Source organism: Cibotium barometz, chromosome 52, assembly GCF_041138505.1.
Source record: "Cibotium barometz isolate CiBa-2024 chromosome 52, ASM4113850v1, whole genome shotgun sequence".
Lineage (NCBI taxonomy): Eukaryota > Viridiplantae > Streptophyta > Polypodiopsida > Cyatheales > Cibotiaceae > Cibotium > Cibotium barometz.
In genome coordinates this window covers 33,792,101-33,864,189 of record NC_141097.1, presented here as the reverse complement: position 1 = coordinate 33,864,189, position 72,089 = coordinate 33,792,101, and the positions used below count along the sequence as shown (strand labels likewise).

The 72,089-nt window shown below is 39.1% G+C and overlaps 1 protein-coding gene across 1 annotated transcript; it reads left to right on the top strand.

Annotated features, from left to right (window-relative positions):
* The first annotated feature begins 52,149 nt into the window (after window positions 1-52,149).
* On the top strand, window positions 52,150-55,243 carry LOC147609082 (uncharacterized). The gene is made up of 4 exons (XM_086788484.1): window positions 52,150-52,766; window positions 53,220-53,881; window positions 54,332-54,485; window positions 54,624-55,243. The coding sequence occupies exons 1-4, from the start codon at window positions 52,272-52,274 to the stop codon at window positions 54,771-54,773; spliced, it is 1,461 nt and encodes a 486-aa protein (XP_086644610.1). The 5' UTR covers window positions 52,150-52,271; the 3' UTR covers window positions 54,774-55,243.
* Window positions 55,244-72,089: the final 16,846 nt, after the last annotated feature.

Here is a 72,089-nt window from a genome sequence, read left to right as displayed (position 1 = left end):
TGGTTGGTAGCCTTATCTACATGACCATTACGAGGCCAGATCTCAGTTATGCAGTTGGTTTGGTAAGTCAGTTTATGCAGAGTCCTCGTAAACCTCACTTGGATGCTGTGAGACGGATTCTGAGATACGTCAAAACTACCGCGCATTATGGTCTTTTCTATGAGGCAGGAAAAGACATGCATGTCTATGGATATACAGATGCAGATTGGGCCGGTAGTGCATATGACAGGAGATCTACCAGTGGCTATGTTTTCAGCCTTGGTAGTGGAGCTGTGAGTTGGAGCAGTAAAAAGCAACCTACAGTTGCTTTATCTACCACAGAGGCAGAGTATCGTGGAGCAGCCATAGCTGCATGTGAGCTATGTGGTTGAAGAAGTTGCTAGATGATGTCAGGATACAGAGTGATATGAGAGTTGTCATTCATTGTGACAACATGAGTAGTATTCAGCTTGCTAGCAACCCAGTTTATCATGCCAGGACCAAACATATTGAGGTCCACTATCACTTCATCAGAGAGAAAGTGCTAGATGGGCATGTTGATTTGACATATGTGCAGACAGATGAGCAGGTTGTAGATATCTTTACCAAAGCACTTGGTAAGGATAAGTTTGAGTATTTCCGTACTCGATTGGGAGTCCTAGAGATGGACATGTCGAGCTTGAGGGGGAGTGTTGAAATATCAAGCTCGTATACAGCTGGAGGATAGCACATGGGTGCTGACAGAGTGACAGTATGGTAGATAGATATCGTGTGGTGTGTTTATGACCGCGTCCAGCTGGTCATGTGTGGTGTGTTTATGACCGCGTCCAGCTGGTCATGTGTGGTGTGGACATTACATTAGGTTTACTTTGTAGTGTGGACATAACACTATGTTGTGTTCCCCTTTGTGTGTGTGAGAGAGATGGTGACTATGGCTTCTCTCCTTCTTTATGGTTGATGGATATGGATTAGGGTTTGCTTCTCTTGTGTGTGTTACATCCTGCTCCTGTTTTTTATCATGCACTATACTGGTTTCTAATGCATTAATATGTGGCTACTTTGCTTGGGGGTGGCACTTTTGTTGTTTCTTCTCCTTGGGAGGGTCTTGCAAGTTAGACAGGTTGTGGAAATATAGCTAGACTAGTTGTTGCTTTGAGGTTTCGGCTGCTTGAGCTCCTATGTTGGGTCTTGGGTTGCCTTGATCGTTAGTCTTTTTTTTCTCTTCAGTTTGCTATATTCTGTGGATGGTCCATCTGATTATTGTTGAAAGAACGGTAGAGGGGGAGGAGACACACACATAGGAGCAAACCCTAATATATATTGCAAACCCTAACCATAGAGGGAAGCCATCTCCACTCTCACACAAAGCATAATGCCATAATACACACAACACTATGAGTTGTGTCCACATACATCTAACCCTAGCTAATGTCCACACACTATGACCAGCTGGACATGCGGTCATTTATGTCTCACACATGTTCCTACCTAACATGCCAGCACATAGCATAGCTGGCTCACACTGACATCGAGCTTGAATCTCAACAGCCCCTCTCAAGCTCATGACGTATTGCCGATGAAGATGTAGATGAGCTTGGGATATCAAAGCTCTCAACACTCCCCCTAAAGCTCATCCCATGTACTCCCAACATAGTATGGAAGTACTCAAACTTCTCCCTGCTAAGTGGCTTTGTAAAGATGTCTGCCACCTACTCATCAGTCTTCACATACTGAAGATCAACTGTACCATCCAGCACCTTCTCTCTGACAAAGTGATAATAGACCTCTATGTGTTTGGCCCTTGCATGAAATACTGGATTCTTGGCCAACTGTATACTGATCATGTTGTCACAATGAATGACAACTTTGCCATCAATAGGCTCACCCAAATCTGCCAAGAGACCCTTTAACCATACTGCCTCACAAGTAGCAATGGCTGCACTTCTATATTCAGCCTCTGTACTGGATAAAGCAACTGCAGGTTGCTTCTTGCTACTCCAACTCAACACCACGGCACTTCCAAGTGTAAAAGCATAACCACTAGTAGACCTCCTGTCATATGCGCTACCTGCCCAATCAGCATCTGTGTAGCCATGTATATCCAAGCTTTTACCACTCTCATAAAGTAGACCATAATGTGCAGTGGTCTTCACATATCTCATAATGTGTCTCACTGCATCCAAATGTGGTTTTCTGGGGCTCTGCATAAACTGGCTTACTAGCCCCACAGCATAACTCAAATCCGGGTGTGTGAGTCATGTATATGAGACTACCAACCATCTTTCTGTACATAGATGGATCATCCAACTCATCAGCTTGCAACTTCACATTTTGCTCCAAAGGTGTACTCATAGGCTTGCACCCTGTCATGCCATATTTTGCCAACATATCCAATGCATATTGGCGCTATACTAACCATGTACCTGCATGATCTTTGACCACTTCAATTCCAAGAAAGTATCTCAACTCACCAAGGTGTTTCATGTCAAATTGCCCACTCAATGCTTTCTTGACATGCATCACATCTGCACTATGATCACCTGTGATAATCAAGTCATTCACATAGATGACGAGTAAAACAATCCCATGCTCTGTCTTCTTCACATAGAGTGAAGAATCTGCTGTAGAAATATAAAAACCAAGAGAGATAAGATATCTGCTCATCTTATCACTCCAAGCACGAGGTGCTTGCTTCAAACCATATAATGCCTTTTTCAATTTGCATACACGAGTGGGATATCTTGGGTGTACATACCCTTCTGGCTGTGCCATATATACTTCCTCTTGTAGATCTCTATTTAGACATCCATTTGATGCATTTTCCAGCCATTAGCTGCAGCCATAGCAATGACTGCTCTTACTGTCCCCATCTTTGCCACTGGACTAAAGGTTTCATCATAGTCTAATCCTTGGGTTTGTGCATAACCCTTTGCGACCAACCTTGCTTTATGTCTCTCAATAGAACCATCAGATTTGCACTTCACTTTGTCAACCCATTTACATCCAATAACATTCTTGTCCTTTGGTAATGCAACCAAGTTCCATGTATCATTATGAACCAATGTATCCAATAACATTCTTGTCCTTTGGTAATGCAACCAAGTTCCATGTATCCAATAACATTCTTGTCCTTTGGTAATGCAACCAAGTTCCATGTATCATTATGAACCAATGCGTCCATCTCAACATCCAATAACATTCTTGTCCTTTGGTAATGCAACCAAGTTCCATGTATCATTATGAACCAATGCGTCCATCTCAACATCCATTTTTTTCTCCCATACATGCTCTCTAATAGCCTCTGTATAGCATGTAGGTTCCACATGCTTCACCATAGATGTCATATATGCATAGTGCATAGCAAAATCTCGATATGTCAATCTGTCAACTGGATATCTGACTCTCTGGGATCTCCGCAATGCATGCGGGTCACTCTGTACACCTGTAACTCTAGCATGTGGTGGCACATATCTATCTTGCCTTGCACCAGGTGTGCGTAATAATGGCAAGCTTCACAGCTTCTCTTCACAGCTTCTTCTCCCTCTTCTCTCACTCACTCATAAACCCTAATAAACAGCACAAGGCTCTGATACCATGTTGAAAGAACGGTAGAGGGGGAGGAGAGACACACACAGGAGCAAACCCTAATGTATATTGTAAACCCTAACCATAGAGGGAAGCCATCTCCACTCTCACACAAAGCATAATGCCATAATACACACAACACTATGAGTTGTGTCCACACACATCTAACCCTAGCTAATGTCCACACACTATGACCAGCTAGACACGCGGTCATCTCCACTCTCACACAAAGCATAATGCCATAATACACACAACACTATGAGTTGTGTCCACACACATCTAACCCTAGCTAATGTCCACACACTATGACCAGCTAGACACGCGGTCATTTATGTCTCACACATGTTCCTACCTAACATGCCAGCACATAGCATAGCTGGCTCACACTGACATCGAGCTTGAATCTCAACAATTATTTGCTGACTTGGGTCATGACATCTTTTTGACTCTTTCTCCATATCTTGTTATCCATGAGAACACTTGTTTGCTCCTAAATATGCATCTTTATCCTAGGTGTCACCCTTGTTTGTTCCTAAATGGGGATGGTCACCGACGAGGGAGCTTTTCTTGGCTGCCCTCTCTCTCTAGTTGAATAATCTCTCTCTAACTATTGCCACCACCATCTCCGCCCACCACCGCCTAGCCTAGCCCCCTCCACCACCAACCTTGTTCCTTCTTTTCTCTCTCTATCTATTACCATCATCCCTTCCTCTCTCCTCTCCTCTCTCCAACCAACATTCAAGTCTTTTTGTTGCTCTTATCTCTCTATATATGTCTCTTTGCTCACTCTCTCTATCTACCATCCCTCTCTCTCTCTCTCTCTCTCTCTCTCTCTCTCTCTATCCTTCTCTTACCTCTTATCCTCCTTCTCTCTCTCTCTCTCTCTCTCTCTCTCTCTCTCTCTCTCTCGCTTCTGCATATACTCCTCTCTCTCTCTCTCTATCCATTTCTTTGCCCACTCTCTGTCCTCCCTATCCCACTCTCTCTATCCTTCTCTTTACTCACTCTCTCTATCCTCCCTATTTCACTCTCTCTATCCTTCTCTCTCTTTGCTAAATCTCTCTGTCCTCCCTATCTCACTCTCTCTATCCTTCTCTTTACTCACTCTCTGTATCCTTTGTATCCCACTCTCTCTATCCTTCTCTCAACTCACTCTCTCTATCCTCCCTATCTCACTCTCTCTATCCTTCACTCTCTTTGCTAACTCCCTAGTCCTCCCTATCTCACTTTCTCTATCCTTCTCTTTACTCACTCTCTATCGTCCCTATCCTCCCTCTCTCTCTATATTTCCTTCTCACATCTCAACATAATACACTTAACTCATGTTTTGCGTACAGATTCTCGAGTCTATAAACTACAATGAAATCTTCATCAAGACATCCTTCACAATATCCTCTTCGGGATCAATATACAAACAATGTTCATGCCTATTTTTTGTGCTACCATAGCACAATCTCCACATCCTGCATAAAGCTCTACTATCTCTTGCCCTTTTTTTACATGATGCTTCAACAGGCTATCCCAAAAGTCATATCCATGCTGACATCCACCTGCAAAGAAAACATCTCTTGATTCCACAAAAATGTAACGCCCTTATTTTGGAGCATAAATTTTTTTATTCCATACGTCGCCATGCTATTCCATCTAGGTGTATGTCCCAGTGCATCATGTTGCAAGGATTAATGATATAATCAGGTGAGAAAGGTTGTGTATGGTTTACTCCAACTATGCTTAAGAAGGTAGCAGCGAGACAGGGTATGTATTTGCATAAGAGTATGATATGTTTTTTTGTAGTAAAAAGTGACGTTCAATGGCAATCTCTATGGTTAGTGTTGCTTACATCTTGTTTATCTTGTTTATCTTGTTTAAATGCCTTTCCAATCTGCGTTGTACACCACACATTCACTAGGGTGTCCAAGGAGAAGCCAGATTGCTTGGCCTATGCTATAATGGTGTTGCCACTTGATACATAGTACCGATGAAAATAATAGAGTCATTGTCGTCGAAGATGATCTCACAAATCTGAAGCAATAAAGGCTCCTCTCCATCTACATGGCATACACAGAAAACGTACGAATGACATATACGTAATATATACATAATAACACTTAAGGTCTTATAATGAAGGAAAATCATCTCATCACTCACATGTACACAGAGATGATTCCATGGTGGAACAATGTCATTGGGGTAGCCATAAACAGAACCTGCTATGGGCAACCTCACTATAATACAATCACACACACTGTGCTTGTATTGACACCTTTAACATTAAAGGTCATGTCTCCTTGTTTGATCATTTGCAACATATTAAAGAGATGTATTAGCTCTCCTAGTTCCGAATTGCATGGCCTATCTTCAAAGGATCCCCAATAAATTCCCTCATCTTTAGACCACTTTAGGAATTTTGGAACTTATTCAAGTTCCATTATTTCAAATCCTTATTAAATGCTCTATTTTTGAGAGCAACGATGAAGAATGAACATGAATATAATAATATTATCATAAAAGAGATTATGTGGGTACATTGTATTCGCATGACACTTACAATTTTATGATGGTCTTGCACCTCTTAGATTCTATTGTGTTTGAGGAAATTATCCTTGATGCTCAAAGTCAAATTTGAGCCTCTTGTAGTCTATTTTGTGTGCAATTGGCATCCGTAGAAGCTAAAACTACTACTTGAGACTCTCTCATACAATATCTATTTGAAGGCAATCGCCCATAACACTCAAAATCTTGATTGAGCCATGGGAAGTAGGCTTCACATATGATAAAATATGAGAGGCTCAAACTCAAGTTTGAGAGTTTGAGCCTCTAAGGAAATTTGCTTCACATAACATAGAGTATGAATGGCTCAGGTGTAATTCTAAGCCTCAAGGAGCATTGCCTTTATAGACAATACACTATGAGATGATTAAACTTTAGTTTGGACCTCAAATGTCTTGAGTTTTAAAGCTGTGCCAAAATTGTGAATATTTTCCAAATTTCCTAAATTGGTGTCATTGTGGTCACAATTGATTATTACACCTGTTTAGTGCCGAGGCTTCTATAACAGTAGAGGAACTGGCACTTTGATGTTCGCTCGGAGTGCCAACAACTACTATCAAGGGTGTACGACGAGACACTCCTACAAAGCGTACATTTACCCCAATGATTAAAATCATATGTGGAAAATTCATTGTATTGGAGTCAAAACACCCAGGCTAGGTGGATTATTATGTCGCGATGGTGCATTTGGTGCTTCACCTCTTACCAAGCTTATTTGGATCCATAACTTAATCATCTACATTAGTATCCAAATAATGTAACAATAAAACCAATGAACCAGAAGTAAAAGAGCACCATGCATATGTTGTTGTATGACCTTCAACTTTTGGGGTTGCCTCGATCTTGTGAGTGCTATCACCAAAATTGCTTTTGTCATATTCTGATGCAGAGATATCAGAGTCGTCCTCTTCCTTTAGTGCCTTTCCTTTTTTCTTTTCCTTCGTTGCCTCCTTCTTTGGCACTTTTGCCCCTTTATCATCATCATCCTCTTCATCTTCATCATCCCCTTCATCTTTCATAAGACCTTTACCCTTGTCTTGAACATTTGATTGGTCACGTAGACTTCTAGGCTTCACAATAAAAATCACGATTCAAAAAGTTATAAGAAACAATATTAAAAAGGAGCTGAAATATCTAATTGTATAGTTTATACCATGGTTGATTGCTTCGATTTATTACAGGCCCAAGTATATATCTCCTTCTCACTCTTGGGAAATTTTCCACTTGGAAAGTCAAGGAACAATGGGCATCTCTTGTATAATATCCCTACATCATCCCAAAGGTCTCAAAGTTGCTACTGTGTATACTGCTCTCATGTTGTGGATTATGCCAATCTTTTAAGATTGCAGGCACATCTACAATATATCTCTCCACATGGCACTTACAAATCCATTTACACATTATGTTTCTATTCAGTTTATGAATATAAAAGCACAATTAAGTAGTAAGTAAGCTTTATAGAATGTTATGCACCTGAACACAACATGCTTGTTGGTAGCCTTTTGACAACAATAGGGTTTGAAGCTACCACACCTTGTTTCTTCAGGGATCCCACCATTTCCTCGAAAAAGCTTCCCAAAATATAGTCTCTTAAGATTGGCGAGGTCCTCCTACAATGTATTCGAAAAAATTATCTTGTACTTTTTTGATATTTCTGTAAGGATAGCCACAGCCTGTGCTCCAATTTCATGCCATATGACTTCTCTTCAAAGCCAATCTTTGAATAAACTTGCATTTAGTGCGTTTCCATTGAAATTGTTATTCAAACAAAATATAGGGCTTTGTATGTATCAACAAGAAAGGAAAATTAATTATTACTTACTTTTAGGGATTTGTGAATCCTTCAGCCTCTGCAAATTTCCATCAATCAAAATATTTAAAATATGTGCTTTCTAGTCATTTGGCAATGAGCTGGATGCCAAGCTGTACAGCCTATCCTCTGTCAAATAATCCAGTTTCTTGTCCCAATTAACTTGCTCTAGTCATCTACAACACAACACAACACCAAAATTAAACCGCAACATTAAAAACATAAAATGTCGTTGCCTGCCAAATAGACAAAGGGAGGAGTGTAGGCTTTCTTATTCTTCAAAGAAACCTTTCCCTTGTGCAGGGTTTACAATCCCCGCCAGGATGCCTTGTAGCATGCCTCCACTTTCTTTCATCTTTATAAAATTTAGTTCTCCATTTCTTTTCGAGCTCATTTGTAGGCAAGCTATCTACTAGGGGGTTAATATCTCGGGTGGCTACTACGAGGTACTCATCCTATTATTCACATGTGACAACATTAGTTGATAATATGTAAATGCAATCATATATTGCAAATATTAGAAGATTGAAGGTTTACTTGGAATACTATTTGGGAAAGTTTTGAAAGCTCCTAGTTGTATTAGGATTGGCGACCCTTTTTTTCTACATCGAGGCATGCTTCTCCATCCATGCCTTGTTCCATAGCTCTAGTGTGCCTTATAATTGTTTATTTATTTTCTAATCTAAGAGCCCTAATAAGGCACACTTTGTCCACAAGAGACAAAGAAACATAGCCCATTTCATTTATCCTATGGCAAAAAACAATATGAGTTATGAGTGATGAAAGATAAAATGTACTACACTTGGACCATCCCATGTCAAAGAGACTTAAGATATATATTCTCATAATGTGTATGTCCCATTATCTATTTAAGCAAACTATGAGTGTGAGGACCTCCCCCTTGCTATCTTTATTGAGGTCAATAAGGATAGCGTCAACACATGGATGCCTTAATACAACATTCTTGAATGCTACAATCAGTGAGAATCTAATTAGTCCCAAATTTATTTTAAAAAACTTAACACCGCATAGAAAAAGTAAACAATTTAAGACGACTCACATTTACTAATCTCTTCCATCCATGCCACAACGTGATGATTACCATCCCATACATAATAAAACATCTTGTTGCTCATAAATTCCCACTCCGTGCCCACTTCTCTAATAGGATTATGGGATGAGGAGACAGAACAAATGAACCTGCATCGATCGACATCATAGTAATTTGTACAGAATTCCCTTGCCAGCTTCTTGTACCTAAACTGCACTCTTCTTATAGAGGAGTTAGGCATAAGTCAAGGGAATAGTTGGCAAAGGAGTGGATTATACGAGATTTGGTAAAAAGTGGATAACAATTACCTTTACTCTATTTAAGTCTGCACAAGGGAATAGTTGGCAAAGGAGTGGATTATACGAGATTTGGTAAAAAGTGGATAACAATTACCTTTACTCTATTTAGGTTGTCATGTAGGAGTTCTAGTCACAAACGAGTTGCATGTGTCACCATGAAGTGGTCTTCATTATCACCTTCTTTTTCAGTTCCCTCCTTCACCTCTCCTACTACCTTTGTTGCTTTCATGGATTTTGAAGAAGCACCTTTTTTTGAAGAGCCTGGTGGATTTCTTCGAGGAGGACCATAATCTTCATCATCTTTTTGAAGAGCGTGGTGGATTTCTTCAAGGAGGAGAATTTAATCTTTATCATCTTCTTGCACTATTTTCCTCCTCTTCTTTGTACTTGTCACTTCTTGGCTTGCTTATCTGACAGGTGTGCTCTTTAAGCATTGTGCAGCACGCTTTGGATGTAGGGTTTCCTTTGATGTGTTTGGATCAATCTAAACACATTGACATATACAAGATAAATTATTTAATCACTTGCTACAAATTACTATCAACAAAACCACAAAAAAGATCAATACCGAGTCATGCCCTTCGGCTTAACCAATGCCCTCGGAACCTTCCAACGCCTCATGTATATGGCTTACAAGGAATATCTTCGGAAGTTCCTTGAAGTCTTCATGGATGACCTTTGTGTCAATTCCTCTTGGAAGGTACACCTAGCATGTTTGCGCAAAAGTGCTAGAAATATGTAGGTTATATCGCATTGTGTTGAACCCTCTCAAATGTCAATTTTGGGTTTAGCATGGTGTGATCCTGGGACACATTGTCTCTAGGCAGGAAATTTTAGCTGATGAGATAGCAAAGTGTAGCTCATTCTTGGGTTGCCCCCACCCACTAACTTCAAAGGTGTCCAACGCTTCTGATAAGAATCATGGATCTAGAGCAAGCTAGCTTGCTAAGGAGGACGAAATGCAAAACTAAACATGATTAAGATATTAACTGAATGACAAAACGACAAATGCATGAGACTTACTCAAAAATTCTCCAATGGTTGATTGCTTGAGATGAGTTGATTTGATACATTGCTTGAAAGGGATCCCTTTTATATGAGGAGAGTACAACAAAGTTATGGTTGCTCATGTGGGATAACTTGGCTAGGTGACTTGGCACTCTAGCATCATTCATTTCAACACCCCCCCCTTGATGCTAGATTGGGTACAATTTTTAGGCTTTCACTCTTCCTCTCTCTCCCCTTGTGCTAGGCTACTTTGGCCTTTATGCTACTTTGGCTATGAATTTCAGCTTGAGTGCATCATATGGCCTCATAGGCTGATTACATCACACTTTTTGTAGAGACAAGAGGGGTGAAAAGTACAATGGTTCTTTCTCTAGAAGAGCACGTCTTCAGCTAGGGACAGGTTTGGCCTCAATATAGTTTGCCTACTTCTTTTTTTGATACCAATCTTCTTCTAGGTGACTAATTTTTCCACAATAGTCACAAACAAGCTTTGGTTTATCTTTATCACGACATTCATTCTTGGTATGACCAAGTTTTCCACAGTGATAGCATCTTGGAAGTTGAGATGTTGATTGATTTGTCCTTTTAGCTCAATGGCATGGATTGTGGGGCATTTTCTGGTTGATTTTTTTAGAGCAGAGGTGCTCAAAAATGGCTAAAGACAACGGTGGTCAGATCTTGTCAAGCAACTGCTCTATGTTTAGCTCAGGTAGATTTGTGGCAGATGATGGTGTGCCTTCACACCTTGCTTTGGCAGATGAAATGCTCTTCTTCTTCTTCTTCTTCTTCTTCTTCTTCTTGATGCAAAGTTCTAATGCATCCTTCTATGCTCCATCTACTCGCTTGCTTAGCAGCCCTCTATTTTCTTGGGACTACTTCACAAAGCAAGGATGAATATGCACTACAGACCTATTCTAGCCCTATGCTAATGCAAGCCTCCTATGCTAGCTTTCTTAGCCTTTGCTCTGATACCATGATAAGAATCATGGATCTAGAGCAAGCTAGCTTGCTAAGGAGGACGAAATGCAAAACTAAACATGATTAATTATATTAACTGAATGACAAAATGAAAATGCACGAGAGACTTACTCAAAAACTCTCCAATGGTTGATTGCTTGAGATGAGTTGATTCGATACATTGCTTGAAAGGGACCCCTTTTATATGAGGAGAGTACAACAAAGCTATGATAGCTCATGTGGGATAACTTGGCTAGGTGACTTGGCACTCTAGCATCACTCATTTCAACAGCTTCATGGGACATGTCGGCTATTATCGGTGATTCATTTTTATACACTGATATTGCTAGACCCCTTTATACAGACTCCTTATAGTTTTTGAGTGGAATCCTTGGCAAGCGCTCCAATCCTCAGATCCCCCAACTGGGATCTCATCTTCCATGTCCACATTGATGCCTCGGCATTTGCTATAGAATGCATACTGGCCCAGCCATGCAAACACAAGATGGACTTCCCCATCAGTTTTCCCAGTCATCGCGCCAACTCAACAAAGTAGAGAGGAATTACACCACAACTGAGAGGGAGGGATTAGCAATGGTTTACATGGTTAAGAAGTTTCGCCATTATCTTTTGGCGACCAAGTTTGTTTTCCTTGTAGACCATCACGCCCTCTTGTACCTAGTAAATAAGCCCTATATGACAGGTAGAATCACTAGGTGGCTACTTATCTTACTTGAGTTTGACATCACTGTTTTTGTAAAAAAGTGATTTGACATGTAATATAAGCCCATGTATTTATGATTTAAAGCTTGAAACACCAAAAAACCTCAAGGTAATTAGAGATAATCACCTCGTTAATAATACTGAGTAGAATTTGAATTTGAAAACACCAAAAAAACTCAAGGTGATCTGGTTATAATAATAATAGTGAGTATAATTTGAATTTGAAAACACCAAAAAAACTCAAGGTGATCTGGTTATAATAATAATACTGAGTAGAATTTGAATTTGAAAACACCAAAAAAACTCAAGGTGATCTGGTTATAATAATAATAGTGAGTATAATTTGAATTTGAATAAAACATTGATTAATTTGAATTTGAATAAAACATTGATTCTCCTCATGTATTGACATGAAGAGAACACATGAAGGGGCCATTGGTGAGAAGCTAGCTCAAAGCAAAAGTTTATCACTGACAAACACATAAATATTACTATGGTTAAGGCTCGGTCTAAGATTGAAATAGACACAAAAGCTGAAAAGGAGACAGAGACAAAGAAGAACAAGGACAAGGGCAAGGAGAAAGAGTATGGCCAGGAGATAAGAAAGGTCCTGAAGTAGCCATAGCCTACAGTCCCAGAACCATAAATAGAACAAACCCCACCTCCTTAGCCTCTTCAAAGTGTTTGTTTTCCACCTTCTCTACATAGCAGACAATAAGCAAGATCACAAAGTTATCACAAAATGCAAGGTTGAGTGCCTACTTGTTGGGTGAAGGGCATGTAATAGACTATACAATAGTGCCAAATCCAAAAGCGAAAGAGGAGTGCCAAATCCAAAAGCAAAAGAGGAGTGCCAAGTCTATTGTCTATAACACAATCTAGCTGCTTAGTCCCACATGGCCAAAGCACAGATGTATAAGGCATGCCTTAGAGGATGTAGTCCTGCAACTCAAGGAAGAAGCAAAGGCAAGGAACAAGGAGGTAGCTATGTCTACCCATAAGGTAGTCAGTCCTCTTGAAGAATCACCTTGAGAAATCTAACAAGTCACTATAGTACACACTTACATGAAGCATACTAAAGGTGAGTAAAATACAAGTCAATGCAATACACACTTACAACATGCTTAAAGGTGATTAAAATTTAAGTAAAGGAAGAGAATATTCAAAGAAACCTTGAATAAAATACATAGGATATGAACAAAATCAGAGTTGAAGGCCCTCCAAGAGGAGAAAAAAAAGAACCAAGATCCATCTACACCCAACACTCCTACACATAGCCAAGAGGAGAGGGATGATGTCTTAAGAGAGACATGGCCTTAATATGCTGCCAAATCTATTGTGTGATAGTGAAATCCCCCACATAAGGTTAAAGTTAATTAGATATACACTAGGCACCACCTTCATTTACCAAGGCATGTTGCTAGACTAACATTGTTATGTTTTGCCCTCAAAGGCTTCAGCTGTACATTCCCATGATGTTTTTTCAAGGCACCCTTGTCCTATACAACTTTGTTGATTTATACAATGAAGAGATGTGCACCCCATGGTCACAAATTTCATTGCATTGGTTTCCCTATTTAAAAAAGTAGCACTAAGGCTAGCAGAAGATTACATAGAGATGATGTTAGAAGAGTATTGGGTCAGAATGCCCCTTAATATGGAAAATTGCCAAGATGACTTGATGTGATTCTCGAAGGTTAAGGAAAGATGTTAGCGAAAAATGATTACAAAAAGTTAATCCATATGGAATGTCTTACCTATTGCCCAAAATCCTTTCTTTTACTATACATCATAGTCCCATCAATAATTGAAGCTCCAACTAGCATTCTTCTTTGGAATAGAACATGTGGCCTAGCTGCAATAGTCCATCCCCCATGAGAATCATGTGGAATTGGAGGGCCTCCTAGATGAAATAGAACATCAAGGAAAGAACACAAGCACCATGAGGGGTTTGATAGTTCGGAGGATGATGAGGATGAGTGGGACCAAAAAAAGGAGGAAGATGATAAGAAGTATGTAGAGAAGCCACAAAAGGATACAGACAAAGACAAGGATGTACAAGGGTCAAGAGTTGGCAAGGGTGACACCCAAGATAAAGATGGATATTTAGGAAGAGTGTGATTTTTGAGGGAGCTTGGTGGAGGGAGATTTGGAGCGAGCTTTTGCTAGCAACTCCTCTCTTAAAAATGTAGACATTCTCTCTCTAGCCCCTCCACCACTACCTCCTCCCATCTCCTCCAACTACCTCCACGACCACCTCTTAGCCCAGCCCACTCCCCTCTAGCCCAACTTAGCTCCTTCCTTTCTTCTCTCTCTCTCTCTTCCTTTCTCCCCCTATCTCCCTCTCCCACTCTCTTCCCTCTCTCTCTCTCTCTCTCTCTCTCTCTCTCCCTCTCTCTGACCATTCCTCTCCCTCTGCCACTCTCTTCCCTCTCTCCTTCCTTGCCCTCTCCCTCTCCCACTCTTCCTATGCATAATCTCTCCATCCCTCTCTCTCACCCTTTCTCCCTTTCTCCCTTTCCCACCCTCCCTCTGACTCTCTCTCGTTCCCTCTCTCTCTATCTCTCTATTTCTCCCTTTCCCACCCTCCCTCTGACTCTCTCTCGTTCCCTCTCTCTCTATCTCTCTATTTCTCCCTCTTCCCCCCCCCCCCTCTCTCTCTCTCTCTCTCTACCCCTCTCCCACCCTCTTCCCTTTCTCTTTCCCTATCCCACCATCTTCTCCGCACCACTGAGGATAGCTTTATACTTAGACCGAGCTACATGGATACCCATCTGTCTCATGGATTTGAGGTGCGCCATTGGGTAGATCCGCACCTCTTCACATGAGTTAGAGATAGAGACAGGCAGATTTATAGGCATACCTCCAGGACAGGATATGTCAGATTTGTTGGATAGAGCCAGAGACGGAGGAGCACTACATCTGTCCACTGCACAACATATTATGAGATTCGAGGGCGCTACCATTGCCTTTTCAGAGAGGGATTTGGACCACTGGCTAGAGTCATGGACTATGGTGATCAGCGATGCTTGGGTTTTTATCTCTTGGAGATCCGCAGGCTCAGAGAGTCCATTATGAGGAGCAGACGCCTGACTAGCAGCAGGGAGTCCACACAGAGACAGATTACTAACTTCTTTAGAGGGACTACCCGGGAGGACACACAGCCGACAGCCCAATAGTGGGCACCTCATGGGGCTCTAGTTGAGAGAGCTATCCAGTTGGGCAGATCCAGATGCCCGAGGGTTTGTGGATCCTTACATCACAAACGGTGCCTACACCGGAGGATTCAGAGCATCATTGCGAGGCATCGGGCTTGTCCGACCAGGCATCTCACTATGGCAGATATCCAGGCCATCCGACAGAGACCCATGCTAGAACTCCTAGGATGATTACCACTCCAGCCATATACTGTTGTACTCACTGTCACTCCTAGGATGATTACCACTCCAGCCATATACTGTTGTACTCACTGTCACTTTTGTACTCCCCCATATTTATGTATCCATGTATCCATGTACTCATGTACCCCATTTCGACTAGTAGCATTAGCTTCCCACTCTCCCTAGTTGCTGCTTCTGGATGCTCCCCATTGATGTATTGTAGGGCTAGATACTTACCTTTAGTCCTTTCTTTTCTTTTTCAGATAGTGTATCAGATGTCATATGGTTGTAATTTTGGTCTCATAGGTCACTTTGGCCTTTTGAAGACGTTAATATAACATTTCATTTCATTTCTCTCTCTCTCTCTCTCTCTCTCTCTCTCTCTTTCTCTCTCTCTTCTTCATTTTTATCTCCCTTTCACTCTCTCTTCTTCATTTTTATCTCCCTTTCACCCTCCCACCCTCCTTCTCTCTCTCTCTTTCTCTCTCTCTTCTTCATTTTTATCTCCCTTTCACTCTCCCACCCTCCTTCTCTCTTCTTCTCCCGACCTCTTTCCTCCCTCCCTCCCTCTCTCTCTCACCTTCATTTCCCTCTTCCTCCCTCCCTTTCTCTCTCTCTCTCACCTTCATTTCCCTCTGTTTCACTCTTCCACCCTCCCTCCCTTTCACTCTCCCATCCTCCCTCTCTCTCCTTCTCCCACCCTCTTCCGTCTCTTTCTCCCTCTCCTCCCACCCTCCCTATGCATAATCTCTTCTTCCCTCTCTCTCGCTCATCTTCAACCCTTCTCCCTCCCTTTGTCCCCCCCCCCCCCTCTCTCTCTCTCTCTCTCTCTCTCTCTCTCTCTCTCTCTCTCTCTCTCTCTCTCTCTCTCTCTCTCTCTCTCTCTCTCTCTCTCGCACACACACACACACACACACTTCCCCGAAGGAAGTCTGAGCGATCACCCTTTCACCGACAATCTAGCTTCACCAGAGCTCTAGCTTCTTGTGCAAATCCGCTGATGGTAAGGTAAGGTCTTGTTAGGCTGGATAATTTATTTGTGATCGCCCCTAAAATGAATGTCTTTTTTTCAATCCTTTTTCCAGAGACAATCTTCTTTCCAGTCCTTCTTCCAGAGATAGTCTTCTTATTTCCAGTCTTCTTCTTGGAAGAAAACCTCTCCATCTCATTTCTAGTGGATTCCATGATTGTCTCAGCTTCTTCCTTTTATTTTTCTTTCAAATATAGTATCTTTTCCCTCTCCTTTTCTTTTGGCCAACTTGTCAAGCTCACACACCTCATCTTTACATGCCTTTGCATAGCATTGCATGTGAGTTTATTTTTTACATTTGTATTTTTGTGTTTGCATGACATTGCCTACTCTTTATTATCCTTTTGCATGTCAATGCATGTATGTGCCATTACAATACATTGCATTGCATGGTATGGCATGACATGGCATTGCATTTGGATATTATTACATGTGCATGTCATTGCATGGTACTACTTGCCCTTTGCATAGTGTTGCATGCCTTTGCATGTAATTGTATGTCATTTAAAGCCTTTGCATATAACTTCATATCATTGCATGGGAGTACAATTGACAAGCTGAATTGAATAATATACACAATTATACATACAAGATAATTTCGTTCTAGGAAAGATATCTAGTATGCCTTGCATATTGTTTCATAAAGAATAGTGAACAACGTAAAACTATTAAGGTTAATAATTTTACAATTATTATTAAGGTCATAGCATATTTATTTGAGAGAGGAAGAGGGAGAGCGAGAGCGAGAGGGAGTGAGAGAGAGAACAACATGACAACATTACATCCTCAGGATCAAAAATACTGCTTTCAATTACAAATAAAACCAATTTCATTCACATACAACTTCCAAATATTCCCTTATACACTTCCTCTAGAGCAAGAGACGCTCGCATGCATCATCAATAAAACCATGGGCTCACCATATCCCACCACCTTGGTCTACATATTGGAGAAATATCATCATAACTACTAGGAAGTGGTAAGGATGTGAGAGCTTTCCATGCTTGTGCAGACATAATTGAGATCAATAAGGCTAGTTGATGATGGTGAGGGTTGTTAAGGAAGAGAATGATGGCGAGAGAGAGAAATACAATAAGAGGGAGAGGGAGACAATAAGATTACATGATCTAGAATGCTAAAATATATGAGTTGGTGGTATTAGACAATGATATTTATAGCAGTTATCAACTTGAACTAAGGCAAGAAATCGCTAATTAACAGTGCCTAATGTCATCGACTTCTATTTAGCATTTTGGCTCATGTAGCAAGGTGCTATTTAGTAGCTTTCTGTTGACATTAGGTAAAGTGGTACTTAGCACATGCTACATGAGATAGAATGATAAATAGCAATTGGTGTCATTGGGAACTATTAATTAGTAGTTACTGACTTGAACTACGACAAGGTGCTATTTAACAAAGTACTAATTAGCACATCCAGACATGCTAAGTAGGACTTGCTCACATCCGACATAGTGCTAATTAGCACTAGATGACATCTTACATAGTTCTTAATAACACCTCCTTCTCCTAGATGGTGCTAATTAGCACTTTGTGGTATGTCAACTGGTGCTAATTAGCACTCCGTAGTATATCTAGTCGTATGTGCTAATTAGCACTCTATAGTATATCTACAAATGCACACCTCACATAGTATAGAGTGCTAATTAGCAACTGTTGACATACTATTGTAAGATTCCTCCCCAGCCTCTCAAATTGTCCAGCATCTTTCCCTGTAATCAATCCCTCTTCAGAATATAAAAGACTTGTTTCTAACTGTTTTAACTTAGAGAGAGAAAATATTCTAGAGAGAGAATATTCAGATTTTTGATATTTTTGGATAGAAAATTATCTCATCTTATTAAAATAAGTTTCCCTGAAACAGAAATTCAAAAAGAATTTTCCAATGTGTAATTGAAATTAATTGGAAATGGGTATAAAGGACCTTAGCCTAAGGGTCTAGATTTTCAGAAATTTTTGGATTATGGTCCAATTAAGGTTTCTATGGGCCGATAGCATCAATCCATGTGTAGGGAGGAGATAAATCCAATTTGTAAAAGAAGATATCCAAAAATGAGTAAATGCTCACATAAGATGAAGAGTTGAAAATGTACAAGGTTTATTAGTAAAAAACTATGAGCAATATTAAAAATATGAGATATTTTGGGTATAATGATTCCATTTTGACACATATGTAAGGAAGGGGAGTTCTTTAAAGGAGGTGCATATTTCACATAAGATGAAGAGTTGAAAATGTACAAGGTTTATTAGTAAAAAACTATGAGCAATATTAAAAATATGAGATAATTTGGGTATAATGATTCCATTTTGACACATATGTAAGGAAGGGGAGTTCTTTAAAGGAGGTGCATATTTCACATAAGATGAAGAGTTGAAAATGTACAAGGTTTATTAGTAAAAAACTGTGAGCAATATTAAAAATATGAGATATTTTGGGTATAATGATTCCATTTTGACACATATGTAAGGAAGGGGAGTTCTTTAAAGGAGGTGCATATTTCACATGCTTGAATGAGTTTTAAACTCATAAAAATTGAGATATTTCATCTCTCCTCTCTCCTCATTCAAGTCTAGTTCCAAAAAGTTAGCTTAACTGACCTAAAAATGGTCAAATATTGACCAAACTGATTTAGAAAATTCTAGAATCAGTTTGTTTGGTTAGGAGCTCAATTTTTCCTATAAATTAAAGCCTCCCCCTTGTTGAAAAATATATAGTGTTTATGCATCGTTACTCTACTCCACCTAAGCCAAGAACTGTGAATTCATTAATAATTCACTAGTTTTTGGAGCTTCCCTCTTTCTTCAATTCCCATTGGTGGCTCCATCAACATACTTAACCAATTGATTGGTTGTGGGCCTCTACCGTGAACAAAGAATCAAGTAATTTGTAAGGTAAATGGTGAATTTTGATTCTTTTCTATAATTTCTCAATGTTTCTCTCTTCTCAACCCCTCTCAAGCTTGAGAAGCTTAATTGGAATGGTTTTTGAATGCTATTGAAGTTAATTGATGAATGGTAGTGAAGAGTTACATAATTTGATGAATGCTATTGAAGTTAATTGATTAATGATAGTTAAGAATTACATAAATTTTCATTTATGCTTAATTCTAATGGTTTTTATGTAATTTCTCTCTCTCACTCAAGAAATGGTCATACTCATGACCCATTCTCAATCCAAATGAAGCTTTTCATAAAGCTTTTCCTTAATCCAAGATTAATCTATGCTTGAGGCCAAATTAATGGCTTTTTTCTATGCTTTTAGTTTATGTATTTCATGAATATTGATGATTTAATCCATTATGGATTAATGATCCAACTAGGGATCATTCTATTTATTTCCTTAATGATAAGCTTTATCCCTTAGAAAATTTGAGATTTATCAGTCATAGCAGCAGCGGAGCTATGGCAAAATTTTTATAAAAATTATGCATAAAATAATTTCATTCAAAGCATGAAAAGAGGACTTCCTACCATATTCTAGGAATTATCATCCTAGATTAATTGAAAGATATTCATTGTAATCATAGAGAAATTGATTTTTATATTATGGATAATTGATTTTCATGCATAGAGGTATGCATAAAAGATTATTATTTTAACATAAAAGTGTTACTTTTATCATATTTGGATTTCATGCATAGAGGTATGCATAAAAGTTGATTATTTTATTATAAAAGCGTTACTTTTATCATATTTAGATTTCATGCATAGAGGTATGCATAAAAGTTGATTATTTTATTATAAAAGTGTGACTTTTATCATATTTGGATTTCATGCATAGAGGTATGCATAAAAGTTAATTATTTTATTATAAAAGTGTGACTTTTATTATATTTAAATTTCATGCACAAAGGTATGCATAAAAGTTGATTATTTTATTATAAAAGTGTGACTTTTATTATATTTGAATTTCATGCATAAAGGTATGCATAAAAGTTGATTATTTTATTATAAAAGTGTAACTTTTATTATATTTGGATTTCATGCATAGAGGTACGCATAAAAGATATTCTTTTTATACTAAAAGTGTGATTTTCATCATAAATGGATTTTATGCATAACTTAGATGCATAAGAGAAATTCTTTTATTCTAAAAGTGTAATTTCTACCAAATTGAATTTATGCATAAGAAGATGCATAAAAGATTGATTTTTATTTCGAAAGTGTTAGTCTCCTTAAATGGAATTTATGCATAAATAAATGTGTAGAGAAATCTTATATCAAATATAAGAATTCTCTTAAAAAAGATATGAAATGTGATAAGATGTGATAAGAGGTGTATGAGATGTGATAAGATGTGATAAGATGCGTATGGAAGTGATAGGATGTGATAAGAGGTGTATGAGATGTGAAAAGATGTGATAAGATGTGTATGAGATGTGATAAGATGTGTATGAGATGTGATAGAATGTGTTAAGATGAGTTAGGATGTGTTAAGATGTATATGGGATGTGTTAGGACGAGAATGGATGTAATATGGTTGTATGAATGTGATGTGGATGTATACATGTAGATGTATATGTATGAATGTGAATGTGGATGTGGATGTGGATGTATGGATGTAGATACGGATGTGTATGTATGTATGTAGATGTATATGTATGAATGTGAATGTGGATGTGGATGTGGATGTATGGATGTAGATACGGATGTGTATATATGTATGTGGATGTGTATGTATGAATGAGGAAGTGAAAAATGGATGTATGTATGTATGTGGATGTGGATGTATGAATGAGGATGTGAAAATGGATGTATGTATGTAGATGTGGATGTATGGATGTGAATGTGGATGTGGATATATGGATGTGAATGTGAATGTGGATGTGGATGTAGATGTGGATGTATGGATGTAGATACAGATGTGGATGTATGTATATATGTGGATGTATAGATGTGAATGGGAATGTGGATGTGGATGTATGAATGTGAATGTGGATGTGGATGTATGGATGTGTATGTATGAATGTGGATATGGGATGTGGATGTATAAATGAGGATGTGAAAATGGATGTATGCATGTAGATGTGGATGTATGGATGTGAATGTGAATGTGTATGTGAATTAATGTGTCATCGATATGAGGAAATGGATGAGAATGAGTACACATTGAATGGAATGTGAAATAAGTAATGTGGACTAAGGAGCGATAATGTGGAAAGACGAGAGTTCGATTTAGAAATTGTATTTTGTGACTGTTTGTAAATGACTGTTTTATGTCAAGAATACTGGGAAAGCATTTTGACCGTCTTATGGATTAAGGTCATGGAGACCTAACTGATAAAGTTGCAACTGCTGAGACAGAGAGTCAATGGAGGACATCTCGCGTAGCAAGGTCCGCCGAGGTCTTGGCCAGCCTCGGTTCGATTTAAATGGTGAGCTTCCGGTACGGTGGATGAGGGACCAAAGAAGCGGCCTATGAGTGAAACGTTAGGTTACTTGCGAAGGATCCTAGAGGGTGCTGACCATATGGTGCTCGGGGTCGCCGAAGATACCCACACGTGCGTCATGGAAGATATTGGAACAAGGAGTAAGAGTTGTTTTTTGAAACCAGGCATGGATCTGGTTGATTGACCTTGCTGGTCTTCAATGGATGAATCCATGGCTCTTTATATGGATCTATTGGTTGATCTTGCTGATCTTCAACGAGAGTCCATCTTGATAAGTGATTATATTGCCGAGTATTATGGGCTAGGAACTATTGAAAAGACCCTTGAGAGTGGACAGGTGGTGAGCGTTCTAGTTGCCAACAATGATGCCATAGATACTCTGATGAAGGAATGATGGGAAATTGAATCAACCGAATAAATTGGAAGATTATGATCAGTGATACTATGGTTTCATTAAAGGATTGTTTTAAAGTTAACTGATGCTAAGAAAAAGGCAATTTCATATTGGGTGTGTAAGTGGTGTGGCTAGTTTTATGTTTGCATGAAATTCTGGCTAGGGGGCCTTGGAACTCTTTTCCTTGGTACCCGGGACAAAACCTAACCAAATTCCAAATTGGATCCCATCACTACAGTGGTTGGGCAGTTGGCTAACCCATGGGATCGGGATGGGGTTAGGCTGGACTGATGGATCCGTAAATCGAGACTCAATTTCTGTTACTACGATAGATAAAGTAAATCCCGGATAGTAATTGTTCTATAGATAGGAATCAACGGCTATGCCTCCTGATGGGGAAAAAAGCATTGATCCCAATGATCCAAGTGCAAGTTTCTTCCTTGATCTGACCAAGTATCTTTATAGATATAGTCGGATCAGTTTGATCAGAAATGGTCTTGACTACGCTAGAGTAAAAGTTATCCTGGTGGAATCGCCTGTGCTTTCTGGACAAAGGAAGTTTTTTCGGGTTTGGTTTTGGTTAAACCGACGGATTAGTCTCTTGTCCGGATATCCGTGGGCGAGGCCCCGAGTGTGGGACCCCTATCCTGTGCGCGAGAAGTACTACTTCCGCTGCCAGTATCCTGAATCTGTTGCTCGGTAGGAACATGGATCTCACAGTTGGTATTCGAGCATTTAAAACTAATACAGATAAGCGAATTCTTATCATAAATTGATAATAAAAATTCAGAAAAAATATTTTTCATAATGTATTTTCATTCCGTAAGCCTCTTTAATGAAGAATTTTTAATCAAAGAATTTTGTTTAGATGGAAGTTCCCTACTTATCTGGTATTCCCAACCTCACCCAGTCTCAAGATATGACTGCGTTCGCCTTCGAACATCTCATCTCTTCCGCTTCAACTCGAACAAGTCGAGCAAGACTCGCACGCCATTTCGAGGAATTATATTTTCCTAACCTAGTGGAGAGACAACAGCATAAGTGGGTTGCAGGGCTATATATCCACGTCTCTTGCAACCGGCATGCAATGCTGAGGCAGAACCTCTCATTGGCCATGATTTTGATAAAGCTGAAAATGACGCGTGGTGTCATTCTATATCATTCAACGCCTCAAAATTTTAGACTTGCTTGCCAAGTTTATAGACTCTTTAGTCGATTTATCCCTAAGGAGAAAATAATAGCTCCCTTCGCAATTAGAGAAATTATGTAACAGGGCATGACTATGGCCCAGTATCATCGTCTTATGCGTCTCTCGAGGAGATTTTGAATTTTGGAGCCGAGCCACTCTATGTACTTATTGCAACTTGTATATAAATATACAAATGTTTTTTTAATTTAAGTGATTGTTTACGGACGATCGGATAAAGAAAAATCTGTTTATCAGACTTATGTCATAGATCTCCAATAAGATCAACTGAGGAGCCAATTATGTCAAAAGTTATCAAGACACACAAAAAGGTTGTAATTGTGTGATATAATTCATACAATTTGTTATTCAAACTGAAATTCGTAAATTAGGACTTCAATTGGAAGTACCGCAATTGTATAGAACCTTGACTTGCTTGAGACCTAGACATGATGGTATTTACCTTATAGTTTTGAGTATCATGACTATCCGTATATGCCGAGGGTATAACTGCAGCTCTTTACCGACAGTATATATGAGTAAATCTAAGACTTGAAATTATAAGCATTAATGCTATCCAATTGATGAATTCGAATGTGGTTGATATGATTTTTAATTCTGTTGAGAATTGATGAATTGATTTGGATTCTGATTGAAAAATGATGATTTTTGAAATTTAGTTGAAATGTAATAAACTGAGCGAAACCACAATATGGATGATTGGGACGAGTCCCTGTGATGATAAATGATGATAATGATTTCAGCAAATCACTATGAGATTAGTGGATTGTGTTATCAAATTGCTACTGTTAACACTTGACTCGTTAGATCAAGTTAAGAAATGACAAATTGAGAACTTACTTGTCTGAAATTTCCGTGGGGGAATGTTCATAAAGAAATTTTTCGGTCTAATGGACCATTATCGTGTTAAAGATATGAATGATATGATTGAAAAAATTGTTATGATGAGTTCTATTTAAGGGATAATTATCCCCGTATTCTATTGGGTTGACCAGAATATAAGGAACCCTAGAATAAATTGGATCTTAAGAAAAAGAGTTGCCCTCTACTTTGCGAGATAAGGACATCTCGCACTTTTTAAGTGGGGTAGAATGTAAGAAATTCTCCCCCAGCCTTCGAGGTATACAGGAGTAAGAATCTCCTTTTCTGATCTTATAATTATTTCCCTCTCTAAAATAAAAGAAATATTCTGTTTAAAAAACGAAGACACTTTACCCAGAATACCTTCTCAGGAGCCCACTTGTTTTAAGGATTCAGAACGATGAGTTCAGAAGTGAGAACCGGTATTTTGGATGCCAAGGTTTTAGTCATCAGTTAAAAGACTGCCCGACTCCTACCATGGAAAGGGCACAGGGAAGTCTAGAACCCAAATTCAGAGACCAATTCCTTCATACCAATCTAATCAGGGTCCGATTAGGGTCCGTCTTGGACAAGATTGCTTAACTCCATTAACTAGGTCCGACCCATTGATTAGGGTCGAGATGATAGTCAAATGCTTGGCGACTTAGAGCAACAGATGCAGGAAATTCATAAAGATATAAACGCTGCCCAAGATTGACAGAGACAATATACGGATAAGAAGAAGACAGTTAGAGAATTCAAAGAAGCAGTTATAGTCTTCAATTGAATACGGACCAAAAGAATTTCTTTATCTCTAGGGGAGTATAAGTAGTTATCTCCCAGATATTGTGGACCAAAGGAAGTAAGTGACTTAACCTACGAACTTCTTTTATCTCCTCATCTCAAAGTTCTTAATGCCTTCTATAGAAATATGTGCCAAACCCAAATCATAGAAAGACGCTAAAACTTCAGTGGCAAGATACCGTTGGCTTCTAGGTTGCGCTAACTCCTTCCTTTATATAAGTCGTAACTTTTACTTATCGCTCATAGTAATCTTACTTCCATCGATCTCCTTCTTCTTAATCTCCTTCATGGCTTGGCAACAGGAATAAGTTTTATCCATGATGATTTCTCACCTTCAAGACGCAAGCGAGTCTGTGAAGAAGGATTTTATAGAACAGTATGAGCGCTCACTTTTGCCTCACTTGGGAACGTCTGTAGCTCAGACCAAATGGCGGACCTATCAAGATATAACTAGGGTAACACCTTGGGGTCAGCAGCACTTTCGTAACAATGTCCGCCTGGCCATGGTTATTGAAGCCTTGGGTTTGGGTCCCCGATACTACTGTGTCATGAGATCAAGACATCTTGGGTTTTCTGAGCGGGTCTTCTTACTGGCGTGTTTTCTTCCTCATCAGAAGATATGCCTTTACCCCGTTTTTGGCTTGCCTCTCAGAGGTCCTTTTGTTAGATCACCTCATACCACTGAGATAGGTGCGGTAATAACCAACAGAATTATTCCCATAGATGAGTTACCTTATACGTGCGCAGCTTGTGAGTACTGCTTTTGTGATCATATGATGGACGGGCTTATGGAAGTGTAAAGAGTTCTTCTATCTTTACTGTATATGTTCCAAGAATGAATAAAGTTTAAATCTTGTTCTTGTCTTGATCCTTACTCTCTTTGAGACTTTTTTTAATTGGTGGTTAATCTTAATTAAAAATTTTCTCTCAGTCTCATACTTGTGCATCTTGCGAAATTACCCCCAGTTTGCGAGATGAGGACATCTCACGTTTTTCAAGTGGGAGAGAATGTAAGATTCCTCCCCAGCCTCTCAAGTTGTCCAGCATCTTCCCTCCTGTAATCAATCCCTCGTCAGAAATATAAAAGACTTGTTTCTAACTGTTTTAACTTAGAGAGAGAAAATATTCTAGAGAGAGAATATTCAGATTTTTGATATTTTTGGATAGAAAATTATCTCATCTTATTAAAATAAGTTTCCCTAAAACAGAAATTCAAAAAGAACTTTCCAATGTGCAATTGGAATTAATTGGAAATGGGTATAAAGGACCTTAGCCTAAGGGTCTAGATTTTCAGAAATTTTTGGATTATGGTCCAATTAAGGTTTCTATGGGCCAATAGCATCAATCCATGTGTAGGGAGGAGATAAATCCAATTTGTAAAAGAAGATACCCAAAAATGAGTAAATGCTCACATAAGATGAAGAGTTGAAAATGTACAAGGTTTATTAGACATGATATGGCACTTGATGGTATCTACATACTACAATTGCAACTCTGCATTTGCTATTGAGTTGGCATGTTGTTGCAAAACAAAGGGATTGGTAGGAATGTTTGCAAGGTAGAACCACAAGCATATGTACTTCATGGGTTAACAACAGGTAAACCACATGCAACACATTTTCCCTTCACTTCCACCTTCTCAATAACAAGGAAACCATTGTATATCTAGTGTTTGGTTGACGACGCATCTCTGACACCAGTTCATATTCACCTTTCAACTCCTTAACAAACTCAGCTTGGATCTGCATGTCAACCGCAGCTATACAAGAGTAAACGCATGCACATAAGCCACTTATGGAAATGACAGATTATAGCATGTGGCCTTATCATAATAGAAAAGCAAAGAGTTAAAACCAGCACCTCAAACCCCAAGAGATTCGCAGGCTTATCGCCCAAACGATCTCCAGAGCAAGCAACTTTATGGTTGACAAATGGTGTGGCTATTTGCACACACAAAGAAAGTCTAGTTGGCAAGTCACGGGCTATGCCAGGAGGCAAAATAGCCAATGCCTCTTTCGCAATGTGTAACATCTCTTTCAGTTCTTTAACGGGCGGGTTGAGTACACTTTGTTGTTTCTCTTCTGTGCAATCTTGCCTCCTAAAAATTTTGTTTTAGTGAATTCAAGCTAGTCTTTGCCAACTGCAAGGTCTTCTCCACATTAGCAATAGTCGATTTGTTTACCTTTGCCATATAGCCTAATGGTCTAAAGGAGGGATAACCAAACACAACTTCCAAACCTTGCCTATATGCATCTTTGCTTGACACTTTACTACTTTGTAAAGATTATGAGTGGGAGGCCTCTTTGTTTTCAAGGACTCATTGGGGAAATATGGCTGATTCAAAAGTTGCCATCTTGTGTAGTGGCTATCAAAATATCTCTCCTTCTACATTTCGTTCAATATACTCTTTTGCAAATTTAGCCCATGCAAACTTTATTGATTTTCCCTTTCTAATGACCTCCAGACTACGCTCGAGCACGTAGCCCCTGGCAAATGTGACATTGACCTCTTGGTTTGTTGGCTTCTTTTGGTATACCTTCCAGTGGAAGAGTGCAAGATCTTAATACATCTTTGGTGGACAACTACCACTGCACTTAATGCGGTACTCTGAGGGATCCCTCAAATGGTTGAACAAAGATAGCTACACCTCCTCTACCCACATCAGACTCCTTAAGCACCTTTGGGTCTGCACCTTCAATAACAAGTCCCCTCTCTGCATTGAATTACTTGGCTGTCACATAATACACTTCTTGGTGTGTGGTGATAATTCACCTTAAAGGCCATCCACCACGATGTGCATGAAGACAAAGTAAGGCTAATCAATTTGATGTTGATTATAAAACCATAAGAAAATCTAGGTAGCAAGTAACATTGCAAGTTGTGTTGTTTGTCAACAAAAAACACACATGAGAGAGAGAGAGAGAGAGAGAGAGAGAGAGAGAGAGAGAGAGAGAGAGAGAGAGAGAGAGAGAGAGAGAGAGAGAGAGAGAGAGAAGCACAAAAAGCATATAGGGAAAACATTAGAGTGAGTAATTTTGGGCAAAAGCTGGATGAAGCAACATGTGGACATCCATTGCATTGTCCGTCACAACAAAAACACCCAAATGAACACACACACACACACACTCACACATAGGAAGGAGAGAGAGGGAGGGAGGGAGAGAGACAAAGGGAGAGAGTGTTACATATTAAAGTCTATGAATGGGATACCCTTTTTGAGTTTCTTGAAGATGCCGTTTTTGAAGCTTTTTTTTCTTGAGGTCCTTGTAGAGGCGATGGGGTGGTTGAAGGTCTTCCTTTCTGTCTATGAGCTGTAGATGAGTTGGGGTATTTGAACTTGTTGTAGCAGCTCCCTACTATGATGCAACTTTCGAGGAGTTGGTGATGGTGATGACGAGCTCTTGCATGAGGGAGAGGAAGACTTAGACTGCACTCTCTTGTGTTGAGTCCCACTCTATGACCCCTCACCTCCCCACCCTATACAAGACAGCCCCACCAACATGCCTCACCTTCTTCATCATGACCCCGCTACGTTCTGTTTGCCAATAGCCCACAATAGGCTTTAGTTTTAAACTTTACTCTGCATGTTACTACCACACTCAAGGATGGATAATCTTTTACCAAGACCTTATTAGTCATTACTAAGACACGCAAGGAATCTTCACTCATGCCTGAAGTATTTTCAAGCATACTTATGTGAAAATAAGGAGAATAAAATCATTTGGGAAAACTTTTAATTTTGAAAGACATATGTAATTCTTTCATTTGGAATGCTATCAAACTACTATGCTTGTATATGCATACAAGCACAAAAAGCATAGCACATTACCATGCTTTCACCCTACATCATCAACATGTGTATAAGCACGATCTAAACCATGCACCATGTGTAAAATCCCCTATGTGAATATGGTGATCCCAAGTAGAAGTATGATCATCAAAAGTTCCATAATCATTATTGAATATCAAGAAGGTATCCACACATAAGAGATAAGTGGTGTCATCAACCACATCACTAATCATGGTATCCTCAAGAAGGTATCCACACATAAGAGATAAGTGGTGTCATCAACCACATCACTAATCATGGTATCCTCAAGGTCACTAAGGTCATCCCCATAGGTATGATCTACCTCCATCAACCACATCACTAATCATGTGTATAAGCACGATCTAAACCATGTACCATGTGTAAAATCCCCTATGTGTATATGGTGATCCCAAGTAGAAGTATGATCATCAAAAGTTCCATAATCATTATTGAATATCAAGAAGGTATCCACACATAAGAGATAAGTGGTGTCATCAACCACATCACTAATCATGGTATCCTCAAGGTCACTAAGGTCATCCCCATAGGTATGATCTACCTCCATCAATGGTACTCCTATATGACCTATATCTCATGATGAGTCAATCTCTATCAATATTGGATCTAAAAAGGTCTCCAAATCAAAAGTAAGGCACTCTAGATGCATTTGTATAAATCTGCCTCTCTTGTGAGGACTCATCTCCTTAACAAACTCATCACTACTCTCATGCACTATGCTTGGTTGCTCAAATACATAAACTATCCCAACACAAACACTACCAGGTAAGCTAAGACAACTACGAGCAGTGATCATATGAGGACTGTCTCTAAATGTGGAATCTCTAGAGGAGTAGTCTAACACATCTAACACCAAGTACTCAGGCCTATGCTCCTCATAATCTATCATATGCTCAAGAATATGTGAAGTATCATAAATCTCATGAGAAATAATGGACGTAACACTATTCAAATCTAAAAGACCCTCATGTGACCAACTAATGCATCCCCATAATCCCTAGTAAGGTAAGAAGACATAGGAATATCTATGAGGGAGATGATGTTTAGGGAGTGATTATTACTGGGAGTGGACGCGTGTGAGAGACAATGTGGGTGAGTGGCCTTTTACTGCATGCGTGTGGGGTGCATGACCTCGTACATCAGACGCGTGATGAGTAGGGCACGCATGCACACTGGCGACCCAATGGAGAAATCTTAGGCATAGGAAGTGGCATAATATGTTGGTTGCTAGGGGGATTGGGGGCTGGAGACTAGTTAAGGATTGGGGCTTGCTATTATGGCTATTCAAGAACATAACTTGTTTGGACTAAAGTCCTTTAGAAAAGATAGGTGTAAATATTAGACTGTGTTGTATGGGGGAGTGAATGGTGGTAAAATGGAGTGATGACTATCATTAAAAATAGTCTAAACCCTAATATTGTAGGTAATCATCCTAATGGTAGGATTTTGGTAGTGGAAATTCAAGTGAATGGGGAAAGGATGTGGGCGGTGAATATCTATAGAGTCCATAGCCATAAGATTAGAAGTGGAATGTGGGAATGGATTGCTAATTTAAATATTCAGGGTCATTGTATTCTTCTGGTAAATTTTAACATGGTTGAAAAGTAGAGGGATAGATATGGGGGGAGCACCATTTTGATAGGTCAGAGAAGAAGAGGTGGGAGGAATTGAAAGGAAAAAGGGGTTGATTGATGGGTGGGATATTGGTGATTGGATGTCTGACCCTGGGCATACTTACTTTAGTCTACAATACTTTGGTTCATTATCCCTAGAATAGATAGAGTCTTTCTCAATCAACAAGAAATATGGACTTCTCACACTTTCAAGATATCATTGTACTCCAGCACTGCTATTTATGGGTTGATTGTTGATGGGTGGGATATGGGTGATTGGGGTCTAACCCTGGGCATACTTACTTTAGTATATAATACTTTGGTTCATCATCTCTACAATAGATAGAGTCTTTCTCAATCAACAAGCAATATGGGCTCCTCACACTTTAAAGATGTCACTTGATTCCAGCACTTCTCTTTCTGACTATATGCCCTTGAAATGGGGTTGGGACATAACTGACTAGGAGGAGGCCAAACTGAACAAATTCCCCATAAGGAAACTGAGAGTTAACAATCTGTTTCTCAAGGATGAGCTCTTTATAATAAGGGGCCTTGGGAAACTAAGAGTTGAAGAAAAAAGACAGGAAAGGAGGAGATGGAGTGAACTGATGGAAACCTTGTAGACAAATTGGGAAACTCACAAATGAAGAAGCTATTTTGTATCTTAAGTGCCAGACATGCCTAAAATGTGAGGATGAAATATGTGCTAGGAGAGAGGAAAGTAGGCTAACAATAAAAGAAAACCTCACAAATATCCCTTCTCAAACTGGCTGAGGGAAAAAACTATAAAGAAGTAATGGGAAGGATTTTGGATGAAAATGGGCAAGGGTTGGGGGGAATTGACTTGATTGCCAAAAGGTGGGTATAATTTCTAGGATCTACCCTTAGCTGAAAGAAGACTACTCATGTAGAAGGTTTCAAGCTAAAAATAAGTTGTTAGGACTGATCAACAATAGAGTGGACCCTGATAAAGCCAAGTGGCTTGAGAGAGAGAGATAGATGCTAAAGAATGAATGGTGTCCCTTCAAAAGCTGGGGAGAGAGAAGTCCCCTGGGTGGGATGGATTATCAATTGAATTCTTTATTGCCTTTTGGCCATCATTAAAGGAATTGGTTTGGAAAGTGTGCAGAGAAGCTTTTCACATCTGGCAACTTGGATAAAAATTTGAAGGAGGGACTGGTGAAACTCATCTCGAAACAGGTAGCATGTGACATGATCAATCACTGGAGACCCATCACCTTGTTCATTGTTATATATAAAATCCTAGCCAAAATCATTGCTCTAAGCCTTCACTCATGTTCTCAAGAAATCATTTCCAAGAGACAATATGGCTTCATAAAAGGCAAGTCAATATATGACAATATATCTACAGCTATGTTGGGGAGAGATGAGGACACATCAGACATATTACTACAACTAGATCTAGAGAAGGCCTATCACAAGATGCATTGGTCATTTTGTGACTAGGGTGATGTAAAATTGGGGTTTGGTGTTAGGATGGCTACTTGCATATACACTCTTACCTTGGGAGGGCACTCTAAGCTGATGTTGGAATGGGAGTGGTGGGGGGCTTTGAAGTGAATAGGTCAATGAGGCAGGGTTGTCCTCTTGCTCCTTTACTGTTTTCTATTGCCTCTCATTCTTTGATAGTGTCCTTGAAAGATGCATATGCAAAAGGTAGGGTAACTAGACTTAAACTGAGAAATGGTGAGCAGCTTGGTGATACAATGCTTTGCTCATGACTCTTTACTCTTCTTGAAAGCAAATAATGATAATGCTAGACATGCTTTGTCTATTATTTATATTCAAGATCATAAGTCTATCTGAGGATAATGATTTTGACTTAGAGAGATGGGGATGTAAGGTTATTAAGACGAGACAAATTGTTAGACATTTAGGGGTTCCTTTTGGGGTTGAAGTTACAAACATGAAATTGATTGACTAGGCCCTAGAGAGATCCTGCTTGAAGTTAAAAAAATGGGAGGGCATTAGAATTCCATTTCATGATGATAGGATAGCTATATGCAATGCCTATATTATGCTCCTCTGCCCTGTGCTAGCCTGTTTGAAAAATGTCACTGGCAGAAGATCGTGGGCCCCATAAGGAATTTCTTGTGAAGGAATGGGAGGCCTAATAAGAAAACCTCAGCCTAGCTTGCTTGGGGGACAAATTATGTCTACCCAAGACTAAAGGAGGTATTGGTATTCTGCATCTCCCCTCTCAGACTGTAGGATTCCTTTGCTCCTCCCCAAGTGTCTTGAGTAGCAAGAGGAGATATGGACTAAGATGTTAAAGGAGCTTGTGGACTTCCATATTCACTCAAAAGGCAGGTGGCAAGGACTAGGATGGAAGGACTAGGATGGAAGGACAAGTTGTTCTCTTATGCCCCCCTAAAAGTCACAGGATCCCACTTTTGTAGAATGCTATGCATCAAATGGAAGGAGGCTTTGGGGCTGATGGTCTGGGATGGATGTTGTAGAGCATCCGGGAATTCTTTGTTAAGCCTCGGATATGGTGGACTCACAAATTTAACCCTCCTCTAGCCCTTCAGGATCCTAGATTAGCTAAAAACTTGAACAATAATGGGCTAAGGAGGCTAACTGATTGCTGGGATGGGACAATAATGAGGTGGAAGGAGCTTGAACAGTTAGAAGAGGAGTTTGGATTGCCTGCTAGGGAATGACAATTAGTTAGACAGGTGCTGGATAAGGTACAAAAGGGTTGGAAATCTACAACTTTTGATGAATCTTGTTGGATAAAGGATTGGGCTTGGTACAATGGTGTAAAATTGGATAAAGGGGCAACTAAAGACTTGTATATGGAGTTGAGGAAAAGTGAGGTGAATGTGGATTACTGTAACAAAATTTGGAGGGTAAACTAGAGCCCAAATAGTTGGACCAGGATATGGAAATCAATAGGGGAGGTAGGTATTTCTACAAAATCCCAAGTCTTTCTTTGGAGGATATGTAGGTGGGCCCTACCCATTGGGATCAATCTACTTCAAAGAAACCTCACCAGTGGTGGATGTTGGCCTAGGTGCAAGATGCCCTGGAAGATGGGAAGCATGCCTTTTGGGATTGTCCTGCTATTAGAGGGGCATGGGGCAAAATTGGGAAATGGGTTTGTTGTAGCACAGAAATACAAGGCTAGTGGGGGGGACTAGAGCTTAGGGACATGGACAATCAATGATGGAGATTCTGATCTAATTTTTAACATAATTAGGTTCTGTTGTCTATGGGAGATATGGAATACTAGAAACTGTATAGTTTTTAAAAAAGAAATCAATCTAGGAATGGATGTGACAAAGCTGATGCACAAATGTATATACATGTGTTGATTTGTATACTATGTGAATAAGCTGAATAAGGATGAGATGATTCAGATAATTCAGGCATTGCAAGTTGGCATAGCTTGACCCCTATACCTCCTTGGGTGACTTTCATACATACTAGGTAAATCCTAATAGGCTCTCTTTGTGTTTTAGGGTGCTACAGGGTTATATCTAAAGCCAAAAGCTGTGAGACCAAAAGGTAGTACCTCAAAGGGAGGCAGATTGTATACACTTATGTGGCCTTCCTTGAGAACTTTGTTGGGACTAGACCAGTAGTGAAAATATGGACCAAGAAAGGAGATGTCTTGGATAAATAGTCTCCTAAAGGTTGCATAACTGAACCTATGATTGAGGCCCATATTCATCTAGGATACCATATTTCCTAGGGGCATTCTTCTTTTGTGATGGAAGATGAGAGATGGTATTATGTGGTTTTCTCAACATGGAGATGTAGAAATTAAAGAGTTTTTTTGGAGTTGGGTCTGAATGTAAAGATGTAAAGTCGTAAAGATGTTTTTTGAAATATGTATATATATCTATTGTTCCCAACAAAAAAAAGGAATATCATCACTTGTAATGCTCGATGCCATGCCTACCCCTCGAGATCATGTCCACATGATCTAACTTACAAATAACACCATCACATACATTATCATCACATGCATATGTTTCCATGTCATAATGTGCACATATATTACTATGATCAGGTGTAGTATCATCATGTGCATGTGTAGTATCATCATCTACATATGTGTGTGATACATCAATGCCATCATGATATGACTTGTTCTTTTGCAATTGCATGTGGGAGGTTAGAAAATTGAGCAAAGTCTTTGTACTCCTTCTGGATGAACGAAGGTAACTCCATCCAACTATTTAGAGCTTACTCCATCCAACTATCATGAGCTTCCTCCATCCAACTATCATGAGCTTCCACTTGTCTTTGTGCAAAAGGCATGTGCTCCCAATTATGATCGGCCCCATCCCTATCCCAATGCATCTCCTCATCTACCATGATGAGATGATTTTCTTGTGGATAAGATGGTATCCTCTTGGCATCCCCATAGCATAGATCCATAGGCTTGAATGAATTTTATGGTGGTTTGTTATTCACTTGAGAAGTACCAGGCCGAAATGAAGAAGGCCTCAAATCTTTTATGGGAGGTCTTCTAGCATCCATCATAAACCCCAATGAAGGAACCTTCATGGAAGCCTCTTGCATATCTTGTTTACCTCCCTTGTGACCACCATAATGAGCTTCATGCATAGGTTGCTTTCCCTCATGAACCCCACCAATTCTACCCTCACTAGCTTCTTCATGGTGTTGATTCATGGATTGACTCAATTGATCTCGAGTTGGTAGTCATGGATTCAAACTTTTAATTCAAGGTATGGTTGATGATATCCAAGCTATCCATGAGTGGCTTAAAATTAATTTTATCTACAAGAAATTGCAAGCGAGTGTCGTTTGAAATGGCTTGCGAACTTTAAGAGGTGTGCTTATGGGCACTTCTCACATTAGCATCCTCGAATTTTTATGTGTGCTTCCCCCAAGAATTTTCTCTTTAATCTCTTCCATTATGTCCATATTTCTGTGTTCCACCAATTCCTCCTCTTCCATATCCTCCATTGCCAATGATAGCTTTCTAGGTCTATCTTTCGGTTTACTGGCCTTAATAGGGTTGTTTTGGAAAATTTACGAGACATAACAATGTAGGAGTGTCAGATTTGGGTGTTCTAGGATCTATGGGAAGGTGTTAGGATAAGGACTAAGCCTATGATGTTAGTTTTGGTTCTGTCAACCCGCTATATTCCTCTGTTTTGACCTTTTTTTCGCAAGTCAAATAATGATAGCTTGGTCCACCACTTGCACTCCAATGAGACTCCAATGCTCCAAATGAGTTGAAACTTGGTGGTTATGGTATTTGGCTACTGGATAACGTAATGATGATGAAGTTAAATTTATGATCTGAGACTTAGTTCAAATTCTATCCAAACAGGGTATACGGTAGAGAAACGGTTTAAGAAAAGGAATGTTATACCCTGATTTGCAGAAATTCTCCAAAATCAACAAAGTTGCCAAGAAACCCTAATTTTCCTTCAAGAACATAGCAAGGGTGGCATGTATGGATAGAGGAGAGTGTGCAGGAAAGAACTAACACCCTGGATCTCAAAAATTTTAGGTGAAAACCCTCATTTTATCAAGAAACCCCAAATTTCCAAAGTAGCCAAGAAAACCCTAATTTTATCAAGAAACCCTATGTCTTATCAAGAATGCAACAAGGGTGGCGTCTATGAAGAGTGGAGAGTGTGAGGAAAAACAAAACAATGCCAATTTCATGAAATTGTGAGAGCAAACCCTAATTTTGGAAAAATCCTCAACTTGAAGAAAAAGGTCAAGAAACCCTAATCCCATTGTTTAACAAATGCATGAGTGAGTAGGGGAAAGCATGAAGAAGAATATTACGGAATCAATTTTGGCAAAACTTCCCTAGAAATCATATTTTTGTGGGAAACCCTAAATCTCAAGAAATTTCTCAAATCTTGTAAGAAAGCATGAGATTAGCAATGTTTAAGCTTAAAAGAACTTGTAGAAGCAGTCAATGGCAAAAAAATATGATTACGGTTGGAGAAAAAACACCGATCAAAGGTGACAACGGTTGGTTTTGAGCTTGTAGCTTCAATCTCTTGCTAGTGCCGGCCTTTCACCATTCCCTTGCAAAAGCTCCCTAGTGTAGTTGCCTTCCCCGATGCTCATTGTTGCTAAGAGAGTTGGTCTAGGGTTTCAAAACAAGACCATAAGAAGGTGGCTGCTGTCAATGCACATGCTTGCAGATTTCATCGACTTTGCCTTCCCATTTGCACCTCCCATAGTCCGTCTTTCTTGCCAAGTCAAAAAAATGGCTACTCAAGTTTCCTTGGTGCTCAATGGGTGGCAACCCTAACCTCCCATTTCTTTCCAAGTTTCTTCACAAGAAGAGGGAAAAGAGAGATGCACATTTTTTTTTCTTGTAGGTCCACACCTCCATAACTTGTCCACCCTAATCAAATTTTAGTCCAAATTGTGCCTGGTCACCAAAATTGCTCCAAAATTCATGCAATTTCTCCTAAAATGAGATCAAATCACTATCGATGAACGAAGCTAGTCGAGTATCCTCAAGGATCAAAAGGATATGTATGGTATACATCTCGAATTGTCAAAGCTGAGATGGTAGTAACTCTTGGGTCGAAAGGAAAGCTCAACTCCAAAGCCATTAGTAATGGTAGATCCTAGATCAAAAGGGGATAATCATCCACGTTGATGACGTATCTTGATATACCTCCGCTTGGGTCTCCCAAAGTGTAGACCATCTAACCATGGAATAAATATGTGACCACTTGGATAAAAAAGGAAGTATCCAAGGTCCTCATCTAAAGTGAAACGGCCACCATAAATATCATCAAATCCATGGTCCAAATAATTGCTTAGGTGAGAACTTGGATGTGATGCATGTAAATCCACATAACATTGTGCCACATAATTAGATACCATGTATCCCAAATGACATATACTGCATCCAAAAGTAAATGCCTTGGCTCCAAAGAAAAAGGATCATGTCGACACTCGCGCTGCCAAATGAACATAGCTTGAGGTCGGCCTCATGTAGAGTCAAATGTGAACCCATGCCATCATCCCATGTAGGACCACTCGAAAAGTCAAATACATGATCCAACATATCAATGTATATATGAGTATGATCTGACCCATGCACAATATCTCCATGTGCAAGACACTCTATATGTGTATGTCCCTAGGGCTAAGACAAAAGCTGGATCACCATAAAGATCACCATCACTAAGCATTGACAAAGTGTCTACACAAGAGAGATAAGTGGTATCAACCAACTCACTATCCATGGAATCTCTAAGGCCACTAAGGTCATCCCCGAAGGTATAGACAATCTCCATCAATGGTGTCTCTATATGACTTAAATCATCCCATGATAAATCAATCTCCAACAACACTGGATCTAAGAAAATGTCTAGATCAAATGTAAAACTCTCGAGGTTAATGTCATAGGATATGCTAAAAATATGATCGATATGCATACTCCTATGATGTCTCACCTTCATGAACTCATCACTACTCTCATGCACTATCCTTGACTCCTTAATCACAACAACTCGATCCATACAAATGCTACTAGGAATGCTATTAAAACTACGAGTAGTGGTCGTATCCAAAATCTTGCCACATGTGACAACTCTAAAGGAGTAGCCCAACATATATAATACTAGAACCTCGGGTCTATGCTCCTCATGGTTTATGATGTGCCCATCAACATGTGAAGTGTCATCCCCATGTGTAACTAGGGATGTATGACTAGCCGAATGATCATGACTAGTCAAATTCCCATCAAGATCATCAGATGCATCACTATGGTCATCTAATGTATCCCCATAATCACTAGGAATAGAGATAGGCTGCGCTATGATGCTCGTAATTCTCGATGTGCTCACTGCCACGCCTACCCCCAAGATCATGTCCTCATGATCTAGATCACACACATTACTGCTACATATATCATCATCATCATCATCATCATCATGTATGTGTATGTCATCATGTGCACATGTATCACTATCATCATGTGTGTATGTGTCATGATGTGCTCACTGCCACGCCTACCCCCAAGATCATGTCCTCATGATCTAGATCACACACATTACTGCTACATATATCATCATCATCATCATCATCATCATGTATGTGTATGTCATCATGTGCACATGTATCACTATCATCATGTGTGTATGTGTCATGATGTGCACGTGTATCACTATAATCATGTGCGCGTGTGTGTGATACAACATCATGTATATGTGTATAATATATCATCATCTCATGATCTGTATCTGTGTTAGTGTCAACTGCATCCTTAGGAAAATAATCATGGTGGCTCAAGAGTGTGGGACACTCATATAAGTGGCCAAAGAAAGAATCATCCCATGCGAACAATGCCGAACCCTCCGTGTCAAAGTAGCCAAGCAACGTGGCAAAGAAGTTACCATGTTACGGATGATTTGGACCATATGGCATGAATCTTCTTCTCATCAAACAAATGCCTTTGATGGCTAGGCACCAAACTCTCAAGCTCGAACAACCAGCCACCATGACATGAATCTGCCACCTTGTAATAACGAGAAGTCGATGAGTCAGGATCTAGAGGTCTAATCCTCGATTTGCCGAAGGTATGTGCGAATGCCACAAATGAGATGTGCTCCCTGACACAAAGTGGCAACTCGTGATAACAAGCATAGAACCATGAAGAAAATGCATATGCGACCCTCCTAAAATCAGGATCTGAGATGCTGTCATAGTCATATCGATGACAAAGATGATGTGTGATGTATTGGTCATTAGACGGATAAAAATAGCAAGAAACACCCATAGCTGCATGTGAACACCACTCAACATAGCTCCAAGCATGTGAACAAAGTCCACAAAACCCAAAGTGTGAATAAACTCAAATGATGTACCAATGCATGTGACACACCTTGCACGTGTGAACAATCACTAATGAAGCCCAATGCGTGCGAACACAACCCACAATGCTCCAATGCACGTGAACAACTCGCAAGGTTCTCAAATCAACACTAAATCACCCAATGTGTGAAGTGCATGAGAACAACCTCTAAAGAATCCCCCAAGGATGTGTGGAAGAAGCACAAAACGTGCTACGCATATGAATAAGAGCTAGTAATACACAAATAATCAAGGCATGTGAACACACCTCAACAAACGCAAAACTTGTAAAACTAAAGTGGACAAGGTAATATTAAGAGTTAGTGTTCAATGGCAAAAGATTTTAGTGGTCACAAGGTTAGAAATGAATGCTTGAGAGGGCAAGTGGAAAAAACTTAGGTTAAGGGAAATGTGGAAGAGGGAGTGCTAAAAGTAGGGAAAAAAACTTGTCTCCTCTACGTTTGTGAAGATCTTCTCGGAGCACTGGCAGCTGAAAGCTCAACAAGAGCTTGGTGATGCTTCTCCTCTAATGGTGGCTGAAATCCAAAAGCCAGACCGATCTTCCTCTAATGGTGGCTGAGAGCCAAAAGCCAGTCAGAGATCGGTCGTTGGTTCTCCTTTATTAATATATATAATATATATATATATATATCTCCAATGCATGGCGTTGCTGGCGCTTGTGTGCTGCGACCACTCCAGAGACTATGTTTGCACACTGCAAGTTGAGCCAACGCTGTAGAAAATGATGGCCTCAAGCAAGTGAGGAGCCTTGAACGACGGTGAAGTGTGCACTTTTTTCTTCTTCTGCTTCTTAAAAAAAAAAATGATGCGATGAACGTGTGTTCTGTTCTGAACTTTTTTTTTTTTTGGGGGTTGAGAGCCTTGATCGTGCGATGAAGCTGCATGCTATGTGTGATGAAGCTGCGCGCTATGTGCGTTAAAAGCTGCGATGATGCGCCTACTCATCTGAAAGTGTTGTTGCACAAAGCTTCTCCTCAAGGCGTCATGGGCAACCACAAGTCCTGTCTATCTCCAGCTGTCCAGGTTCTAATTCGGGGGCTCAGCCCACGTCAACGGCGGTGACCGCCAATCTGGCAACTGATTGATCATTGAAAAAGGCGGCGCCACCACTAGCCTAACAAGGCTCGGAACCCCAGGGCTAGCTGTGAAGACAAGTGGCATTAGCCCACTACATGGAGGAGCCCTGCTGGCTGGCCGCACCTTTCGCCCTCTTTCAAACCACTGACGGCTGAGGTCGCCTTTTCGATTTTGCTGGTTGTTTTTGTACACCTTCAGCTCGGTTCATTTTGCATGCCTCCTGCTTGTTGTGATGTACTCAAGCGCTAGCTGACAGAAAGCTGTAGAGAGAGAGAGTGGCAGAGGGTCTACTGAAACGCCAGCTGAGGCGCTTGCTGAGAGAAAACTGCACCATCCGATGTTTGGTTAGTGCTTTGTTGAGGCATTTTCTCACATTGCTTGCAGTTGCGCTAATAACGCGAAGGTCATAGGTTTCGCAATTGCATTTGGGAAGATGTGGTAGGTCAGTACACAGTAGACGAGGCTGAAGTTTGGTGAAGTGAATGCTTGAATGATTCTTAGAAGGTGGTTATGCGGCCGTTGGCTACAACTAGTGGTGGTGGGAGTTGGCTTTTGTCAAATTCTTGATGATCGCTTGTAGCTTGCTCGAAGCAAGTACCCATACGATAGATAAGGCAAAAAGATCATTGCACAATGCACTGTTACTAACAGCCATGTCTTCTTGGGCAGAGGCTGGTCAGAGATTCTCCTAAGTCCCTCGCTACTCAATCTTTTGGACAAGTAACTGGCTCTGCAAATGAATGGCAGCTGTCTGCCAAATCAAAAACCACAGTCCTCTTTTCATGCTGGCACTCTCCTTTACTGTTTTTGCACCATCTCAATCAAGATCAACACTAATCTCCTACGGGTTAGCATTAATCACTCTTAAATGTCTGAATCTTTGCTGATAATGTTGTTAATCTTGTCTAAGATTTACTACTTTCTTGCTTGAAATGAAGATTGACACTAATCCTTTTCTTGGATCAAATATGCAATCTGTAGTGCCACTTGCTCATGGTTGTCCTCTGTTTCTCTTAGTTCTTAAACCTAAGTTCTTGAATAAAGCAACCCAAAAATGATTGCAAAAATGGCCATCTCGGTCAGAGAGAATGACTTTGGGAAAGCCATGGTGAGGAAAGATGGTCTTAATGAATAGCTTAGCAGCCGGAGGGGCAGACATGGTCTTCTTGCAAGGTACAAAGTATGCTTGCTAATTCTATCAACTATGGTCCATATCATGTCATTATTATGAGAGGCCGTAGTTAGCAAACCAGTAATAAAGTCCATTGAAATCTCTTTGCATGGACCTTTGGGAATAGGTAGGGGCATTAAAAGACCAAAAGATTTACCATGATGATGTTTAATTCTTTGATAAACAAAACATTCAGACATAAATTTTTCAATGTCATGTTTCATGTCAGGCTAAATGAAATATTCTTTACATGCAGCTAATGTGGATTGAATTTCTCTATGTCCCATATATGTAGGAGCATGCATCTCAGTTATAGTTAGTTAGTTCTCTAAATGGTGCAGTGATGCAAAGTCTCTTTTGAAAGAACAAAAATCCATTTGCACAAGTGTAATCATTTAATTGCAAAGAATTGTTAGCATGTATGGCATTCCATGCAGGTGAAAAATCATGATCATCAGCATATGAGTCAATCATGGCATCAAAATATTGCACTTGAATAGCACACATTATTCAAATAAGCATGTGTAAGTGCATCAAATGAATTAGAATTGCAAACAGAATTTTGTTTATCATCAAGAGGTCTGCGAATTAGAGCATCTGCAACCACATTAAATGCGGCCTAGTTGATATTGGATCATAGGGTGAAAATTTTGGATAAAATAAGCCCATTTGATGTGGCGATCCGATATTAAAGATTGGTCAATAAGTGCTTGATAGCCTGGGATCCGTCTTTATTAGTACCTTAGATCTCATGAGATAATGCTTCCATATGTTGAGGGCATGGACAACAACCAAAAGTTCCTTGTCATAAGTGTAACTATACTTGGCTTCATTGGGTTTGAGCTTGCGGCTCTCATAAACTATGGGATTGTCATCTTGCATGAGGACTGTGCCTATGCCAGATCCACTAGCATATGTGTGACAACTAAAAAGAAAGGACGGTCAAAGTCTGGGAGTTGTAGGACACGTGCATGGGTCAATAAGTACTTCAAAGTTTCAAAGGACTTCCGTTGACTGTCATCCCATCGAAAAACTTTCTTCTTGCAAAGAAAGATAGTCAATGGGAGAGAAATGAGCGAGAAATTCTTTATAAACTTATGGTAAAAACCTGCTAGACCTAGAAAAGATCTAACTTCATGGGCGTTTTTAGGAGTAGGCTAGTCTTGAATGGTTTGGACTTTCTTAGGGTCTACTTAAATACCATTCACTAATATAATATGGCTTAGATATTCCATCTTAGTTTGAAAGAAAGAACATTTGTCAGGGTCTGTATATAATTGATTTTCCCATAACAAATCAAAGACAATACTTAAGTGATTTTTTTGTTCTTCAGAGTGACTATAAATAAGAATATCATCAAAGAAAACAATCACATAGTTTTGATAATCTATAAAAAATTTGTTCATCATGCATGCAAATGTGGTAAGAGAATAGACCAAAGGGCATGACAACAAACTCATAATGTCCTGATTGTGTATGAAAATCAGTCTTGAAGATATCAGCAAGATCCATACGGATTTGATGATACCCAGACTTTAAGTCAATTTTACTAAATACACTTGCACCTTTCAATTTATCTAATAGGTCATCTATTCTAGGGATTGGGTAACGTTTCTTAACAGTCACTTTATTTAGTGCTCTATAGTCTATGCACATCCTAAAGGTTTTATTCTTTTTCTACACAAGCAAGACAAGCGCACCAAACGGGGAGCTACTAGGGTGAATGAGACCTTTGTCAAGCAATTCAACTACTTGACATTGCACTTCTTGTTGTTGGTGCAAAGGGACTTGTCTATATGGTTCTTTGTGAGGCGGTTGAATGCTTGGAAGAAGTTCTATAGGTCTTATGGTCTAAGTCACCATGAGAAGGGGGTAGATGGGGATGATAGTCATCCACAAAACAATCGTTAAATGAAGCAAGAAATCTTTGTTGTTGTGGTGAGAGAGAAGATTATTTATTTTCCACTTCATTAACATAAAGCATGTGCACTTTCTCACGTTTCCTTAATGCACGATGTCTTGTGTGATAGATGAGTGGAAACATTTCAAGAGAAGAATGACTAGATAAAGAGAGAGATTGATTATTGAAATTGAAAGACATAGTGTGTGTATGATAATCAATCTATGGATTATGTTGGTGTCTACCAAGAATGACATCTGTGGAGTGCAGAGGTGCAATAAGAAAATTTCATTTTTCTTAAGGACTAATAAAAATTTTGAGATCTTTTATTTCACGTGTGCCATTGTACCTAGTTCCTTGAAAAGCATATTTAACTTTATAAGCAGAAGGTGAAGTTGCAAGTTGAAGTTTTTTAACAAGTTTTTCAGAGATGGTCATGTGAACTACCATTGTCATGTAAAACACATACTTCAAAACCATTTATATGACCTTTCATTCGTAATGAAGCATGTAGCAAGGGAGGCATACCTAGATCGATAGATTTTGTGTTGTTCACCTCGGATTGAAGAGCGTTTTCACTCCAATGTGGAGTGAAATCGAGATCATCAATAGCGCTATCCTCTTTAATATAGTGGAGTTTTGCCGATGAAGGGTTGTCCGTTGGAAGCTTAAAAGGACACTGAGACTGTTTATGGCCCTTTTTATGGCATTTATAACAAAGGATGGGTTTCTAGGGCTGTGTGCATGATATTGTGGCTAGGCTGGGGTGGGTGCAGATAGCTTAGCCGCTTCTTGGGTTCCCTGCCACCACAGTATGACCGAAGTGTATCTTTGATTACTTGGTTCACCCTTTCTGTTTGACCATCGATCTCGGGGTGGTAAGCTGTGCTGAGATCCAAGAAAATTCCTACTGCTTCAAAGAATGTAGTCCAGAATCTTGACAGGAATTTGGGATCTCGATCACTTACTATTCTCCTGGGTAGGCCACGCAATCTGAAGATTTCCTTGAAGAACACTCTGGCCACATCCACTGCAGTGTAGGTTTCTTTTACTAGAATCAGATGGGCAACTTTGGTTAGTCTGTCAACTACCACGAAGATGGAGTTGTAACCTGATTGCACTTAAGGTAGTCTAGTAATAAAATCCATACTAATACATTCCCACTTCATCTGGGGGATGTCTAATGGATGTAACTTCCCATGCATTTTTATTCTCTCAACTTTGACTTTCTGACATATCAGGCATTGACGTACATGATTAAGTACATCCTTTTTTAGTCCAAGTTTAATTTACATCATTTGGCTTGGAATTTGCCACGTTAGATACATTTTTATTTGGGAAAGCGGGTGCACAAGTGTTGTTAGACGTGTCAGTGCGTGGAGTAACAAAAGATTTACGAAAGTTACAATTGTTTGTTACCCAAGATGATTGTTGCTTTTGAGTTGTAACTTGTGGTTGGCGAAATTGAGTAGCCTTTTCAGAAGAGAAAACCATTTGGGCAATAGATTGAAACTCTTTCTCCACGTCGTGAGCGAAAGAAATTGCTTCGTAGAGCGAAGACGGCTTCAAAGTGTTGATTTTTGCTTGTATATCACATTGAAGACCCTCTTCGTATTTGCGTTGAAGTGAATCTTCAGGCACATCTTCGAGCATTCAAAGGAGTAAGAGGCATTGCCAAAAACACTCAGTATATCGACTCACATTTTTGTTGAGATGTCAAGATCAACATGAGCTGACACTCATGAGGTGCCTGCATGACCATTCGACGTTTACATCACTCGCGGGTTTGGTAGCTGGCACCGACATATCTTCGCAGAGATTCTACAGCTAGACTACACCGACTACTCCACACCTACTCCACTTAGCGTGTTCATATTATGGACCGCTTGTATATACTCTATTATGTGTGTTAGTCACTTTATCTTCTTTGTAGACCTCTTTTGTTGTGTGAAGAAGAAGAAGAATTTTCAGCCTCTCACCTTGTGTGTTCTCTTCTAAGGTTTGTGTGAGTGTGTGTGCTTGTAAGAGCTCAAGCTCTCTTCTTCCCTGCATCTTTTCATGGTATCAGAGCCTGGTTTTGCTAAGGGCTAAGTGGAAAGCATAAGAAGCAGAGGAAGCAGTACGAGGGTAAGAGCTTCATCTACTCTTCCCCCCTTTGTGTTGGCTACTACACCCTTGTCGGGAGATCTTTGGGAGGCACCGGCAAATGACTCCAATTGAGGAGCTTTCTTCGCGGGAATAGAGCTACAGGGTAACTATTCTATCTGTTGTTCCGTTGGAAAAAAATTTCAGGATGAAAATGCACTTTGGACACGGCTGGACCTTTGTTTTTCAGTTCACAGGCATTCATGGGGGCAGTACAGTTAAGTTTTGATTCTCAGCAGAACTTTGTTTTTTGGAACTACTATAGGAAGGGCGATTGGTTGTGTAGACACTGTGTGTATTGCAAAGAGGTCTCAAAGTTGCCATTGGGTGTATGTATGCAAATTGAGGTCACTGGGTTGTGACAGTTTGGGTGCAGTATAGTACTGCTATAGAGAATACAGTAGTTTGTGCAAGTCAAACAAGAGTGCTTTTTTTGGTAAATTTGTGTTGTAAACAAGATGTCGAATGATGGAATAAACCAATTGTTGCAGAGAATCTTGACAAGAATAAATTCCATGCTTGGAAGTTTAGATTGACAAAATTCGTGATGGGGAAAGGTTAGTGGGACTACATTGAAGGTGAACATGAGGAGGCACCAGAGATATCGGAGATTAATCCAACTGCTACTACAGATGTAAAAGAATTCAAGGATTGGAATCAAGAAGCAAGGAAAGTCATGTATTGGCTTTCTATCAGCATCCAAGACACTATGATTGGGCATATACAGGATGCCATGTCACCTAAGGAGGCATGGGATAAAGGACATGGTGGAAGCCCTTGCATCTATTGGTGTTTCTATTGATGATTATGATAAGGTGAAAGTGTGTTTACGTGGTCTCGAATCACAATATAAGGTGTTCAAGATGTTTATTCAGACTCGAGAGAACATTCCCAACTTCACAGATTTGGTGTCAATGCTGATCATTGAAGAGATGAATTTGGGTGAAGATCAACACCAATCACAAAACAAAAACAGTTTACAGTAGCATGCCTTCTACACAAGTTCAGGTAAAGAACGAGGTAGAGGAGGTCATGGATGTGGCCAAAGTGGTGGCCAAACAGGTAATTAAAATTATGGTCAACAGCAGCAGCAACAGTCCCAAGATTCACCACAACAACACACAGGTGGAAGAGGCCAGAGCACTGGCACACGTTACACACTTACTCTCCTCATGCAGCTTTGTACTGCCGATTGTTGTTTGTGACTCTATGTTGGTTGTTGATGGCCACTGCAGGTAGGGGCCGTGGATTGCCCACTGTTAATAGTTTCTACTTTGAGGGTAGAGGAAGAGATCACTCCATCAATTGACCTCCATGATGAGACGTGGGTGAATATGCATGGGCATGAGGAGGCTTTGTACGATGTGACAAACTAGCCAATAGAATTTGAGCTCTGATACCAATGCTATTTAATTCACCTCCATATCCTTAACATAACCTAGCAAATAAACAACAAGAAGATAAAAAGCAAAGTATGCACGACAAAGAGAATGGGTTCAATCTCACCCCATGCATGAGTGAGCACGCTTCCTCATGCATGTATTTTTCTATTAGCCAGAAAGCAAGTGCTCAAAAATAGCTTGATACATTTCACTTTAGGCTACTAATATAAAAAATTAACTTGGTCTCCAAGCTTGGCTATTTACATTCAAATTGTAGCAATTTAATTAAATGAAACTATGGGCGAGCGACCATTGGCAGACACCAAAACCTGACGGCCATGCATCGGCCAAAAATCCATCGTACCCACACTGCTTCGTGCACTAATCTACTCACCAAAAACACAAGACACATTAAATCTCGCTTATCTTCCCATCATGATGGGACCCCACTGCTCCATGCTCTCACGCGTAGCCAGTCACGATCGCGCGGCAAATGAGCGTACCATAAATACCACATAAAATATCAAATAATTCCACAATTCACATTTCCATAACACAAGAAATATGAAATGAAGTTAAAGTTTTTGTACTTACTCCAAGATTTGTTGAAAACTTCATTAATCTTGAACTGTACTAAAGTCTGCACTGAAATTTGTTCAAAACTACAATAAATTTACACTCAGCACAGCACTCTGTATAGTGGTAATCTGAAACCTCTACATAGCAATTTGAATATTCTGCACGATAATCTGAAAACTCTGTACAACAATTGTAATCTAAAAAGTCTGCACAGTAATCTGAAAACTTTGCTCAGCAATCTAAACTCTACACAGTAATCTGGAAACTTTGCATAGCAATTTTGATTTTTTTCTTCACAGCAATCAAGAATCTCTCCAAAAATGTAAAGAACTCAAAGGATCTTGCAATTGATAGGAAGAAACTAAGATTTTATGTAAAAATTTGATGAGAATAGGCTCTGATTCATGTAAAAATTCTCTAAAATTCAAGAAGATTTTCAAGACCATCAAGAAATGCAAGAAAAGCAAGAAAATACATTTTAAAAATTGTGGAAATTTCTAATCTGAAAAATGATTAACACTAATCATGATCCAAGAAATGCATTTTAAAAAGCTGGATTAATAGTAATCTGAAAATGATTATCACTAATCATGATCAAGAAAATACATCCTAGAAATTGAATTAAGAATAATTCAAAAATGATTATCACCTAATCACTCCCTAAGCAAGGATCTAAGCCAAGAGCTCTAATTGAAATAGAGTGATCATAACCTAAGAATAGGGACAATCATTATGTTGATTAACATGCAGTTAGCAAAAATTCATGCATGATGCCTAAGTGATTTAGCCTTTCACCAAAGGATGGAAACAACCTTCCATAAGCCTAGGTTGACAGCCATGAGGCTTTAAGAGTCATGAGATGACTATTGTCAAAAGATATCAAAAGGTGTCAAAAGGTCAAAAAGGGTACAACGATAGTCCATGAGCCCCCTTTTATACTTGAGCCCATGACCAAAGTCCTAAACCTAATCTACAGGTTGAGAGAGAGAGAGAGAGAGAGAGAGAGAGAGAGAGAGAGAGAGAGAGAGAGAGAGAGAGAGAGAGAGAGAGAGAGAGAGGGATTTATCTGATTGGGAGAAACTCTTTTCACATGCACCTTTGAAAACAGGTTGTCAAACTGCACAACTTTTTATTGACTCATGGAAACACATCTGCTCCTTTCTGATTTGGGATGGCAGAGTTAGATACACAGGGAACTCACTAGGGGATGAAAATGTGTTTTGGAGTTTGTTGTTTAAAAAGGCACCTTGTTATAAATTGGGTAGGAAAGCTTTGACAATGTACAAGAAAGGGGTCAGGCACATCAAGCAGCTAATTGATTCTGATGGCAAGTTTGTTTTATTCTTGACAGCTAAGAGAAGGTTCAGATTAGGCTGCAATTTCAGACTTGCTTGGAATGAACTATGTACATACACATTCAATCTGCAGATTCCACCTAATACCAATTTGTGGGAAAGGTTCAGAGACTGGCAGCTTCCAGGAGAGGCAGTTTCTTGGTGGAAGTCCACAACCTCACAGTTTTATCAGGTTCTCTTGGCACAACAGAATATATCAGAAAGATGCAATAAATTGTGGAGAATGCATAGATCTCAAGATTGGTGGATTGCCAGATTATCATCAATATGGAGCTTACCCTGTTCACATAAGCACAAAGTGTTTGTTTGGAGACTCTTAGCAGGTGCCCTGCCTACTGGGGAGTTGCTTCACAAGAAAAACATTGGCAATGGGAAATGTGCCCTCTGTGGGAAAATGGAAAACATTAAACATGTATTTTGGTACTGTAAACCAGTCAAAGAATGGTGGCAATGGATTTTGTCTCACATTCAACAGTGTATGCCTGTTAAAATTACACAGTTTTCAGTAACCTTTGGTTTATGCCCTATGCCTACTGTTGCATTGCAGTTCTGTATGCAGTCAATAAGGATGTGGTTCTTATTCTATATCTGGAATGCTAGAAACTTTTGGTGCTTTGAAAAAGTTCAGCTTTGCAAGGTAACTGTTCCATGGAACATTATTAGAATTAAAGTGATGGAAGATTGTTACAGCATCACAAATGATCAGCTTAAAGCAGATTGTATGAGGATCATGACTCACCTATAACCCATGAGTCAGAGATGATAATGTAAATAGTAGAGTACATATTTCAAAAAAAAAAGAGAGAGAGAGAGAGAGAGAGAGAGAGAGAGAGAGAGAGAGATTATGCCACTTGCTTAAGTTTTTAATTTGAATATCTAGACTCTACATTTGCCTAAAGAAAGGAAATGTTGTGATTTTCTTTAAAAGATTTCCATGCTAAAGCTCATGTAATTCATCTCCAAACATGATTATAGGAATCTTTGTATCATGAAATACGTCTAGTAAAAATATGAACTTTACAAAGTTCAATGGTTTTAGCAAAGCAACTAACATCATGATTGTACTTTACATTCAAACCACATTGTTTGTTTCTTTCTTGTATGTGTGAGTGATTGATTTTGTGTGTATGCATGTGTGTTGGGTGGGTGTGAGTGAGAGAGAGAGAGAGAGAGAGAGAGAGAGAGAGAGAGAGAGGGGTACATGTTTATAGTAAATTTTATGCATGTAGAACTCTTGCTAGAAAATGATGGAGGCACACCATTTCTCGTGAAGATGGCTGGGCATAAGCCATTGCTTCCATTGTGGGATTAGGAATGTGGGTCCATAGTAGTGGTTAGTGGTGTCAGCAGGTGTAACGATGTAGTGCTTAGTGTGTATAAGTGATGCATTAATTTATTTGATACACCCCACTAGCTAGTGCGAAAAGATGCTTTTCCTAACCATTCAACATAAAGACAATGCTTCAAAATAACGGGGATTCAATATACCCAATAATAGGGGGTTATAACTGGAAAATAAAGCCATGGGGTGCATAAAAGAAAGCAAATGGGGTGCAAAAAAGAAAAGATGATGTAGACTGCATAGAGAATTTAGTCCTGGGGCATGCGTTCGTTCTATATAGTCGACTACTTTGTTTTGTGAGAGAGCACTTTGGTGGTCATGTCAACAAGTTGCCAAATGGATATCCTCTAGGGAACCATAAGAGGCGTGGCATTTGTTTTTTTGGAGTAAAAAGCTGTCAACGTGGGTGACTCGTGAGCTAAGGGATTTGCTGGCCTTCACAGTATGCAACGCATCACTACCTATATGATATTGATGATGGGTCTTGTGGGAGATCTTCTTTGCTGAGAGTCCGTAATTACAAAGTGCTAGATTCCACCACCCACCTGTACGAGCCCCCCCTCTTTCACCCATTTGATGGGATTGAGATTGTCTCGGGAAAGCTGTGGTCGCTACACACACACTTTGGAAACTGAGAAAAGCGTGTGAAGTTTGGCATGTTTTGCCTTCGTCATCCACATTAGATTTTTAATCTCTAGGTAGTCCATAATTCTTGGGCTCAGTTGTTAATTGCGCATTTTGTACTAAGACCATTCCTTATTTCATCATTTTTAATTCTATTAATTTGCCTAGGCCTAGGCATTGCTGTTTTCCCCCATGAACGTGTGTAGAGGAGCCGTTGGGTTGTGTTTGCATGGATCTCGCAGTGGCTGTTTAAACCACACTTGACGCTCTGTTTCAGGGATCCAAAAAAAAAGAGAAAACAAAACCCCTTTAAAGAAATTTAAAAAAAATTAAAATCCCGAGACTTTGTAAGCTTTTTCCCATGACATGTATTTGCTTTTTGAGATGATATTATTTTGTTGTGAACTTTTTTTTCAAAAAGAAATAAAAAACCAGATCCCACCACCGAAGAGCGCGCGGGAAATTCCAACTATCAACATGCCCCCCCGCCACCAAAAAAAGAAAAGAAAAGGAAATAGGTGCGCCACAGGTTTCTTTCCCTTGAGTGAGTGAGGTTGTGCAAGGAAAAAGAAATGTAATGCGCTTTAAAGCTTAGATACCAATTTTCAGCTTTCCTAGGATTGGACGGCTTTCGACTTTGTTCCTTAGCCTTGTCTTGCATACTATTATTACACATACTGTTTTTCCATTCATTGAAAAAGAAAAGAAAAAAAGGAAAAGAAAAAGAATAAAAAAAACACTATTTTTTGGATGGTATGTCATGGATTATCTTCTCGTCCATTTCGAAATCGTGGCATTGCTTGAATAGTGATTTGTCGCCTTCTTCAAATCCTTACAAGAATGGGCGATGGTTATGTGAAGTTTTGGTGGGATTCACGATTCTAAATCTACTTAATTATGCCCTCCCTACTTTGATTTGAAGGGTGATCCATGAGTCAACCTTAATCCAAGGGCTCACAATTCATTCAAAAACCATCTTTCTAAATAGCAAATTACTTTGGAAAGAGTAAATAAATAACTGAGCTGGAAAAAGTCCACGTTCCCAAGAAGAGAGTGGAAAAATCACATTTCATGAACGACGAAGGCTTGTTTACGAGTGATATAAAAAGATGGTTGTTTTTCCCTGTTAAACATGAGTAAAAGGCTAATGCATTTTGGAACAAGGTGGGTGCTGGTGGTGGTGGTGTGGCCAGCACTTTTGACCTCGGGAAGGGGATGTAAAAAGATCCAGTTTAATAAAAGGTGATACCAGTTCTACCTGATGTTGAGTTGAGTTGGATGCGTTCTTCTTGTGTGTGCGTGAGAGTAATGGTGGTGAGCGAGAGAGAGAGAGAAAAAAGAGTTAGAGTAGTGTGCAAAAGAGAGTGAAGATGATAAGCACATGTCTCAACAGCTCATCAGAGTGTCAGGGCATGATAAGTTGGACCCCAGGGGTTAGTTGCTTGCCTCCTGCGATATTCAAACACCATGACCACGACCCACCACCACCATCATCCTCCTCCAATTTCCCCTTGCTTAATCTGCCTGCATTTCATCTCCCCTTCTGTTCCTCCTCCTCTTCACACACATTTCCCTTCTTCTTCACTAACATCATTTCCACTTCTGCTAGCTTCCCCTTTACCTCTTGCCTGATCAGCGGCCGCCCCAATTCCTCTTCATCATCACCACCTCCTCCACCTCCACCTCCACCTCCACCTCCTCGTCATCATAATCAATATTCTCCTCGCACATCTTCCACCATGTTAGTTTGCCTGGTTTGCCCCAAGCAAACCCACCTCCCTCCAGCCCACGATGATCATCATCACGCCACCCTCGCCAGGTCTCCTCCCCCAACCAAAGAACACATCAAGTCCTTCACAACCCAGGTTATTTACTTCCTCTAATTTTGATGCCTGGTTCAAGATGTAAAATCTTCCAAAAAACAAGGTGTGTTTAGTAAGCTCTTAATTGGGCTTCCTCCATGATTGTTTCTAGGGCTTGATTTTGAGAAGTGCAGGCTTAGTACAATTTTTGCGTGGTTATCGTGCATGGTATCCTTAAAGTTCAGAGAAACAAATAATTATAAATTATGCCGTTAGTTTTAAGGCATGCATCCATAATTCCCTAGTGGTCAGTAGATCTTTGATCTATTAAGTCCTTGCAAGCTACGAAGGGATTTTGCCCCTTCATGCTTTGGAGTTCATTAAGTCGGGGGGTACTTGGATGTGTATGTTTTAGGTTCCTAATCCCTTCCTTAATTATTAAGGAGAAGTAAAAGCTGCCGTGAAATCGGAGAGGATTCTACTCTAAATGATTGCTTAATTGTGGCGGGTGTGCAGTTGAAGGACATTGTGATGAAATTCTCAACAGGGGCATACAGGCATTGCAGGCCGCCATGCACAGCGGCGCAAGGGGGGGGTGCCCAGAACCAAAATGAGGAGGACGAGAAGAGCTCCATTTTGGTGGCCTCGAATTCCGAAGACCAGGCATTTTCTGACCATCAAATGCTAGCAAGTCCTACCCACGTCCATCAATTTGGCGATTTCTCGCCAACACGCTACGACCTCCTCCCGACCGCTCGTAGGCGCCACCATCACCACAAAAAGAAGACCCACTACTCTAATCAGCTTAATCTTCGCGACGGAAACAATATTAACCCCTCGACCTCATTGCTCAACATAAGTACACCACCACGGCCCTCCTCCACCAGGCTGAAATTGAAGCAATTATCTTCTGACCTTGATCTTCCTGACCCTATCGAGCAACTATTAAAGGAGCAATTCAGCAGGGAGCAGCAGCTACTAGACGAGCAATTAGTTAGCAGGGAGCAGCGTCTACTAGACCATCATGACTATGATCATGAGAGCAATAATGATAGTAATAATAATGTGGAGGCTGGCAAATGTATTGAAGAGTGGGTAGCACAGGTGGAGCCTGGAGTTATGATTACATTTGTCGCCTTGCCTGATGGCTCTAACCATCTCAAGCGGATCAGGTTCAGGTAAAATTGTAGCCCCTCGACTACTAATAATCATGTCTGTGGGGTGTGTGTGTGTGTGTGTGTGTCTCAGTGAGAGCTCAGAGAGAGAGAGTCGCAAGGCTGCAGACAGAGTGCACATGGGGCGCAATTGTTAATGTTTTGATGCTTCCTTTTTTGAGGCACCCAGGTCCCAGCGGCCTCCTGCACTGCGCTTTCTAGTAACTAGTTGCATTTTGGCTTCTTCTGCTTCTTATTCCTTTGGAAACTGGTTCTCACATGCACTTGTCGCCATCCTGCTTTAAGTTTCTTGTTGCCTAGCGCTTGCTATTCGAGGCTGCACATGCCGGGGTGCGCCTCCGCCGTAATTAACAAGAATCGGCTAGATCAGGAGATTTTAGATCGGGATTAGTCAAATTAATTAGACCAATAATAATCTGCCTTGACTAATTAAATAAGCGATTTTGTGAGCAGCCGGGAGTTGTTTAGCAAGTGGCAAGCGCAGCTGTGGTGGGCTGAGAACAGCGACATGGTACACGAACTCTACAGCGTGACCAGAAGCGAGGCTCCTAACTGCGATTCTCCAAGATCCTCCTCCAGCACCTCCTCCTCACGCCATGGAAACGTTGTAAGATTACGAAGCTAAACTACATTGACTTAAGTACCTTGTAATGCTGTTTAATGGATAGGTTCTTATCTCAATGCTCTTGCTTCAAAATGCTTTAATTGCTGCCTTTTTTTTTTTTTGGGGGGGGGGGCGGCACAGCTAAGGAACACACCGGAGAAGCTATCTAGCGTGGGGTCTGGCCAAAGTAGCCCTTCTCGCACTTCTGCGGCTACTCTTTTCAACGCAGCAGCGCTTGATCTACTCTTACCCTCTGACAATGTTCGCATATCGCCCAAATTAGGCGCATAGTACACCACGGCCTCGCAGCTACCAGTTAATTGTGTTACAGAATTAGGGGGGGTTTGAACAGATGGACAATCACGAGAATCATGATCACCCAGATGAATTATTGGGCTACATCGACAATGATCAAGGCCCTTCCATGGGGGATTCCCCAAAAAGGATTGCAGGGGGGCTTGTGGGGCGCGTCAGAAGATGAGCGGCTTGGAGTGTACGTGCACTTGCAGCAGCAGCAGGACAATGATCACATGAATGCATTCGCAGGCGGACTGAGACTAGAGCTCAAGAGGGTCGAATTCATCAAACAACCATCCAACTAACTACCCCAGCACGCACCTCACCCGTTCATACCAAACGTCGACCCTACTCCTTCGATCAGTTATTATATAAGGTACCCACCCAGTGCATGGAAACGCTGTATTGCGCCATTCTTCCTCCGATTGCTGTAACATTAATGCAAAACTCTGAAAATCTTTGAACTTTTCTAGTTTATCACGAATTTTAAAACCACCCACGCATGTTTCAAAGTTCAAGGGTCATGTGAAAAGGATGAGGCGGGATTGTTTATGAGGCATACTCTGGTCCCTAAGATCATGCACATCAATGGTTAGCAAGGTACACCCTTATCTTGCTTTGTAGTACAAAAACACGATTAAGAAAACCAGCTACGATCACGGCAACAGCATATGATCAATGGTTGAAACTTGATATGTGTAATCATGATCATATGTATATATACTTGATAATTAAGACCATTCCAAGAATATGATTTCTATAGACGTGTAACTTTGAAGCAAAAGGACATGACACTAAGACAATGGGGTAGCAAACCTCAATGGATCAATAGAATGCATTGCACCTACCAGGCTAGAGAGAGATTGCATTAGGAGTTAAAAAAAGGAGGGTATTTGTGATTATGAAGATTGAGAATATATTTTCTTGACCTTTTTCATTAATTTCATTTTCATCCTTACAAAAGAAAAAAATATAGGATATATTTTTGAACACAAAAGTGTTGTATAATTGTTAACAAGTTGGTGACATAAGTGTTGCTATGCGGCTAGGCCAAGCATGAAAATATTATACCTTCATTTCAAATTTCAAAAATCCAAAAATCCTCCTTTCTCCTTGGCCCCTTTTCTCCTTCACGTTTGGCCACATGGAGAGGGAGCAAGTTGCGTTGAATAAAGAGTAGATGAAATAGTGCCATGCAAAAGCTTATCGAGATTTCCCTTTTTCTTAAAAAAAAAAATAAATTCGATTCTCCATATCACGCTATGTGTGCCATCGTCACGAATTCAATTTATCACCTACAGATAGAGTGCTAGATAAAATTTAATTCAATACAAAGTAGATCTACATGGCTTACGTACTAGGGTCACAACTCCAAATGGTTCTAAGCACATACATGAAAATATCTCGTATGGGACAATTCTCCACAAAATTGATAAAGTCCCAAAAATTGGCCCTTCTCTTTTGGTATTTGAGCTTTTCTTTTTAGAGAAATAATTTGAGAGCAATGATTTTTAGCAGCAATGTCTTGAGCTTTACAAAATTCAATACCACAAGGATGAGTTGCTCTAAGAATAAAAAATTACGTGCCTTTTTTATCTTAAATAATCTTGATAATGAAATAAAAAAAATATTGGCCTTTTCCTTGGCACCTTAGTGCCTTAGGGAGTCTTTTTAGCTGGGGGAATTACATGTCATTGTTATGGATTCTTGTGTGTGAGTTTTTGTCAGCTTTTTGTGTGCTCGCACCTTCATGGGAATATCTTCATGAGGGTCCGGCCTATTCCCTAGCTCATCAATATTACGAGGAGTTCAAAGTTCGATTAGCACACACACTAATAGTCAAGCTTGAAGGGTTTATATGATTACCAATAGGGGTGGTTAGCAATGGAAGATTTGCAAAAGGGGATTTTTAAAGAAAATTAGCTTTGCAAAGGTTTATGCGAGGTTTATTCCCTAAGCTCAATTTAAGATGTAAATACAAAGGCAAAGTTAAAACCTAGGCTTGGTAATAAGGTTTAGTGAACTCTTCATTTTAAGAATAATTATGTCATTTCCTTAAAGATAGGCACCATGAAGAGATATACTTGGAAAAGGGACACTATGAGAAACCACCTAGGTTCCTCTTGAAAGCTTAAAGGGATCATTTACTATATTGTCAACTTACCTCATATAAATTTTTTGTTACTTAAAAATTTACATGATATCAATAAGTTCATTGAGAACTTGGCAATGCCTCATACATAATGTCTCATACATGATGTACACTTTGTAAAGTGCTTTAAATAAAAGTAATAGCATATGAAAAATGCTAATTATTTAAAAGATAAAAAACGAGAACAATTTACAATATGACTATACAAGAATATTGAAAAAATCTTGCACTTCATAATTTGAAACAAAATCAATAAAAATAACTTGAATATAAAATTGTTATGATTTTGGGATTAGTCAACAACTAAGTGTACATAATTCAAAGATAACTCCCATAGTTAGAGTTACAAGTTTTTTTCTTCTTCAAGAAGCACGCCAACAAGATCATCGTGCATTACTTTTGACGTGAACTCATCATTCTTCCTAACATGGAATATTTGTGCTTTCCTCATGGCATTGTAAGTGACTTTAACGGAAGCATACATCTCGTCTATATTCTTTGATCCTAGAAACTTTATCAACATTGTCTTTTAATCCTCATGATCGAAGTATTTTACCTAAAAAAACATTGAAAGTAAAATAAAGAAATTAATGAAAAACATAAATCAATACACTTGAATTATTATGAATACGGCAATTACCAACATACTACAAAATTATAAATGCTTCAAAGAGTTTACATTTTTTTCTTTGTTAACTTGGTTTGAGAAATGATTTTTTTTTCCACACAAGCATGGACCTTGAAATCAAAACATTAGATATTTAGAGATCTAAATTTAAACTCTAATTTGATGTAATCATAATGAAACATAAATTAATTTATTTTGTGTAAGTAACAATATTTATATAACACATTGTACAAGAAGAAAAGGAAAAGTATACCTTTGTGTAATAAGAAAAGCAAAAGCATAACTTACCTTCTTCTTCTTTTTTTTAACTAACTTCACTCAAGCTTTCTTTTTTCTTCATAAATTCTTGCAACTTGGAGCTAGTCTATGAATCAAAAAAGAAAAAAACTCTCATATGAGAAAATAAATTTATAACACAACTAAGAACATTTTTTTTGAATTGATGCACTTAGATTTTCATGACAAAATTAAGAAGTTGTACAAACCCTTCACTTTCGTAAACTCTTTCTTAATTCAATGCACTATAAGGGAAGGGAGTAATTTTATCCTAGAAGTATAATTAAAACATTAATAACCATGAAAATATTAAAGTTAAAAATGAAGTATAGGATAATCATTAAAGATAAATTGAATTAAATGATGATTTTTTTCTTGATTCAATGCACTTTGAACGAAAATATGTATTTTTATCCTAGAAGTATAATAACAAAATTAATAACCATTAAAATTTAAAATTTAAAAATGAAGTATAATATCATCATTAAAAATAAAATAGAATTAAAATATGATTTGTTTTTAAAACATACCTCCTCATAATATGTTAAAGTTTGTAGAGCATGACTGGATATAGGTGTTGTATCCAATAGCTCCATATATGGTTTGATGCTTATAACACATTATCCTCCTACAAATTATTTTAATAAATTTAGAATTCCAAGCATTGATATAATGTAGATATTTTATATCTTTAAAAATTCACACAAACCTCATAAAATTCATTAGACTCAAGGTGTGCCATTTTTGGAAGGTACACATTTGCATTGTGATCCTACATTAAATTCTCTAAAAGAAGATAATTATAAACTAAGAATGCATACAAAGATAATAAAAGTTAAGAATATGTTCAAATATTTTACAAATCTACTCTCTACATAGTGTTTACATAATTAGAACATATCGCAAACCTTATATAAGTGGGTAGGCTCTAGATATAGTGCCTCTAATACATCTCTGGATAGTACTTCCTTAAATTCCAAGGGTGATGAATTTGCCCCTAGTACTTCCTCCTTCGTCACTCTCCAAGATTGCAAAAGAGTTCTGACAACCTTCATGCTTTCTTCACATTCCAAGGGTGATAAATTTGCCCCTAGTACTTCCTCCTTCGTCACTCTCCAAGATTGCAATAGAGTTCTGACAACCTTCATGCTTTCTTCACACCATCCATGTTCTCAGTTGAAGTTATAAAAACTATGTACTACATCAATTAATAAAGGACCCTAACGTTCCAATTTTGATGGAATGTTTTTGACAACCCGTAAGATATAAGGAAAATAAAATTGTATAAATTTATGGTTCTCTTCAACTTTGAAGCTCTCTTCATCTGATGGTCTTAAGAATACACCAAAAACATCACTAGAACTTTTGATGAACACTACTTGATTGAGGAGTTCTTTCCAGCATTTAGCAACATGATTTCCACAACACCACAATCTTCTTATGTTGTATAGGATGCTTGGAAAACCATCCCAATGCAATAATAAAGCAATATTTTGATGAGGATCTCCTTGTTAGTAAATTCTCCATTCAATTAGATTCTTGGTTAAGTAAACGATAACAAAAAACATAAATATTCAATTAACTATTCTATACCTAGTATATTTTCTTGGAGCTTTTGATTAATAGCCAACATTCTTAATATACAAAGTTGTATTCTCCAATTTCACCATTCCAAGAATGTTGTAATGCCATTGAGGTGTAACTTGAAGGAAAGGTTGTGTAAGATTTTATACTGTCATGATTGGAATAAACCACCGGTAGCTTATAAAAGGCATCAAGATTCCAAAAATCTTAGCTTCTTCAAATTTGGAGCTATTACAAAAGCTACTTATATTCTTATCTTGATCTAGTGTGCCATGCCCTAGCCAATTTTTCTTATTGTGCCATATGTGTAAGAGCTCTTGACAAAAGCTTCTACTCTTAATTACTAGGCATTTTAGTTGTTGGCCTATGGGAATATAATTAAAGGCCAACATTTGTTTCCTTGCAATACCACATAACTTACACTTCTCATAACAAGTTGAAAAATCATGCTTAAGTTTGGCCTCATTTTCACAAAGACAAATAAGCTTTGTTTCCATTATAATTGTTCTCATCATCACTAGGATAAAGTAGCTCACGTTGATGTTTTCTCTCTTTAGAACCTATGCATATTCTATAGTGATGTGCATTAGCCATTCCAAGGCCCAAAACATAGAATTTAGTTGATGCCAAAAAGATGGAACTTGAATCCCATCAAGGAACCATCCAATGTTGGTGGGAATTAAGTCCATATTAGGGAATTTGGAAAAATCCATGCATTTTGGGAAAAATGAAATTGAGATCTTTAAATTAATTTTGGTAATTGCATTGACTTTGGTAATTTCACTAAATTTGAAAGAGAAAGTGTTGCTCCTCAAGGTTGATAATAACACAAATGGGGTGTTTACAAATGCCGTTTAAGCTACAATGTAGCCAAGAAAAGACCCATAAAAGTTGAAAGAAAAGTATAAAAAATAATAAAATTCTAAAAAGTAGGGGATTAACATGCACTAACTTATTAAAAAAAAGTGACCAACATAGATCCAACTAGTACTCTAATAATCTAAACTCACTGGCCTCCATCACAATAATCCTTAGATGCTGCCAAAATCTCCTTTTCCTTAAAACACACATTTACTAGAATCTTAATCTTTTGTGGCACTTTTTGCCCCTTAGGAACCCACACAGAAACTATCGTATATCTGATAATCCCCAACGCACATGATCCTTCTTATTACATATCTAGAATTTGTTCCAATAATCTCTATAAACCTCGGCATCACTAACATTTCTCTTTTTTCCTATAGGTGCCCAATAATGTATTAAAATCCTCTTGTAGTTTTCACATGATCTATTAACATCGATGTTACTCTAAGCTACACCCAACCATATAGGATATATTGGTTCCAATGGTGGTTAAATATGAACATCATCAAATTTCTCTAATCCTAAGAATTCATCGTCAATATTAAGAGTTATATCATCATCCACATGTGTGCCTAGAGATCTTGGCCAAAAGTTTTGATAGAAGCCTCCATCCTGGACACTTGGTCTTAGGCTAGTGTCTGAAACATGGTGTCCCAATACTCAATCACTAGGTAGATGTACAAGGTGAAAGCAACATTAGATCCTTGAATATCACCCCATCTTTTCTAATATCTTGTATAATCCTTAATTCCTTTTACCACCTCTAAGTGATCTTTAATGTACTCAAACATTGGAATAACACATGAAACCCCTATCGATAGTATTGTGTTACCCTCACTGTCCTTCCATAATTCAATACCACCATCCTTTGGCAGCCATTTAATGGATTTAGGATGCACTTTATATTAAATATGATTGGAACCTTTTCCTTCATGAAGAATCTGAAATTGTAATGGTCTTGAATGACCCACTAGTATATCTTGTCCATTAGACAAGTACCCATCAATGAATCCCTTGAAGTCCGGGACATATTGTTATCAAGAATGGGGTTGGAGCAGATACCTGGCTATGCTTGAATATTTTCATTAAATGTGGGAAGGTAAATGTTTAGCTAATCCTCAGTTTCTCAAAAAAAACTACTAAACATTGCATCAATATCCTCATGTATGTGACCAACCATCAAAAATCCTAACTGGACAATCTTAAATAATCCTTTGGCAAACCATCAATGATAGATAGGTGAATTTTCTCGTTATTTAAGGCACAATTGTCTAATTGTAACATCAAATTCTCTGGCAACTTCTTAAATTCTGAACTAGGATTTATGTTCTCAACACTTATGTTGCTATCCCAACATCCTTAAATGTAGTTAAACAAGCATCCATGTATCCACCATCATGTGGCTAATGTTGATAAAGAGCCTTTATGGAGTTTAAATCATTCAAAAATGTGCTAATAGGTCTGGGCATATCATCTCATTGCAGAATCTCCACACTCATATCTGTCACACCTCTCAAGGTTTCTTAGGCAAGGCAAGAGAATCTATTGTGAAATTTGGATCAGATGGCCATAAGCCGATAGCAAAATATACATATTGCCTTTGTCCATGTCCATGGGTTATCATTTCCATTAGTGACACTTGCAATTGTGTTAACTTGTCAATTTCCTTGGAACATACCTTGAATCTCGAGATTTTTATTTTCTTTTGGTCCATCTTATCATGTATTATGCATAAGTACTTATAAGGTTTTAATTGTGAGAGCATTCTCCAAGCATGGTAGAGGTTCCTTAAGTTGCTGTAACATGTGGGATTCTCTTTGACGCATCAATTCAATTAAATTTATCTTGGCACTTTGTGGCTCCCAACTGATCCTTTATGCCACCGCATTAGTGCACTTTAAAAACTCACTTGTTTTGGCAAGGCTAACATGCTTCAATTTTGTATTTGAGATCCTACTAAATGTTGATGTTGACATTTCTTTCTAATTGAGATGCTTCAACATCATATTAACCTCCTTCAAAATGTCCACATGCTTGTAAACATCTAGGATCTAGTTGGGTTTCTCTAGAACTATCTATCCATTGTCCTGCTCCTGTGAGGAATTGTTTTGTATAAATTCTCAAATTATTACCCTTCCTAGTTCAATGTGATCCCATGCCTTTCTTATAATCCCCTTGTTTCCATGCATTGACTTTCGTATATACCATTCTCAAACTGACCCTTATACTATTGTCGGCCAACTAGCCCGTTTGGTCATCATTGCCCATATTATCTCGTTTTGTAATAAACTATTATGGGTTAAGCTTTCTTGCTTTGTAACAACTTTGTAATGGCTTCTTGAAAATGGGTAGTACTTGAATGGATGTAAGAAGCTAAGGGCATTATTCCCAAGTGAGGGGAATAGAGAAATGACTGAATGGATAGTTGAGCTCAAGAGTTCATGACCTAAGTGATTGCTAGTGTATTGTACTATTGAGAGTCCAAGCTAATATTGAAGAATGTCTCATGGGTTGGTCTTTGACTTGTCTCTGTCTCTATTCTACACGACATAGCTCCGTCTATTTTGTGTCCATTGTGTGTTAATTGCATGCCTGTGTAGACAGGAACTCCTATCCAAAATCATGAAGGACCTAGGAACTAACCTATGTGTAGTCATTCCCCAAGTTTAGGCAAACCGGCAAGTCAACGCGCCAGCGCTAACTTGTCACATTGGGTATAGTTGCATTAGTCGTTGCTCTTCAGGAGCCAACTAGGCAGTTCTGAACCATGTAAGTGCCATGTCTTGCCCGGATCCCGACACTTTTGGCGATCATGCTAGGGAGTGGTACTCTAGGAAGGAGAGTAGGAAGGTAGAGGCTAGTTCTAGAGTTAAGGCTATACAAGAAGCGTGTCTGAGTTACGCATAGCATGCATATTCACCTGGAAAACTTCTGACATAGAAAAACTAGCTATGGTAGATCAAGAGAGGAACTGTGCACGTCCTTATGTCAGGTATGTTCATAAGGGAGTCAAAGGAGCGTAATATACAGTGCATGGAGAATGAAGAAAGCTTAACTAGCGCAATATGGTACCACCAGGCTGTTTGAGGCCTTAAGAAGTGAAGGGCAACCACATCGTCCAAGAAGACTTTCGAAAGGGATTCTGTGCCAACAACAATAATGGAATTAGGAACCTCTGAGGAATCAAGAGGGAGAGCAAGAACACCACGAACTTTAAAACAAGAGGCAAGAAGAAGAAGAAGAAGAACCGGTAGAGCTGGGGAAGGATGTATCTCAAATACCCGAAGTTCAAGGGCAAGAGTGAGGAGGACCCAGATGCTCACATCTTTGCCTTTCAGACTACTTTCTTGGGCCACCTGAGTTGCATTTCCACAAAAGACAGAGTACTTTGCGATAACTCTAGGTGGCAAGGCAACCAGCTAGTCTGCTCAATATGGTCTGGAACATTTCTAAACATTTGATGATCTCAAGAAGGCTTTCTTGAAAAGATTTAGGAGAGACAAGACTATCACAGAAGTATTGGAAAAGCTGCAAAGGCTGACTCAGAAGAAGAGGCCAATAGAGGATTATGCGACAGAATTCGGAGCATTGCTAATGCGTGTGGATCAGCCCAACAAACCTGCCCAGCCACGTTGCATCAGTGGTTTATGAGAGGACTGAGGAAAAAGCTCTAGACATCGATAGCCTCATATGATTTGGAGACCCTCACCTTTGAACAAGTGGAGACAGGAGCAACTAGAGCTGAGGGGATCTTGAAGCAGACAAGAAAAGACCCAAGAAGAAAAAGAAGGACAAAAGAAAGAAGAAGGAAGAAGAAACTTCCAAGTCAGATTCTGGAGAAGACACCTTAGAATCAAATTCAAGTGAGGAGTCGGATGGCAAAGAGAAAAAGCCCAAAAGAAGAAAGACACGAAGCCGGCAGTGGATGTTGAAGAAGAACTGAAGGCCGCCCTAGCCAAGCTTATCGGAGGACACGTAGGATCTAGACCGGATGTCTGTTGCACGAAGTGTAATAACCATGGCTTTACAAAGTCCTCAAGAGTGTCAGATGAAAAGCACGCAATGTGGAAAGAGAAACCACACCGTTGATACGTGTTTTTACAACACTCGAGTGGAATAGTGAATCCTTTTTATCAACATAAGGTGAGACAGATACACAAATAAATACAATCAAATTTTGGGGGACAACCCAGGCAAAGAACCCTTATTAACTCACACATAAATTCAAAATCTTATTCTGTGTCTCTCTCAGCTAGAGATGAGCCACCATTGCAGTGTAGGATTTGTTAGGTGCGTTTGATAATTCTGACTTGTCCATAGTATCTACAAAATCTTCTTCTTCTATGGACAAGTCAGAATTATCAAAACAAGGTTATCATTCATTCTTCTCCTATTCTTTTGCTAGCTTTTTAATGCATCAGTCCTCATGTGTCCTAGTTTTTTTTTCAGAATTTGCATTTATTGCTTTTGCTTTTCCCCTAGGTGGATTCCTATCCCTAGAGAAGAAAGCCTTATCTAGATCAAAAGCAAAGTCAGCTTGGTCTTGAAGTCTATGGCCTTTATCGAGAAGTATTGCTACCATGCATGGTGTGTGATACTCGGAGTGTAGACAAGACCTCTTTATATTTGGTAATTTCTTCAAGAGTTAAAAACAAGATTGCTTTCTTATCATCGTCATCTACTTATGCTGATAGTGCAATCAATTATTACAAAAGTGACCCTATGATTGCTTAGCTGCTATTGATATGTATGATATTCTTTCATTTTAAGGCCATAATACTTTTTTTAAAGAAACACTTTAGAGTTATTGATGTTGTTGCCAACAAACAAATTCTCAAGCTCACTTTCCACCCAACTCACGCGTCATTTTTGTTTTCTAATTAACCCTATGATTGCAAAAGTGACCCTATGATTGCTGAGCTACTCTTGATATGTATGAGATTCTTTCATTTTAAGGCCATAATACTTTTTCTTGAGAAACACTTTAGTCGTTGATTTTGTTGCCAACAAACAAATTCTCAAGCTCACTTTCCACACCCAACTCACGCATCATTTTTGTTTTCTAATCAATCCTACCACACTATATGACATATATAGAAAAGTTTATAGTAATTAGGAATCTTACACGATGTTCATTAAAAAAGTCATTTCATTAGAAGAATTTGGAACTCATTTTGGGGCCCTGTAAGAAATTCTTAATTACTTTATTTTTCTCATCTCCAAAATCCATAAAATCGAAAAGTGCATCTAACAAAAACAATAAAATATGTGCACTTACTGCAAAAAATGAATCTCTAGAGGAATAAAGAAACTAATGTGCATTTAACGTGACAAGGGAGTAACTCACGTCGCATTTAAGACTCCACGTGTTCATAACTACCTTCGGATATGTCATCCAAAATCTTGGTTCTTTTGAACATTTTAGACCTTTACCACCATTACAAAGTTTTGATTCATGAAGAGGTGATACATTGTGAGAACGTAGAGAAAAATAATGGCAACATGAAATCAAGTGACTAAAGAATCTAATAAGAAGAGGCTATACCATCTTCACATGGACTTACAACAAGAGTATGCTCCTCTTCAAAAACAAAGAAAGGTCCAAGAATAGATGCAATGCATAGGGAAAAAAATGAGGAGAGAAGGCTTGCACCATATCGACTTATGGTGTGATGGAACAGTCTACCCCAAATGCCCAATCACAAATCCATTCCTCCTTTTTCTAGTCCAACACAACTACTGAAGTTTGCAGGTGATGGCCAAAAGGCTTGCTTGGATACATATCTGGAAAATTTGCTATTGCTGATATGTATAGGTGTCTATACCAACAAGAGATAGAAGACAAAGCTTAGAAGGTTGCTAAGTGCTCACAATTGAAAAAACAACTTCAAAAAGAGGTTGACAAACTCAGCGACCCAGAGCAGAAGTTGAAGAAAGCAAGGACAAAAGCTACCCCATTGGGATACAGACAGAGAAGTAAAACAATTCGCAATATTGTTGAACTAAAACCTGGTGGTGGAGGGTGCAAGTGGAGGGTCAAGCAAGCAAGGTAATATTTGCTTATGCCTTTATTACTTTGAATGCAATGATAATATAGATTTAAACTAGCAATTGATCAAAACCACGCTTATTGCAAAAATGTTTTAGAGCCTGACTAAGAGAATGTCAATCCTATTATCCTTCCAATCAAACAAGTGAAAGGTTTGCTATCGAGCAGCATTGCAAAAAACATGATTGAAGAGAAGAACTACACGAGACAGTCAAATGGAATGTTGTGCAACAATTTATGGACACCAATAAAATTGATGTAAATGCTATTCAAGAGGTACTAGATGAAACTGGAGTTAACAGAAAAGGCTACACCTCTATCTTTAAGACTATGTCATTGACTTTGAAAGATCAAAGAATCAAACGTGTGCTTTTGCCTACACCTGTGCAGAAGTTTGGAAGCTGAGAGCTACTAAATCAGCAAAGTGGAGGACTACATTAGCTAATGCTTCCATATTGAAGGACTGTTTGAGGGTGAGAATGGAAGCACTATGTATAATCCTTGGAACAACATTTTTGTTAATCTCCAACAAGTGCAAAGAAGAATGGTTGAGTACTATGGTATCGCCAATGATGTCTAAAGTTTGTTTTATAAAATTGGATGAATGTGAAATTATTAAAGAGAATAAGATTGAGTGTGTGATAATCACACTTATGAATAGAGCACTGGACCCATCAATTACAGAAGGTAACCCAAAATATTTCAATGTGCAATCAAAAAAGCACATTTGGTGGTTAGGGGTATTTGAGGTTAGTAAACACTTGTAATTGGCACATTATTTTGATGTGATGTCTATGTTTGTACTAACACATGCTTACAATTGTCAATGACAAGTTAAGAAAGAGGACCAGGAGACACTTGAATGGGTATTCCACAAAACAAAAATACCAAATACAGTTAAAAATTAGGTGCATGGAGAGCATCTTCTTATGGAAGGAAAAGGTGATTTTCAAGTTGAGTGGCATATGTCAGGTGACCTTAAAACCCTTAAATGCATGTATAACATAAGTAAAGGAGGGAACTCAAAGGCTCCATGCTTGCACTGCAACAAGCCAGCATATGTCTTAGACCCTAAGTGGTGGTGGAAGAGAGCACCTAATAGAGACAAGAAGGATTCTAATTTCAAATCTGTGCTGGATATCCCTTTGTGGAATGTTCACATATGCACATTGCATACCTTATGTCGGATTTTCGAGAAGCTGGTGTTTCTATATATTGGATTTTCTTGGAAGCTTCATCTTGAGAAACAAAATAATCAAGCTAAGATATTCAAGCATTAGAGAGGGTCTTGTACTGGATATCCCTTTGTGGAATGTTCACATATGCACATTGCATACCTTATGTCGGATTTTCGAGAAGCTGGTGTTTCTATATATTGGATTTTCTTGGAAGCTTCATCTTGAGAAACAAAATAATCAAGCTAAGATATTCAAGCATTAGAGAGGGTCTTGTCTAACATTGGTTTTCATGGAGGAGATGTTCATATAACAAAGGATCTAAAGAAATTAACAAAGACGAAGAAGTTCCTGTCAAGCCATCTATCGGTGGGGTTAAAGCCAAAAGGTTTCTATCAAAACCTCAGCACAAAAGAAGACTTATAAGACAATTAAGGTATGTTTCCAAAGTAAACTATCAGTTGTGGAAGCTAGTACTACACAATGCAATAAAAGATCATGAAGTAGATGGTTTTGCAAGAAATGTGAAGTCACAAGTGTGGGAGGCTATATCGACAAACTTTTCATACTTTGCAACAAGCAAATTTGGAGCAAGGATGACCATCGGGCATTTGAAGAAGAGCTCAAGACTTTTGGAAAATCCATGGAAGAAGCTTGGACAGATTGTAACATTACACATTACATGGTAATACATTTTAGAAACTTTCCTCAGTCACATAGTGTAAACAATTCACACTACAAAGTAACAAGTTTTGTATTTTTTGTGGAGCATATAATCTACAGCCACTTGCTATTTTTTGTGGAGCATATAATCTACAACCACTTGCTATTTTTTGCCAATAAATATTGATGCCCTGCAATTTGGTCTACACAAGGGATGGAAAAGTCTTATTACACAACACATTATGCTTTCTTCAGACATACATAGCATTTTGGGGGAGCTTAGAAAGAAAATAGTATGAAGCAAGTTTTCCAATGGTTCTATCGAGGAATCTTGCAAAGATTGCACATCAAGAGGACACTCAAAAGCTCATGATTGAAATCGGCATACAAAACTATCCAAAAGCAAAGAAAAAGGCAAATTCTTGACAACTCAACATGTGCACACAAGCATGCAGAGTGGAGACAAACAAAAATGTACTTCAACCATCGCTGGGTTGATAGATAGGGAGCTGAACATTCAGCTACATATTAAAATGCAATGTACAAGCATATTCAAGTTCCTATTTTTCTCTAAATACAAACTTTTTTTTATCATTGTCTACTGAGAGTAATTACATGTGCAATTTTACTACACATTCCCACAACCTACGAGTGGCTTCTTTTCTTGATATTTTTATTGGTGACCTCTTTTGTTTTTTCAAAAGGCCTTTCTCTTCTGGTTCTTCAACAATAGAATCATCTAGCTTTTTATATGATTGATCTCCTTCACTTTTTTGTAAAATCTCTAGCTTTGGTGTAGCTACTATGTACTTGATAAGATGATACTTACCATGACCATCCAACATTAAAGGGTTTTTTATGCCACTTGATAGTGCATAGGCAGTGTAGCTCAAATAATATCCACCTATGGAGCACTGCTTGCCTAGATAATAGCCAGAAATATTGAGAGCCTAGAGCTTCTGAATCATATAATCTTATCCTTTTGGCTATTGATTGGATGTCCTCCAAGAAATTTAGATAATCTTTTCAAGAAGAAAATAAAAACTTCCCCATCATTGCTAAAATATCGATGATAAATCAACATCTTTGCAGATGATAGCTTGTTGATGTAGTGTGACAAACTAGATGATTGACCAAGGCCTCTCTCTTTGCTCCCCAAATGATCTCAGAAGGAAGCTTTCATCTTAAATTAGCAACTGAAATGCAGAAAACAAATCTTTAATGAACAAATACTGTAGCATGACGACCTGAGACTTCAAAGATAGACCTTCATATTCTCATCTGCTTCCAATTTCTTGTTTGACCAAAGAAAAATGCTTCTTTCAGTAGAGTCCTCTGTTGGTTCCTCAGTCTTTATGTCCTTGCCATGCATGTCATATTTAAGATCCTTTTGCACTTGCTTAAATGTTGTATCATCCATCTCTTGAACCTTCTCAAACTTGGTGGCCTCCTAAAAATAGAAAGCCAATGTCTCTTGTGAGTTAAAGTTATTCTCTAGAGAGATGTAGGGATCATCTTCATCAATGAACCCAGAATCCAGAGTGCAAGACTGGGCAATCATTGCAAGTGCATAGTATTCCCTCAAATTCAATATACATTGTATATCATAAAGCAAAACATACTCCACATCTCCAATCCTAAAAGTTGGGATCAAAGGAACACCATGATTAGTGTTCTCAATGTCTAGAGCTTGATCACATGAACTATTGTCTTCAATGTCTCTGACCTTAAACTAATAAGGTCCATAGTAGTGACTCCTTCCCTCTCCTTCTCGATGTTGATGTCTTTCTCTACATCATTTTCCTCAACCTCTTCATCTTGACTTTTAATCTCATCTCATTCCCTTGCTTCTCTCAATTCCTCAAGATAGTCCTCGTCTCCTGCCTCCTCTGAGAGCTCTTCTAGTGCTCCATGCACATACCAAAGGTAGATTACAAAAGCCACACTTTCATCAAGGAGCCTGCACTTTCTGGGGTGAATGGAACACTTTGCCTTGGTAGTCTGTGGCAATTGTTCATACCTTTTGTTAACTGCATTCTTATATCTCATATATGTCAATATATCCTTGATGTGGATGTAAGCTTTGTCCTCAAGACAAACCCTTCCTTGCTCTATCAGACTTTGGAAAATTTTGGTCTCCTCAACCAAGAAGTCTTTGTGCTGCTCCAGTATTTTTGCATAGTCCAATTCCTTGTTGAACATCTCATAGAATATATGCCAACTCTTCATATGCTTTGCTTCTATGAAGGAACTCAAAGAGCATCATGTCACATGATTTCTTATATGGTAGAAATATATCCCTACTCCTTAGAAGATAAACAAACAGAGAAGGAGACAAAATATAAGAAGAACATGACAAGATCTACCTTACTCAAGATTTGTACCCTCAAGTTTGAGGGACCTTTTCATATCTGTGTAAGCTACAATACTTAGGAATCTTAACAATTTAGTTTGAGGTATGGTAGTTACAGCTTACCTGGAGCAATGCCTCTCATGAGCAAAGCTTACAGACCTTTTGCTCTCTCCAGGATCTGAGAAGGGAAAAAAATCAATGGCAATATAATAAAAAATAGGTTTCTTTAGAAAGAGCCAAAGAATGTGGTCTCAGGGAGCCTGGAGGATTGCCCAAAATCCCAAATCACGTTATATTACACTTTCTCAAGAAAAAAGCCAAACAATGCGATAGAGGAGCTTGAGGAAGTCCTAGGGCCTTAAATCACTTCATGTTATATTTCAACAAATGCTAACCCTTCTAGTTTCAACAAATATACCAAGGTACAACAAGCTACAACCCTGACTGGCACATAATATCATGAGGAAGGATGAGGTTTCATACCTTGTTAGTTTTCCATTTCTGTTGGTGATGTCTAGCTTGGCAAGTGTACCTTAAAATGGTGATAGGGTGACAAGGTGACTGCCTACTCTGGATGCTAGCAAGAACTGTGATGACAGGGTTCCTGCTTGTTGCATGTGCTCCTAGAACTAGTGACAAGGTACCTCCTTGATGGTAGCCAATAGGGAGTGAGGGAGGAACTAGCAAGTGTGGGGGGAACTAGCCACATGCAAAACAAAACGGCAAGTGTGGGAGAAATAGCCATATGCAAAACAAAAAAAGGCACATTTCTCGAGATTAATGGTAAAAAGTGCATTTAATTCCCTCACGTGTCAACCTCTTTTTTTGCCTTGATTTGCACTTACCTTGTCATGATTTCCATTTGGATGGATGCTGTTATTCTAGCATGCAGGTCACTCTTTCTCACATCTCTTGCAACTCTTCCATCAATCCTACTCACCATTGGACATCCTCCTCCCAATGCCTGGGTAGACTCTAGCATACCACTGGACATCCACCTCCCAATGCCCTGATTAACTCTAGCTTGACATCCACCACTTCAATGTGTCTATCAAGGAAGACATAGGTAAGATCTACTTGTTGCATGTATTCATGGTGTTCTTGGGTGCACTAGAATGGTTGCACAATCTATCAGAGAACACAATATAAGGGGCCACACATTGGTGAAATGCATAGTTGATTTTAGGTTTTGGTGTAGGATGCATAGGTTCAAAAGTGCTAAAGAATGCGATAAAGCACATGCAAGGTCCTTCAATCACTAAAATCTCCTTCTTTGGCGTGTTTCCACAAAGACACCATAGAAAGTGATTTTTGCATCTGGATTTCAGTCATATAGGCATATTGCGTTCTTCGGCATAGTTCCTCTGTCTAGTATAATTAATTTTTTGGTCAATGGTAAGGACTAAGCAAACAGCTAGGAAGGAGTGACAGGGTCCTCCTATTACAAAAGTTTCCAGAGAAAGGGCACTAGCAGTATCCAAGTCTAGAGCCTCCAAAAAAGGAAAGCCCATGCACATCCTTCAGTAAGCAAAGGCAAGGAGATTCAGCCAAAGAGTGATAGTCCTC

Bases quoted from the DNA above. Each gene is read 5' to 3' on its own strand.
- LOC147609082 (XM_086788484.1), top strand. From the start codon at position 52,272: ATGATAAGCACATGTCTCAACAGCTCATCAGAGTGTCAGGGCATGATA. The intron at 52,767-53,219 runs GTTATTTACTTC...GCGGGTGTGCAG, and splicing joins TCAAGTCCTTCACAACCCAG to TTGAAGGACATTGTGATGAA. The intron at 54,486-54,623 runs GTAAGATTACGA...GGGGCGGCACAG, and splicing joins CCTCACGCCATGGAAACGTT to CTAAGGAACACACCGGAGAA.